This window comes from Zalophus californianus, chromosome X, assembly GCF_009762305.2.
Source record: "Zalophus californianus isolate mZalCal1 chromosome X, mZalCal1.pri.v2, whole genome shotgun sequence".
Classification (NCBI taxonomy): Eukaryota; Metazoa; Chordata; class Mammalia; order Carnivora; family Otariidae; genus Zalophus; species Zalophus californianus.
The window spans coordinates 71,391,000-71,451,993 of record NC_045612.1 but is presented as its reverse complement, the minus strand read 5'-3'; the positions used below and the strand labels follow the sequence as shown (position 1 = coordinate 71,451,993).

The window sequence follows — 60,994 nt, the reverse complement described above, 5'->3', positions numbered from 1 at the left end:
TTCTTTCTTTCTTTCTCTTTCTTTCTTTTTCTTCCTTCCTTCCTTCCTTTCTTCTTTCTTTTTTCTTTCTTTCTTTCTTTCTCTTTCTTTCTTTCTTTCTTTTCTTTCTTTCTCTCTTTCTCTCTTTCTTTCTATGGGGGCTGCAGAGAGAATTTTAAGTTGGCTCTACCCCCAGCACAGAGCCCCCCGCGTGGCTTGATCTCAGGACCCTGAGATCATGACCTGAGCCAAAATCAAGAGTCAGATGCTCAACTGACTGAGCCACCCAAGTGTCCCCTGGCCTCACTTTCTTTCCTTCTTTCTTTCTTTCTTTCTTTCTTTCTTTCTTTCTTTCTTTCTTTCTTTCTTTCTTTTCTTTCTTTCTTTCTTTCTTCCTTTCTTTCAAATATTTTATTTCTTTATTTGAGAGAGAGGGAGAGCAAGAGTGGGCGGGAGGGGGGAGAGGGGGAAGGGGCAGAGGGAGAAGAAGACTCCCCGCTGAGCAGGGAGCCCAACTCAGGGCCCGATCCCAGGACCCTGAGATCAAGACCTGAGCCGAAAGCAGATGCTTAACCTACTGAGCCACCCAGGTGCCCCTGACCTTCCTTTCCGAAGGCCTGGGCTCTCTAACCTACGTTCTTCATCTTACTGCCAGATTTGTCTTCCCCCAAACACAGAGCTGATTGGTGACACTTTGTAGAAATTGTTTATTCAGCAGACATTTATTGAGCCTTAAATATGTGCCAGGTGCTGTGCTTACGTTCTAACCCACCCTAATGTTCTGTGGGTTACAATTTCTTAGGGTTAGCTCAAATGTTACCTTCTCCAATATGTTTTCCTCTCCCCAATCAGAATTAATTTGTCTTCCTATTGTGATTCAATAGCATTTTGTTAGTGTTATTTTTGCTATTTGCTATTTTTATTAGTTTTTGTTATTTACTGTTATCTGTTACTCTTATTATAGCACTCCATCTTTTCTCTAAAGAGCAATCTGCCATCATAGAAAGGCCCAAGAGTCCAGAAAAAAATCTTAACCTCAGCTCTGTTTCTCAGTACCTGAATGACATCGGGCAAGTAAGTGAACTTTCACTCTTTGAAAATCAGCTTCCTCATCCACAAAATGGAGACAATTATAATCTCGAACTCATGGGGCTGTTTGCAGGTTAAAGGAGATGCTGTCTGGAAAGCATCTGACACAGTAGGTGCCTCTTTCTCAAGCTGGAGTTCAGGAACACTTAGGGGATACATTGTTGACCTTTAGGGGCTCTAAGAATTTCCCTGGAAAGTATGTAACATTTCGTTTGCTTCTGTAACTTTCCTGGGAAGGCCCATAGCGCAGAATCAGCATCTTAAAGGGGCTGCGAATCAAAAAAGGTTAAGAACCTCAGGGCCAGACCATAAAGACCTTGAGGGATTAGAGCTGGCCTTTCAGGGGTTTAATAGGTGCTTTCTTATGCAGACAGTTTCTAATCTTCACAACAGCCCTTTGAAGGAGGTAACAGTACACCCATTTTTCAGATGCAGAAACTCAGAAAGGAAGAAGTGGTTTAGGGTAAAAGACAGAGTTCCTAACCGAGGCAAATACCCTTGAGCACCGATTCCAGGCCGAGAACCGAGCGAGGCACTGCGGACCCGGTTTCAGCTTAGAGCTCGGCGCCGCGGCTGCCTCCCGCCTCGCGGGGTCGCACCCCCCGCCTCCCCCGGGCACCCCGGACCGCTCGAGGACGTTTCGCAGATACTTGGGGAGTGAGATCCGTCTTCAGCCGCGCGGGCCCGAAAGCTCCGCGGCCGCGGAGCTCCGCCCCACGCCGGGCTGGGCCCCGCCCCCGCTGCGGTCGGTATTGTCCGACGGTTCCCGGCGTCCCTCGGTTCCCCTCGGTAGTTTCCGGCAACGATCGAGAGTTTCTAACGTGCCCCTTGTTGTCTCTCGGCTGCCGTCCTCGCAACCGCCGCCCCCCTTTTCGGTTCCCTCTCCCCCTCCCCCCCTCAGCCGGCCCCGGCTGGCGCCTCTGGCGCTACGGGCTGGGCAAGATGGCGGCCTTCGGGATCTTGAGCTACGAACACCGGCCCCTGAAGCGGCCGCGGCTGGGCCCTCCCGATGTGTACCCTCAAGATCCCAAACAGAAGGAGGTGCGTTCAAAAATCGGGGCTCCCAAGGGGCCTGAAGCAAGCGATCGGCAGAGGAGGAAGCATTGATGGTTTGGGGAGGGGGGGCGGGGCGGTTTGGTGGGAGCCAAAGTCCCAAAAGGGTAAGAGTAAAGTGGGCTGGTGTCCGAGAGTGGGACCTGGGGGCGGGGGGCTCCCGGGTGTGAATAGGGAATGATGTAGGGGCCACGCTGGAGGCGCCCCCCCTCCACACACACACACACACACACACACACACACACACACACACACACCTCAGAAAGTTGTCGAGGCAGCTTGGTGAGCTACGGCTGCTTGCAAGCTTGCAAGGAAGAGTGATGTTGAGCGAGCGCTGGCTGATTGGAAATCTTAGTGACTGTGGGGGTGAGGGTGGGGTCCAAATGAATATAAGGGCCTAGCTTTAAATAACAATCTGTTCTACTCAGAATCCTCCTCCAACCTCCCCCCCCCCGTTTGTTCCCTTCTCTTCTCCTGCCCTCCTCCCCCACCACCACCACCCCCAGGGGAGGGGGGGGAAAGCTAAAATATCGTTTTTCTGCCTCAGGATGAACTGACGGCCTTGAATGTAAAACAAGGTTTCAATAACCAGCCTGCTGTCTCTGGGGATGAACATGGCAGTGCCAAGAACGTCAACTTCAATCCTGCCAAGGTGAGACAACCCTGCCAGGCTAAAGGAAAAGCCTGGAAGAATCTGAGAAGGAGCAAAGGCCCTGGGTTGGGAAGACCTAAAGGGACAACCTGAATGGCTGAGTTTTCCGTCATAACCTAATGCTACCACATTGGTATTAGCCCATCAGAGGCATGACCACCTCTCTGCCTCGTCTTCCCATCCTGAGGGGTAGTTTTCTTCCCTCAGATCAGTTCCAACTTCAGCAGCATCATTGCAGAGAAGTTACGTTGTAACACCCTCCCTGACACTGGTCGAAGAAAGCCCCAAGTGAACCAGAAGGACAACTTCTGGCTGGTGACTGCACGATCCCAGAGTGCCATTAACACCTGGTTCACTGACCTGGCTGGCACCAAGCCACTCACGCAACTAGCCAAAAAGGTGAGGTGCTCATTCCTGGTCTCCAGGCCAAGGTGGGGAGCATGGGTGTGAAGTACTCTCCTATCCCCAGATTAAGCTACGTGGGTGCCAGCTTGTAGGGGTGATAGAGGTCTCATTATTTGTGATGTCCGTCCAGGTCCCCATTTTCAGTAAAAAGGAAGAAGTGTTTGGGTACTTAGCCAAATACACAGTGCCTGTGATGCGGGCCGCCTGGCTCATTAAGATGACCTGTGCCTACTATGCAGCAATCAGTGAGACCAAGGTGAAGAAGAGACATGTCATTGACCCCTTCATGGGTGAGTAACTCCTCATACCAGGGGTCCCACCACTGATCGCATCAAGGAGTGATGACAGAGAGACCCTTGGACTTATTCTCCTTCCTCGTCTGTATTCCTTGCTTCTGCATGTGTCTTGCATTCACTCCGTTGGTAAACATTGAGTGTCTTCAGTATCTACTGTGTGCATGTACCGGGCTGTCAAGGGGACTGGTCCCCTTTTCCCGCCCTTGGGATGCTTGTAATCTGCTAGGGATGCTAAGGCATATGTACGAATCACGTAATTAGAGAAAGTATGTGTACGCATGCGTACGTGTGTGTGTGTGTGTGTGTCTCAAAAGAGAAAGTGAAAGGTTTTCTGAGACTTCAGTGGACAGAAAGATTACTTTCTTTGGGGGACACCCGGGAAGGCTTTGAGCAGGTGTTATTATAGGACCAGAGCCTGAGAGGATGAATAGGGTTTAGAAGTATGGTGACTGGGGGTGTGGGCGTGGGGCGGGGACAGAAGATGTTCTAAGCAGAGGGACGGTGTGAAATAGCCCTCTCTCCACCTTTCTCCTAGAATGGACTCAGATCATCACCAAATACTTATGGGAGCAGCTGCAAAAGATGGCTGAGTACTACCGGCCAGGGCCTGCAGGCAGCGGGGGCTGTGGGTCCACTATAGGGCCCTTGCCCCATGACGTAGAGGTGGCAATCCGGCAGTGGGACTACAACGAGAAGCTGGCCATGTTCATGTTTCAGGTAGGAAGAAGGGCATGTCACGTGGCACCTCGGTGGAGCGTGGCGTCACATTCTGCCAGGACAGGACAGGACAGAATCTGCCTGCCAGCTTGCTCCAGCTGTGGTTCTCTTCCTCCTTCCATTTACTTTATCTGCCTTATTAATAGTCTCCGGGGAAACTAATAACTCTTCCCGCCCATTGGACCCATAGGATGGAATGCTGGACAGACATGAGTTCCTGACCTGGGTCCTTGAGTGTTTTGAGAAAATCCGCCCTGGAGAGGATGAATTGCTTAAACTGCTGCTGCCCCTGCTGCTTCGAGTAAGACCTAGGATTTGGCGGAGGTGGGAGGTGGGGTTGTCTAGGGAGGATCTGGGGAGGAATAAGACGTGAGTGCCCTGTCCCTCGGGGAGACCTGGGGCTTTTGATGGGCATGTCTTCACAGTACTCGGGGGAATTCGTTCAGTCTGCGTACCTCTCCCGCCGCCTTGCCTACTTCTGTACCCGGAGACTGGCCTTGCAACTGGATGGCGTGAGCAGTCACTCATCTCACGTTATGTCTGCTCAGTCGACAAGCACACTGCCCGCCACCCCTGCTCCTCAGCCCCCAACCAGCAGCGCACCCTCTACGCCCTTTAGCGACCTGCTGATGTGCCCTCAGCACCGGCCCCTGGTTTTTGGCCTCAGCTGTATCCTTCAGGTAGGTACCAGGTGGGCCCAAGGAAGCATGAAGAAGCATCGCGAGACAACTTGGATGCCCGTCCTGGAGAATGGGGGTGATTCTCAGTGGGAGGTGGGAGCAGGCACTGAGTACTTGCTTGGAGATTGTTGCTTCCCATTCCTGGGACGTTAGTTCCTTTCCAGGACTGAATGGTAGGCCCAGAGCCTTTTAGGAGAGGGGATGAGGGGAGGGGCTTAGAGACGGAGAGGTGCTACGCCAGGGACTCAGAATAACGTTGGACCAGAAAGCTCAAGCTGGGGTCTTGTAATGGGGTTCTAGAGAGGTAGCCATGGGAACTGAGCCTGACTTAGCTCTTCCTGTCTGGCAGACCATCCTCCTGTGCTGCCCTAGTGCCCTGGTTTGGCACTACTCGCTGACTGATAGCCGCATAAAGACTGGCTCACCACTTGACCACCTGCCTATTGCCCCCTCCAACCTGCCCATGCCAGAGGGCAACAGTGCCTTTACTCAGCAGGTAAGTCCCACCAGAAGCCAGCCTGGTGGCCTCTGGATTGAGATGGGAAGCTGAGTTGCTCTTTCAGAAGTAGTGACTTTAGAGGGGCGCCTGGGTGGCTCAGTCGGTTATGCGTCTGTCTTTGGTTCAGGTCATGATCACAGGGTTCCTTCATCGAGCTCCACACCGGGCACCCTGCTCAGCAAGGAGTCTGCTTCTCCCTCTCCCTCTGCCTCTCCCCCTGGCTCATGCTCTCTCCCTCTCCCTCTCTCTCTCTTTCTGTCAAATAAGTAAATAAAATCTTAAAAAAAAAAAAAAAGAAATAGTGCCTTGGAGTCTGGTACTGTCCTTTGCGCCTAGGCCCTGGCCTTCTGTACACCTTGGTGCATCTTTAATCAAAGCCCTCCTTTTCCCATACTGCAGGTCCGTGCAAAGTTGCGCGAGATTGAGCAGCAGATCAAGGAGCGAGGACAGGCGGTTGAGGTTCGCTGGTCTTTCGATAAGTGCCAGGAAGCCACTGCAGGTGGGTGCCAGAGGACAGAGAGTAAGAAGGATGTTCGAGGAAGGGATGGTAAGGACCTAGCAACCTGAGAGTCGGAACACGTTGGGCCTCTTGTTAAGTCCCCTTTACCGCTTTTACCTCCCAAGGCTTCACCATTGGACGGGTGCTCCATACTTTGGAAGTGTTGGACAGCCACAGTTTTGAGCGCTCTGACTTCAGCAACTCTCTCGACTCCCTTTGTAACCGAATCTTTGGGTTGGGCCCTAGCAAGGATGGGCACGAGGTAAGCAAGAAGGGGAACAGAAGGAGCAAAACACGTGGCAAGAGCAACAGTATGCCTGAGGGGAAGGCATGGTGAGGCACAGACCCCGGGGATGTGTGAAGAGATGATCTTCCTGGGCCTGGGATGTTTTAAGATGGGGCCCGGTCTTGAAGAAATTGGAGCTCGGTACTCTACCCTGCTCACCCCGTCTTCCTTTGGTCTCCAGATCTCCTCGGATGACGACGCTGTAGTATCATTACTGTGTGAATGGGCTGTCAGCTGCAAGCGTTCTGGTCGGCATCGTGCTATGGTGGTAGCCAAGCTGCTGGAGAAGAGACAGGCCGAGATTGAGGCCGAGGTCAGGGGGCAGAGATAAGAGAACGCGGTTGGCCGATGGGGCAGTGGCATCTGGGGCTGGAGACAGATGGAGCTGAGTAGCGGAACCCAAGTTCAAGTTGTGAGAATACAGAAGGGGTACGGAACCGAAAGGGAAAGTTGAGGACCTAAGGCAACAGTAGGAAGGAGTAGATGGATCTTGGAGTTAGGGAAGTGGGCAGGGCTTCAGTTGGGAGGCGGTAAAGAAAACGGAGGTCAGTGGGGTGCCTGGGTGTCTCAGTCAGTAAGCGTCTGCCTTCGGCTCAGGTCATGATCCCATGGTCATGGGATCGAGCCCCACCTCGGGCTCCCTGCCCAGTGGGGGGCCTGCTTCTCCCTCTGCCTGCCACTCCCCCTGCTTGTGCGCACTCTTGCTCTGTGTCAGATAAATAGTTTTTTTTAAAAAAAGAAAACGGAGGTCAAAGCAGGGATGGAGGCGAAGAGCTTGGGGGTGGAGGTGAAACGGGTGGCAGTTCAAGCATTGTGCGTGGAGAGGTGAAGAAGCAGGGCAAAACCGATGTTAGGGTTTCTTCTCTCGTCTTACAGCGTTGTGGAGAATCAGAAGCCGCAGATGAGAAGGGTTCCATTGCCTCTGGCTCCCTTTCTGCTCCCAGTGCTCCCATTTTCCAGGATGTCCTCCTGCAGTTTCTGGATACCCAGGCTCCCATGCTGAGTATGGACCCCTGCCACCCTCCGCTTACCTCTGCCTAGACTCAGTTACCCACCGCTGTCGCTGGGAAGCATAGCGAAGGGCCTTCTGGTGTCTCGTTCTGTCTTGGGCTTTGTGCAGACTGGGTTTTGGGTATGATTCTAGCCTCTGATCATCTTACGGTTGAGCAGAATAAAGGAATAAAAAGAAGGATAAAAACAAGACCTCACGCCGGAAGCATTTGCACACACAGAGAGCCTCAAGGATGCTCTCTTCCTTTCCGAGATGGTGTGTGGGGCAGGAGGGGGGGGCGGCAAAACAACCACACTTCGTCCCGCAGCGGTTTGGTGGGGGGTCGCTCCTTGTCTAGCCTACCTCAGGTACTGTAGGAGCACTGCGCCTCAGGTGTGCTTCCCTCCCTTGCTGCCCGTGTCTTGTGCTCTCCCTAAGCCCTCTTTTCTCATTCCCTCCATGCAGCGGACCCCCGAAGTGAGAGTGAGCGAGTGGAGTTCTTTAACCTGGTCCTGCTCTTCTGTGAACTGATTCGACACGATGTTTTCTCACACAACATGTACACTTGCACCCTCATCTCCCGGGGGGACCTCGCCTTTGGAGCTCCTGGCCCCCGGCCTCCGTCTCCTTTTGACGACCCTGCTGATGACTCGGAGCGCAAGGAGGCTGAGGGCAGCAGCAGTAGCAAGCTGGAGGTGAGCGGGCTTTGTCTTGCCCTCGCTGTCTCCTTCAGACGGCCCCATCTTCCTGGCTCGCAGAGTCCTCTGGGTACCCCTTCCCTAATAAGGAGAGTGGTATTGGCTCGGTGCTCCGGGGCCGGCCCAGCCCTGTCACATCCGAGGTCGGCATTTGCTCCTCACAGTGGGGTGAGGTGTTCCGATTCCCCACTTTGAAGCTGAAGGGAATGAGGCGCGAGGTAGGTACGTGACCTGTCAAAGCTCGACTCCAGATCCGGTGCTTTGCCCAACACGGTCTCCTCCCTCCAGCTTCGACCTTTCCAGGTGGTGGGGAGCAACTCCCTGGGGCTAAAGCCACTTGGCTTATGTTCTGTGTCCTCAGGACCCAGGGCTCTCGGAGTCGATGGACATTGACCCTAGTTCCAGTGTGCTCTTCGAGGACATGGAGAAGCCTGATTTCTCAGTAAGTCAGATCCCGGTGTGGAAGAATCCAGCTCCCAAGGTCCTCCTGTTATGCCTCTTTGGGGAATTTCTTTGTGCCCCTGACCCCCTTTTCACCCTCTAAATGTTCTGCCCTTTCGCCTTTTCTTAGTTGTTCTCCCCTACTATGCCCTGTGAGGGGAAGGGCAGTCCATCCCCCGAGAAACCAGATGTTGAGAAGGAGGTGAAGCCCCCACCCAAGGAGAAGATAGAAGGGACCCTTGGGGTTCTTTATGACCAGCCGCGGCATGTGCAGTATGCCACGCACTTTCCCATCCCCCAGGTACTGTTCCGCGAGCTCCTCAAGACCTCGGTTTTGGGCCGAGGTTTCTGTCCAAGGACTGTGCTGAGGGGTTGGAGCTGTTCTTGCGGGTGTAGCACGCTGGGAAGGGCTTGAGCCCTGGGATGCTGAGGGGCATGGAGCATGCTTTTGAGAGGAGGGAGCGAGACCCGGGCCGGAGTCTGATGGTGCTGCTGGGATGCAGGAGGAGTCATGCAGCCATGAGTGCAACCAGCGGTTGGTCGTACTGTTTGGGGTGGGAAAGCAGCGAGATGATGCCCGCCATGCCATCAAGAAAATTACCAAGGATATCCTGAAGGTTCTGAACCGCAAGGGGACAGCGGAAACTGGTGGGTTTGAGGCTCCTGAAACAGATCTCCCCCTAGGAGTGCCCTAGTCAGTGTCCCCTTCCCCAGCACAGGGAACCCCCAGTCATGTCCCCATGTCCTGTCTCTTGGAGTCTCCTGAGAGCTCTAGTCCTTTTGAAACTTCCCCCCTCATTCCCCCCCTCTGCAGACCAGCTTGCTCCTATTGTGCCTCTGAATCCTGGAGACCTGACATTCTTAGGTACCTCACAGTAAGCCCCATACTGCCCGCCCTCCCCCCTCCCCTCCCTCGACCTAGCACCTCCCTGTATGTATTCCTCTAAGGTCCACGTAGTCTGTGGTCCTCCAAACCTTTGCTTCACTGACCCCTTCCCTTCATCCCTCCCCCACCCCCTCCTCGACCCTCCCTTCCCTTCTCCCTTTCTCCCTCCCACCCTTCCTCCCTGCCTTCCTTCCCCGGTCCCTCCCTCCCTCCCCCCCACCCATAGCCTTCTCTCCATACCCCCCTCCTGACCCCTCAGACAACTAGTTCTCTTCCCCATCCCGACTGCTCCCTTTCCACTGTCCCCTTAGGTGGGGAGGACGGGCAGAAGCGGCGACGCAACCGGCCTGAAGCCTTCCCCACTGCTGAGGATATCTTTGCTAAGTTCCAGCACCTTTCACATTATGACCAGCACCAGGTCACAGCTCAGGTGTGGGCCTAAGTCCTGTCCCTTCCCCAACGTTCTGCCGTCCTGCCCTGTTTTCCTTTCCTCCTTATCTTTTTTTTCTGCCCCCCCCCCCCCTTGGCAGGCTAAGCCTCCCGGTCTCATCCCTGTCCGCCATCCTCCTTTTCTTCCCTGGTTTGTCCTGCCTCTCTCCACTCCCGTCTCACTACCACTGCCCTTATCAGGTCTCCCGGAATGTTCTGGAGCAGATCACGAGCTTTGCGCTTGGCATGTCATACCACTTGCCTCTGGTGCAGCATGTGCAGTTCATCTTCGACCTCATGGAATATTCCCTCAGCATCAGTGGCCTCATCGACTTTGCCATTCAGGTGGGGAAGTTGGGGAAATGAGGGTGGAGGAAGGCATTTGTGCTGTATAGGGTCACGAGGTCGAGACTTGGGGCTCAAGCCCGTGTCCCGGGCTGCTTGGGCTGGGCAGGAAGGCTAGCCCAGTGGGGGCCAGAGGGTCAAGTGGAACACGAGCTAAGAAGGCCAGACTAGAGGCTCACGTGCTCCGCAGGGAGGCCCAAGAGATAGATGAGAGCGCTGGGTACGGACTGTGCTCCCGCTGTGGAGTTCATAGAATTGTATCCTAGAGACAGGTTAGATCGTCAACGTGGCTTGTGGCATTAATAGAATAAAGGACGGTGGCGTATGGCAACAGGGCCCTTCTAGACTGAGGCGGCGCCAGCGGGAAGGGGCTCGGGCCTGCCTCGCGGGAAGGGGGGTTATATAGAACACGCGGGCCTTTTCTCATGTCTCACCTCCCCCGCCCAACACACACGCTTGCTCTGCTAGCTCCTGAATGAACTGAGCGTAGTCGAGGCCGAGCTGCTCCTCAAGTCCTCGGACCTGGTGGGCAGCTATACTACCAGCCTGTGCCTGTGCATCGTGGCCGTCCTGAGGCACTACCACGCCTGCCTCATCCTCAACCAGGACCAGATGGCCCAGGTCTTTGAGGGGTAAGCGGGGGCTGCGGAATAAGCGGACGGCCCGGGACTCCGGCGAATGCCGGGGGAAATGGGCCCCTGAAGGACACCGGGGGTTCTCACCGTGGGAAAGAGCCTGCCATCTGGGTGGGAAGGGGAGACTAGTGCCAAGAGTCATAAGCCTGTGTCTGGGGACCTCTGTGCCTTGGCCCACGCATGGCACCCACTGACTGTCTCGACCTTGGCCCCTCGGGACAGGCTGTGTGGCGTAGTGAAGCATGGGATGAACCGGTCGGACGGCTCCTCTGCGGAACGCTGTATCCTTGCTTATCTCTATGATCTGTACACCTCCTGTAGCCATTTAAAGAGCAAATTTGGGGAGCTCTTCAGGTGAGAGAGGTGGGAGGTACGGGTAGAGAGTGGGACCTCGGCCCATCTCCTTCCCATTACCACTCAACTCAGGAGCAGAGCACAGCCCAGGACCCTGTTGTCTCTGCCTGGCCATCTGGGAGCTCTGGCCTTCGTGTGTTCTTGGTTCCAGAGAGTAGGCCTGCCTGCTTCTCTTCCTCATCAGCTTGGCCTCCAGCCCATCTCTACAGGGGCCCACACTCCTCCTCCTCCTCCCGGCCTCCAGAGGCCCCCGCGCCTTGTTCTCACTGGGTCCCTGTCCCGCCCACTCTGCTTGGTCCCATCTCCCTTTCGCTTGTCCCAAGGTCCCCGGGGCCTCCCTTTTTTTCTCCTCTCCCCCTTCCCAACCACTCCTCCGCCTCACCAGATCCTCTCCAACACTACCATGTCCCTTTTCCCACCCCTGCAGCGACTTCTGCTCCAAGGTGAAAAACACCATCTACTGCAACGTGGAGCCCTCAGAATCCAACATGCGCTGGGCGCCCGAGTTCATGATTGACACTCTGGAGAACCCCGCAGCTCACACCTTCACCTACACGGGGCTAGGCAAGAGTCTTAGTGAGAACCCCGCTAACCGCTACAGCTTTGTCTGCAATGCCCTTATGCACGTCTGTGTGGGGCACCATGATCCCGATAGGTATGGGGCGTACTGAGTGGGGAACGGGCACCACGCTCCTGCCTGAGTTTGGGAGGGATGAGATGCCCGGGAGGTACGGCAACCTTGGTTATTTTTGGGGTGGAGATGAGAAGTTAATGAGTCTGAGGTTTTGTGGAACGAGGTTTTTCCTGAGGGCGCTTGTACTTCTCCCCAGGGTGAATGACATCGCCATCCTGTGTGCCGAGCTGACCGGCTACTGCAAGTCACTGAGCGCCGAGTGGCTGGGGGTCCTGAAGGCCTTGTGCTGCTCCTCTAACAATGGCACTTGTGGCTTCAACGACCTTCTTTGCAATGTAGATGTGAGACTTGGGCCGGGGTCCTGCTGGGCCATGGGGCGGTTCCCAGGGCCCAGGGGTGGGGGGTGGGGGGTGGGGGTGGGGTGGGGCAGGGGCTGGTCCCCGTGGTCGAGGTAGCAGGACAGAGGCCCGTGGAGCGAGGGCCTACCGCTTTGCGTTGGCCGCCTCTTTGCACACTGAGGCGGGGATGTCTTGTCTGCTTTTTCCTCCAGGTCAGTGACCTGTCTTTTCACGACTCCCTGGCTACTTTTGTTGCCATCCTCATCGCTCGGCAGTGTCTGCTCCTCGAGGACCTGATTCGCTGTGCCGCCATCCCTTCGCTCCTTAATGCCGGTGAACCGCCAATCCGTAACCCCTCAAATTTCTGGATCCCAAGTTTGACTAGACACCCGATGGCCACACTCTCACTGTTCAGTGCGGGGCTCCCCGGTACCGCCAGAGGCCAGTCTGGTGGCATGCCTCGGGCTGGGAGCGGCCTCTTTCTAACCCGGCGTTGACCGCCCCAATTTTTCCTGTCTTTCTGTGTTTTGACCCTCTGAGGGACTCCCCTCGCCCTGCAAGACAGTTGGCTGCCCCACCTCTCCTCCAGCATTATCTTGTCATTTCTCCTTTTCCCTGACCTCGCTGTCCCTTGCAGCCCTTCACCACCCACAAACCCACATACAGCCTCCTTTGGTCCTGTCCAATTTGCTTCCTTTTCCTTTTTTTTTTTTTTTTTTTTTTTCAGCTTGCAGTGAACAGGACTCTGAGCCGGGGGCCCGGCTTACCTGTCGCATCCTCCTCCACCTTTTCAAGACACCTCAGCTCAATCCTTGCCAGTCGGATGGAAGTAAGTGACCCCGATGTGAGCCAGCCAGCAGTAGAAAGTGTGGCTGACCCCTTCCCCACCCCACCCCACCCCCCGCGCCCGCCGTTTCTACTTTTGCTTCCCCTGACTTCAGCTCCCTCCCCAGACAAGCCTACAGTAGGAATCCGTTCCTCCTGTGACCGCCACCTGCTGGCTGCCTCCCAGAACCGCATAGTGGATGGAGCTGTGTTTGCTGTTCTCAAGGCTGTGTTTGTCCTTGGTATGGGGGTAGGAAGGGAGTGGTGCCAGAAGTGTGTGTGGGGTGGAGTGCCGGCTAAACTACAAGGGACAGTCTTTCTCCCTCCCGAAGGTGGTCTCTCTGACCTCTGGGGAGGAGAGGAGGGAGGGAAGTATATTTCTGTCCCGTAGGGCAGGATTTAGGGAGTTGCTGCCTCTGTGGGTCCGGGCTGGGTCTCTACACTGTGTTCAGATCTCACTCTGCCCTCCCTATCTCCCGCCCGTGAACCACAGGGGATGCGGAACTGAAGGGTTCGGGCTTCACTGTGACAGGAGGAACAGAAGAACTTCCAGAGGAGGAGGGAGGAGGTGGCAGTGGCGGTCGGAGGCAGGGTGGCCGCAACATCTCTGTGGAGACAGCCAGTCTGGATGTCTATGCCAAGTACGTGCTACGCAGCATCTGCCAACAGGTCAGTCTCACCTTCCCCCCACACCTCCTAAATGCCTTTATATAATATAGTCCTGTTTCCAGCCACGATCACGCCACCTTCCTCCTATACATCATGTCCCTCATCAACCCCCAGCCCATCCCCCTTATTCCTTACTCCCCTCACTGGTTGCCCCAGTGCCCTGATGATCAGCTTCCTCAGGAATGGGTAGGAGAGCGTTGCCTTAAATCACTGTGTGAGGACAGCAACGACCTGCAAGACCCAGTGTTGAGTAGCGCCCAGGCCCAGCGCCTCATGCAGCTCATCTGCTACCCATATCGATTGCTGGACAATGAGGATGGGGAAAACCCCCAGCGGCAGCGCATTAAGCGCATTCTCCAGGTAGGCCACGGTGATGGAGGTCTTGGAGGAAGCGGGGAGGAGGGGTGGCGCCCAGGCCCGGGGTGAAACAATGGGGACCCTGAGAGAAAAAGAGGGGGGTGGTCAAGTAGGAAGACGGACAAGGATGTGGGCAAAAGGTGGTGAGAGAAACAGCTCCAATGTAGGTTTAGAAGTCAAGCCAACATGGTCTAGACCCTAGAGTCAACTGTTGGGTGAGGGCACGGCTATCGGGAGTGGGACTGTAGCTTATCAGTGGGAGGCACAACCTCTGGGAAGCCTAGGTTGGGGCCTTGCTTGTTTGGTGTTTGCTCCTGGCCCAGTAACGAACAGCGGGACTACCGAATAGCTCCCAGCTACTGAGCGTCTGCTTCGTGCCGAGTGTTGCGCTCAGCACTCTGTGTACGTCTCCTCATTTAATCTGTCCAACCCCGTAAAGTAGGTGGGGGTGTCTGTGTTTGACCAACAAGGACTTCAAGCCTTGAAGAGCTTAAGTAATTTGCCCAAGGTCACACAGCTAGTAAGTTTAGAGTCAGCGTGTGAACCCAGGCAGGCCCGTGCCCTCCCCCCACTCCCTGCTTCACCATGCTGCTGCAGACATTCGGGTAACTGGAGGGAGGGTGGAGAAAGAAAGCCATTAGGAAGAGGTACAGGAATGAGGTCTCTTCAGCCCGGAGGAGGTAATGTCACAGAGAGATTAACTCACAGAGTAGCCTTCAGGTCCATGAAGGACTTTGAGCAGCTGGTTTCAAACAGGAGAAGCAGGCTTCGACTTTAACATCAAGGATTTAGGGTAGGCGTTAAGGAGAACGTCCCCTTGCGAAGGAATGTGAGGCTCTGGAACAGGAGACTGGGGAAAGGTGAAGTTTGCCTGAACCACTTTTAAAATAGGGTAGATTTTTCAACCATTTGGGGTCATGTCGGTGGAGTCTTGCCTAAAGCGAGAGACACGGAGGTTCCTTTCAGACCTGTAGTCATAGGTGTTTCAAGGTTGTGAGAGATCAGGAACTGGCCTTGGGGTGGTAAGTGGCTGGGGGCGGGGGACATGATGATGACGAGCTTGGGGGCGGCATCTCTATCACAGAACTTGGACCAGTGGACCATGCGCCAGTCTTCTTTGGAGCTGCAGCTCATGATCAAGCAAACCCCTAACAATGTGAGTGGTGCCCGGCCCTCTCTTTCCCATACTCATTTCCAGCTCCATGCCTCAGGAGGGCGGGTCACCATAGAAGAACCTGCGTCCTCCCTTCGGGTTCTTGAGCTGAGAGAGATAAGAGAGGATGGGAAGATGGCAGACGTGTGGGGCTGAGGAATAGGGAGGTGGGCCAGGAGTGTTGGGGCTCTGTGGCTTGAGGGAAGATTGGCGGCGGCAGCAGAGGCTGTTTCTGTGTTCACAACGGTAAGGAGCTGTGTGAGGAGAAGACAGTGGGGAATTGGAGAAATAGGGAGGTGCTGGAGGACGCGGCTCCCAGCAGAGTTGTGTCTCTCCCCTCTCATTACCCTCCAGATGCCTTTCTCCACCCTCATCTCCTGTGACCCCTACCGTCTGTTTTCCTTCACCCCCAGTTACCTAGTTAGCACCCTGTGTGCCTTTCATACCCCGCCCCCCACCCAGGAGATGAACTCCCTCTTAGAGAACATCGCCAAGGCCACAATCGAGGTTTTCCAACAGTCAGCGGAGACGGGGTCATCTTCTGGAAGCACTGCCAGCAACATGCCCAGCAGCAGCAAGACCAAGCCAGTGCTCAGGTTGGGTAGAAACGTGTTTGGACCCCTCCCCTTATGAGTTGCTCTTCTGCTAGTGTAAATGATTTCAGCCTCGCGGAGATGCTAGGCCTGTCCATCAGGCAAGGAGCAGAGGGATTGTTCTACCTTTGCCTGGCTCCTCTGGAACCCTGTGTACTCCATCTGTTCTCCAGCTCTCTAGAGCGCTCTGGTGTGTGGCTGGTGGCCCCCCTCATTGCTAAACTGCCCACCTCAGTCCAGGGGCATGTGTTAAAGGCGGCTGGGGAGGAACTGGAGAAGGGCCAGCACCTGGGTTCCTCTTCCCGCAAAGAACGGGACCGACAAAAGCAGAAGAGGTAAAGCGGCTGTGGGGGGACCAGGATTGAGGGGTAGAAGGGAGAGGTGGCAGGGCCGGGAAAGAAGAAAAGTTGGGACAGAGGAGTGGGGATAAAAAATTCACAGGAAAAAAAATCACAGGAAAGTGGAAAATCAGAGGTTAGGCGTGGGCACAGTTGAGCAAGAGGCTAGATCTTTTTTTTTTCTTGTTAATTTTATTTATTTATTTGAGAGAGCGAGCATGCCCATGGGCAGGGGGAGGGGTAGAGGGAGAAGCAGACTCCCCGCTGAGCAGGGAGCCCGATGCGGGGCTCGATCCCAGGACCCCGGGATCACGACCTGAGCCCAAGGCAGACGCTTAACCGACTGAGCCACGCAGGCGCCCCAAGAGGCTAGATCTTGAGGGAGTAGAGTCTGGGGCTTGGAATAATGAGGTTGGAAGCTGCCTGACTCGCATCCCATGGTCCCGTTCTTGTTTTTTTCCTCTTTCTCCCTTCTCTAGCATGTCCCTGTTGAGCCAGCAGCCGTTCTTATCCCTGGTGCTGACGTGTCTGAAAGGGCAGGACGAACAGCGTGAGGGCCTTCTCACCTCCCTCTACAGCCAGGTGCACCAGGTACAGGTCTCTGGGCCACCGAGCGGGGCCGGAGGGCAGAGACGGGTGCCCCCGAGGCCACTGCTTCCCCCAGAACCTTCGGTACTTTCCGGTCAGCACCTTGGGTGTTCGGGGATGGACATGAGAAGATGCCCCGAGCTGTGTGTTACGCTTGTTTCTATCTCAGATTGTGAATAACTGGCGTGACAACCAGTACTTGGATGACTGCAAACCAAAGCAGCTCATGCACGAGGCTCTCAAGCTGCGGCTCAACCTGGTGAGAGGGGGACCCGGGGAGAAGAAAGATGTGGGTGGGACTAGAACTGTGCCACAGAGAAGCCCGTGCCCACCCCCCGCCCCCGCCCCATGGGCCGGGGCGGAGGGCCCAATTTCCACTGGTCTTCAAGTACGGACCCGGCTCTCCTCCACAAGATGCAGGACCTAAAAGTGGTTGAGGGCCTGGATCCTTGCAGAGACCCTGCCTCAGTATCCTAGATTCTGGCTGGGCCCTCAGAGCCCTAGAAACCTGCTGTGGAACATTGAGTGGAATCCTGGACATCCCTTAGTCCAGCTCCCATCAGTTCCTAATTCAGGAAACCGAGGCCCAGAGGTGCCAAGAATTAAGTCATTGGCCTGGAATCACATAGTAGATCATGGGTCCGACTGGCGCGTGGCCTGAGCTGTGCGAGGCGGCAGCCAGGCCGGGTTCTACTGTAAGCTTTCCCAAGCTGCTAGACTTGGCCCCCGAGCCATCTGACGGGCTCGTTGTGGCCGTGGCAGGTCGGGGGCATGTTTGACACGGTGCAGCGCAGCACCCAGCAGACCACCGAGTGGGCCATGCTCCTCCTGGAGATCATCATCAGCGGCACCGTCGACATGCAGTCCAACAAGTAAAGCACCCCCACTCCTTCCTTTCTGTTTTGTACCCGAGAGGAACCCCCTCCCCCACACTGGGTGCGCGACCCCCTGTGGCTGGCCTGGCCCCACCCTGAGGCCGGCGTCTGTCCTAGCCTCTTTCCTCTCTGGTTTCCCCCCCCGGGCTCCTCCTCGCAGCGAGCTCTTCACCACCGTGCTCGACATGCTGAGCGTGCTCATCAACGGGACCCTGGCCGCGGACATGTCTAGCATCTCTCAGGGCAGCATGGAGGAGAATAAGCGCGCCTACATGAACTTGGTGAAGAAGCTGCGGGTGAGCAGAGGAGGCGAGGGCGTGGCTCGGGGGGGCGGCGGTGGGGGGCACCGGCCCCTCTGCTCCCTCTCCCCTGACCTTGCTCACGCTGTCCAGCCTCAGGGACTTCGTTCCGGCCAGAGCTGCCTCCCCTCCCCGTCCACGTCCGCTTCTTCTTTGATTTTGTACAGTGAGGGTTTACCGAGTGTCGTCTTCGTGCCCGGTTCTCTGCTGTCCCCTGAGACTTCCCATCCCTCCTTTGCTGTGTCCTTGAACCCTTGCCCCATCTTCCTGTGCCCACAGAAAGAGCTGGGGGAGCGCCAGTCAGACAGTCTGGAAAAAGTTCTCCAGCTGCTGCCACTGCCCAAGCCGACCCGAGATGTCATCACATGTGAGCCGCAGGGCTCCCTCATTGACACCAAGGGCAACAAGATTGCAGGCTTCGATTCCATCTTCAAGAAGGAGGCACGTCCCCTTTCCTTCCCATCCCCCGTTCCTATCAAGGCACCGATCCCCCCCCCCCGACCCACCCAGCTTTTCCCCCCCTTGGGCAGGAACTTTCTCTGCATGAACCTTGTGGCTACGACAGGGCTCAGCAGGCCGGGGAACCCATGGGGCTCTGCTGGTGAGAGCCGTCTCTGGGGTGTGGAGCTGATCGCTGAACTTTTTTTTTTTTTTACATTTCGGCTCCCCATCTTGGGAGTCTCATCCTTTTTCCTTGGTCTGTCCTTCCACCTCTCCCCACCTCTCCCCCCCTTCCCCCACCCACACCCACCTTCGAACAGACCACCCGGTTCTCAGCATCCTGTCCTCCTCCACCCTGGCCGGTACCCCACCCATCTGTTTGGCTGACTGCTGGATCTCTGTTATCCCCGCATTCCTCTGCCCCAGCGCACCCATCTCTACGAAGCTTTCTCTGCGCTTTGTCTCTGTCAGCTGCCGTATTTGTTGAGTAACCCGAGTCACTGTGGAGAGCGGAGGGAGGGGAGGGAAAAGACCAGGCCGAGTCTAAGATCTAGAGTCCAACCCAGTCGTACATACGTTGTCTTCACTTCTTTGCCTGGCCCATTTGTCTGTCTGCTGAATCTCTCTCTCTCTGCCTGACTCTCACTTGGCCTTTCTCTGTGTCTCTCCGCTGGCCTCTTTGTCTCTGTCTTCCTGTTTTTCTCACTCTCCCTGTGTCTGTCCCGCTCTCTGTGTCTTTGCCGGTCTTCAGTCTCTCCCCACCTTCCTGTTTCTGTCTGTGTCTGTCTCTGCTCCCCCTGCCCGTCACCCTCTCCCCTCTGAACCGTGTCTGCTCTGTGTGTATGTGTGGCGGCATGCACGTGTGTTCGCGTCCGTCTGTCTCCCTCTCACCGTCTCCCTGGAACCTACCCGGGCCTGGTTTTTGTTTTTTCTTTTCTTTTTCTTTTCTTGCCAACAGCTCCTTCCCCCCACCCCCACCCCCAACAAGTCCTCGAGGTCTGTCTTCTGTTTTCCCAATCTCAGCGGCTCACTGCATCTCGTTTTCTGGAGCAGGGTCTGCAGGTTTCCACCAAACAAAAGATCTCTCCCTGGGATCTTTTTGAGGGCTTGAAGCCATCTGCACCACTCTCTTGGGGCTGGTTTGGAACAGTCCGGGTCGACCGGCGAGTGGCCCGAGGAGAGGAACAACAGAGGTTGCTGCTCTATCACACGCACCTGCGGCCCCGGCCCCGGGCCTATTACCTGGAGCCGCTCCCGCTGCCCCCGGAAGATGAGGAGCCCCCTGCTCCCACCCTGCTAGAGCCTGAGAAAAAGGCTCCAGAGCCCCCGAAAACTGACAAACCTGGGGCCGCTCCACCCAGTACTGAGGAGCGCAAGAAGAAGTCCACCAAGGGCAAGAAACGCAGCCAGCCAGCCACCAAGACAGAGGTCAGTGTTGCCCCCAGCACCCGCCCCCCGCCCCCATGATTCTGTGCGGTCTCTGGTTTCCGGGGGAGGGGGTGGGGAAAAGGTACCGTTTGGATTACAAGAATGAGCCACATAGGTCTAGCTCCTCTGCAGCCCTTGTAGCCCACCTCACTGCAGCGCACCCCACCGAGCTACGGTCCGCTCACCTTCCTCCTCCGCTCTTCACACAGGACTATGGAATGGGCCCGGGAAGGAGTGGCCCCTATGGCGTGACGGTGCCTCCAGACCTCCTGCACCATACTAACCCCAGTTCCATATCCCATCTTAGCTACAGGCAGGGCTCCATAGGCCTGTACACCCAGAACCAGCCACTACCTGCAGGTGAGAGCCCGCCCCCAGGAAGGAGAGTTACCTGAACGTCCCTCCTGCCCGAGGGCCGATGCCCCATCTCTGAGGATCTGTGGATGAGGGGGACACTGAGCAGGGATGGGGGGTGGGAGGGGGACAAGGAGAGGTCAGCCCGCTCCCCTTTCCAGGGGGCCCTCGCGTGGACTCGTACCGCCCCGTGCGGTTACCGATGCAGAAGCTGCCCACCCGACCACCTTACCCTGGAGTGCTGCCCACGACCATGACTGGAGTCATGGGACTAGAACCTTCCTACAAGACCTCTGTGTACCGACAGCAGCAGCCCGCGGTGCCCCAAGGACAGCGCCTTCGCCAACAGCTCCAGGCAAAGATAGTGAGAGGGGCAGTAGGGAGGGCCGTCAGGGAGAGGGGCTCTGGAGGGTCACGGGACTGAGGAGACACTTGGGATCCTCGCAAGGACTTGAAGAGCGGGAGATGTGAGAACCGGGATGGCAGAAAGCGTTTTCCCGAGTTTGAGTTTGTCTCCTTTTTCTCTCTAGCAGAGTCAGGGGATGTTGGGACAGTCATCTGTCCATCAGATGACTCCCAGCTCTTCCTACGGTTTGCAGACCTCCCAGGTGAGGGCACGAGAGGGTGAGAATTGGTGGGGGGCAGGGGCGGCTTGAGGCCAGCTGCCCTGCACAGCCTTGGCCCTGACCCCCTCTGTCCTCCTTTCCAGGGCTATACTCCTTATGTTTCTCATGTGGGATTGCAGCAACACACAGGCCCCGCAGGTACCATGGTGCCCCCCAGCTACTCCAGCCAGCCTTACCAGAGCACCCACCCTTCTACCAATCCTACTCTTGTAGATCCTACTCGCCACCTGCAACAGCGGCCCAGTGGCTATGTGCACCAGCAGGCCCCAACCTACGGACATGGGCTGGCCTCCACTCAAAGGTACCCAAGGCATCTGGGGGGCTGTGAAGACACGCTGGGCTGTGAGGGCGCATCTGGTGGGGGAAAACCCGTGCCAGGAGGTGATGGCACTAGTCAGAACTTTTGGAGAGGTGAAGAACGCTTAGCTGGCCGCAAAATGCCAGAGCCGGGAGGGACCCCGGTGACCGGTAGTCTTCCGTCCGCTTGTCTGACATTTCTTCGAGGCCCAGGGAGGGGAAAATCCCTCCTACAGCTACGCTAAGGAAAGCGCTGGGGTTCTTTTTTTTTTTTTTCTTTAAAGATTTTTATTTATTTCTTTGACAGAGAGATAGAGTACAGGTAGGCAGAGCGGCAGGCAGAGGCAGAGGGAGAAGCAGACTCCCCGCTGAGCAGGGAGCCCGATGCGGGGCCCGATCCCAGCACCCTGGGATCATGACCTGAGCCGAAGGCAGACACTTAACGACTGAGCCACCCAGGTGCCCCAAGAGCCGGGGTTCTTAGATGTACTGTGTGGCAAGGAGTCATCCAGCCGGTCGTAGAGCAGTTGCATGCTGGAGCGGACTAGCCACCGAGCCGTCCTACCATGCCGAATGCTAGTCAGGCCTCCGTAAGACTCGGGAACCATGTCTTGAGGCTCTGCAGTTTAGGTTTCAGAACGCTGGGGAGTGAACCAGAGGAAAAGCCTTTCCTTAGACGTATGGGTCAGCTGCTAATTGTGTGGCCAGCACTACACTAGCACGGGGTAGGGTGAGGAGAGATTTTAGAAAATACGGAGTCCCCCGCCACAGAGAATTTTTCGTCCGGTTGGGGAGATGAAGAGACTTACACAGAAAAACATTTAAAGAACAGGGTGAGGAGAGGTACAATCAGGTGTGCAGTTGTGCAGCGTGAAGTAAATGGGAATTCAGAAAAAGTATGGGATGATGTCATCGTGGGCCTGAGTCAGCAGAGGAAGTTTCCCGAAGGAGGTGAGATTTGAGGTGGCCTTCGAAGGATAGCTGTAATTTGAATTTGTGGAGTGGAGGATGAGAGAGGGGAGTCCGGGTAGACGACATAGCGTGAATGAAGACGTAGGGACCAGAGTGAGGAGGGTGACTGGTGGGGGGCGGGGGAGGGGGGAGAAGAGCGTGGACAGCAGCGTGTAAAATTCACCCCGGGGCAGTAGCCGGAGACAGGCCAGGGTTGGGCGGGCTGGCACGGGGCTTTGAGCCCTTGGTGCAGAGTTGAGACACAGCCCCACAAAGAGCTCTTTTGATCAGGAAAGCCATGTATGGCGAGTTGACATGTTGACAGATGAATATGGGGTGCAGGGATAAGGGTGCATGGGGAAGGAGAAGGAAGACTTGAGACAGAGGGTCCGGCCGGGAGCTAGCCTGTGGCTGTGCCCTACGTGGGAAGGCGGAAGAGCGGGAGAACTCCGTGAAATGTTCCCCGGGGACCACCACCCCCAACAGCAGAAAGCACCTCAGTGGGTGTTCCTAGAACGCCTCTCCTGTGCTAAGACTCGTTTTCGTTCTCGTAAGAGCAAAACGGCGAAAACAGGATTGGAAGATGCCTCGCCATGAAGGTTATGAGCCACTAAAACGGGGTGTCATCTTTGCCCCTTATTCCCCAACCGAGAAATCTGTCAGAACCCAGAAGGGCCCTTCTGGTTATAGTGCCAGGAGGAATGAGTGAAGCGACTTGTCCAGGTTTCCTTCAGGTCAGGGACCGGGGACCTCTCCTCCCCACCCCCCACGCCGCCCCCCATCCCCCCTCCTCCCTCCCTCCCCCGCGCCCCCACCTCTCCACCCTCCCACCCCCACCCCAGGGGCCGTGCCTTGACCTTCGCACGGCTGGCCTTCGCAGGTTTTCCCAGCAGACCCTGCAGCAGGCACCCATGATAGGTGCCATGACCCCGCTGGGCGCGCAGGGCGTCCAGGCAGGTGGTGTGCGGTCGGCGTCCATCCTGCCCGAGCAGCAGCAGCAGCAACAGCAGCAGCAGCAGCAGCAGCAACAGCAGCAGCAGCAGCAACAGCAGCAGCAGCAGCAGCAGCAGTACCACATCCGGCAGCAGCAGCAGCAGCAGATCCTGCGGGTGAGGCCCCAGGCCCTCTCACGGGACCCTGGTGTCTCTGGAGGGGCGGGCGCCAGCCCCGGGGAGCACCCCGTGGCGCACAGCAGGGGCCCCAGAAGTTCCTGCTCTCCGGGTGGCCGGTGGGAGTGTGGTGGGCGGGGGGCGGACGGGGCCCCTCCGTCGGGGCCACCACGGCTGAGGCCCGGCGCCCTTGTCCGCAGCAGCAGCAGCAGCAGCAGCAGCAACAACAGCAGCAACAGCAGCAGCAGGCGCACCAGCAGCAGCAGCAGCAGCAGGCGGCTCCCCCCCAAGCCCAGCCCCAGTCCCAGCCCCAGGTAGCTGCCGGGCCACAGCCCCTGGCTCAGGGACGGCTGCCCAGGTTGTGCACACAGCCAGCGAAGTGGGTTGGGCAGAGGTGGGAGGCACGGCACGGCACTCCAGAAAGGGGGTCAGGAGCCGAGGATGCGGAAGGAAGCGGAAAGTTCGGGGTCAGTGTTCCACTTCTGGTTTCCGCCTCAGTTCCAGCGCCAGGGGCTTCAGCAGACGCAGCAGCAGCAACAGACGGCAGCTTTGGTCCGGCAGCTCCAACAGCAGCTCTCCAGTAAGCCTGCCTTCCTGCCAGGGGAGAGCCCCCCGACCCAGGGGACTTCATGGTGGTGGGTGTGGCGGGGAGGTGGCGGGGGGGGGGGGGGAGCTCAGGCGATTGCTTTGGGGCGGGGGGGGGGGGGGGAAGCCTGGCATCCCATCCCTTCCCTTGGTGACCTGAATAGCCTTCCTCGTGCAAACCCACCTCCCTGCTTGGTCTGCCAGCCCTGATCATCTCTGGTTTTCCACAGATACCCAGCCACAGCCCAGCACCAACATATTTGGACGCTACTGAGCCACCTGGAAGAACCTGGAAGAACCGCTTGTGCACTGGATGTGGCCCCACCCTTTCCTCTTGATTCCCGGTCCCCTTCCCGGGCTAGCACCAGTAGTGGTTGGGGCTCTTCCCTCAGGCTCCGTTTTTAATAAGTTTTTAGTATTTTTGTTAATGTGAGGCATTGAGCTGTTGGGTTTTGTATATTATTTATATAGAGACCCCAGAGCTGTTGCACCCAATACACAGAGCTTCTTTGCAAAGGGAGTGTGTGAGTTCTGCATGGCCGGCAAGGGCGGGCTCTGGGCAGAGTGCTGGGGGCTGGACCAAGCAGGCAGAGCCTCCGTCCCCCTTCCGATCAACTCCCCTTAGTTTACCTTCCTTCCCCTCAGTTTCTAAATTACAGCTGGATTGCTACTCTTTCCTCTCCTCTCCAACCTGGCAACATTTTATACAGGTTTGGGCCGTTAGTTTCTTAAGAAGGGCAGCTTACCCTCTCCGCTAGATGTTGCGGGTTCTTTGTAGCTTCTCTCGACCAGGGATGTCTAGACCGCTGGGACGGGGGAGGGGCCGTGAGGCCGGAGGGGGAAAAGTCCGGGGAACCTGATTCTTCTCCCTGCCCATACCACACGCTGGGGCTTTGAACAGGCTTCGGGGTGGAGGGTGTGTCAGACACTGCCTCCCTTTTTTTTTTTTTTTGCCACCTCAAGTGCTCCCCGTCATGCACCAAGAGGCATCTTAAGAGAACTTTCCCTGAGAGTCACATTTCTGGGATGAAAACTAGCCCCCCATTGGCAAGTGACCCCATCGAACTGGTGGTGGTGGAAGGACGGGTATGGTTCTAGGAGGAAGAGAGACCCCGTAAAAGAAAGGACCCCTTTTTTTCTCTCTCTCCGCTCTATCGCTGGAACCGTTGGTTTTCACATGACCCACCTTGGCAGTGACCCAGGATGAACTGTTGTTCCCTCCCAATTTACAGTAGAGAAAACTCCAAACTGTTGCTCCAGAGTCACATCTGGAACTGTGGCAGGGTCATTCGCGGCCCCTTTGCCTTCGGGTTTGGGGCCCTAGATCTAAGGCTACTCAGGAGAGCCAACTGGTTTACTACAAGGGAGTCTTCTGGTATGCCCAGCTGGGGCTGGAAGAGGACCAGCCTCAGCCTTGTGGGTGGGTGGAACCAGATGATTTGACAACTTCAGGGGAGCATCCAAGCCATAGTTGCACTGGGTCACTGGCAAGTGGCAAGTGTGCTGGTAAAACCAGGAGCACCGATCATCAATACCCAAGTTCTAAAAAATAAAAAAGAATAAATAAAACAGAATCCCGCTTCGAGGTCCATGGCGCCCTCGCTCATGTGCGACTCAGCAAGTTTCAGAGCCGTGTGCACAAGGAATGAAACTCCGGACATGGCCCGGGGAAGCCGTGACCGTGACCGAAGCTCGCTTCTGACCTGCTCTGTCCTGACATAAACATTCTGAGGAACCGCAGGGTTAGGGGGCTCTGCTGGGGTAAGGGACACTCGGAGGGACTCGGGGTGGGGGGTAGGGGCTAAACAAACGGGACAGGTGCACTACAGAGGGCAACGTGAGACACAAAGACAGCGGGATCTGAAGGGGAGAGCCTGCAACCGTGGGGGCAACTGGCATGCCGACAGTCTCAGTCTGACATGCCCCAGCAGCAGCAGCGGCGGCGGAAAGGAACAACGTTGACCTTTGGGCGGGTGACAGGATGAGAGCCAAGTGCCCCCACCCTCCGCGGCTTGCTGCTTGAGTCGCGCGGGTGCTGAGGAGGGGAGAGGCGAGGGAAGCTGAGCAAGCTGGAGGCTTGTCTTTTGTAGAGTATGACCGGGGGGGGGGGGGGGGGGGCTCCTGCAGACGGTGCCTCAGTTTCTCCCTTTGTTTCAAGGTTTCAAGCTTTGCAGGTAAAGTTTGAGCTAGCTGCCGTGGAAGATCGCCTGTTTTGATTTGAGGGGTGTGTGTGTGAGAGGGAGAGAGGGTGAGCCGAGCGAGCGTGCTTGAGCATGGGAGGAATTGGGCCATGCCCCAGGACTTGAGCCATCTCTGGCACAAAAGGAGTTAATGGCAGGGACCGCGCCCCCCCGTGTCCGGGCACGCGCAGCGCGCCCCCTCGGTGCGCGGGCACAGCAGCCAGGCTGCCGGAGAGCAGATCTCGGGGATTCAGGTGCGGAGCCCTTGGCCTGGAGGCGATATGGGTGGTCCGCGGCCCGGTTCAGTCGCTCGCAACAGCCCGGGGAACAGGTGAGGCCGCCTGCCCCGGTCTCTCATCCTCTAGCTGCCCATACCTTGCCCCGATCCTATCCCCTCCCAATCCCGGGCTCCTCTGCTCCCCAGCCGATGCTCCCCATCCTTCCCAACCCCATGTTCTCCATCGGCACCCCTGACCCTCCAATCCTCCCCCGCTTCGCTTCTCTCTTCCACCCCCTCCCTGAATCCCGCATCCCTATCATCCTCCCACCCATCGTCCCTCTATTTCCACAGCCTGGCCGCATGCTCATCAAAATACCCCTACTAAGGGCCCCCGGCCCTATTCCTGTATTGCACATTGCCAGTCCCCCCTCCCCCGCAGTGCAGCCCCGTCCCTCTTCCATCATAGCATCTCACAGCCAGGCTCCCTCCCCCACTCTCTGCAGCCCCCCTCCCCCCAGGCCTTTATCCTATCCTCCCCCATTCCAATGCAGATCTGTCCCCCAATACCATTCCGGACCCGCGTAGCCCCCAATACTGCAGTTCTCGATACCAGTCCATTCCTGCACAATGCCCCTCGCCCAAATACTGCTCCAGCCCCCAAAGTATCCCAGATGCCACTCTAATCCCCGGCATTGCCGCCTCCCCTTGTCTTCTCCCAAATTGCAAGTTGGACCAGGATGGAGATCTCGGCCTTGGGGACTCACAGTGGGCCCTAGGGTACAGAGGGCGTTTGGGGGTCGGCCGATTTGTCTAGGTGTTCCGGGGGGAGGGGCTGCAGGGAACTGACTCAAAGGGGACTGGCATTTGGCACCGAAGGGTTACTGGAGAGGGAGGCATCCCGAAGGGGTTAATGGAATTCGTGGGGAGGGGCGGTGCCGAGGGGGTTAATGGTGTGGGGGGGTTGCTGGCGGGGAAGCCGTGTGAATGAGCGGTCTGTGCCCCAGAGTTGCCATGGAGACGGTGAATGGGGGGATTGTGTGAACTCAGCTGCGGACTATCCCCCCCCATACACACACACACACACACACACACACACACACACACACACACACCCACTCCCTCCTGCCCCACCTCCCTACTCCTACCCCTTCCTTTCCCTTTCCTCTCCTCCCCACCCCACCCCGGGTGCATTCTGGGCAATGTCTGGGACCTAACCCCCCCACCCTGTACTTTGCTCCCCATTTCCTCTGGGCCCCCACCCCTTTAGTCGCTTTGCCCGCCCGCCCTCTTTCTTCCCTCCCTCCCTTTCTCCTTCTCTCTCTCTAGCTCTCCCTTTCCTTCTATCTCTCTCGCCCTCCCTCTCCCTCCTTTTCCTTCCCTCTCCCTCCCTCTCTCTTCCTTGCTCTCTCTATCTCTTTCTCTCTCTCTCTCTCTCTCTCTCTCTTTCTCTCTCACACACACATTCTCATTCCCCTCTCGTGGTGGCCGATCGCCGGGCGTTCCCAATCTCCCTCCCCCACCCCTTCAGCCAGTTCTTAAAGGAGCAGGCCGGCAATCTTGGAAGGCGGGAGAAATAGGGAAAACTAAATTTGTGTGTGTGTGTGTGTGTGTGTGTGTGTGTGTGTGTGTGTGTGTGTCCATGCAGCAGCGTCTGTGTGCGCCTGTATGTATGTGTTGGCTCTATAATGGTGTGTCAGAAAGCCTGTGTGTGTTGAGTGTGCTGCTATTTCTGATTCTGTCTCCACCTAGGTGTCACCATTATGCTGCATGTGTCTCTGGATGGTTACCTATGTGGTGTGTGTGTGTGTGATTATATTTCAGTAAGTCTCTGTTTGTGTCTCTGAATGTATTTCTCTGTGAGTCTCTGGCTCGGGGAGGCTCTCCGTCTCAGAATGCGGGACTATATGAGGGATCTCTGTGGGTTTAGAATATATGTCTCCCTGAGCGAATATCGCAGGGTCTGTGATCCTGGCTTGGTCTCTCTCGCTCCCTTTTTTGAGTCTTTGTGACTTTATCTCCATGAGTCCCTGAGTGTGTGTCCCCCACACTCTGTTGTTTATTTTACACTGGCTGAGCATCAACAATGCCTGGGGTCCTCTGCAGACGGGTCTCTGCCTCAGTTCTGGCACTCGGTGCGAATTAGAGACAGCCGACAGAAAGGACCAAGGCTTAAGAATTTGGGAGCAGTGAGGGCTGAGGAGAAATGTACAGGAGGGGCACAGGAGGGTCTGGGGGCTCTGGTGAGTGGCCGTCCTGCCCTCCCCCCACCCCACCCTGGTGGACCGGTGAGGGTGAGGGGATCTCCATGGGGGACGCTCTGCCTATCTGCTGCTTTTCCTGCTTATGCCTTTGAACCCCAGAGTGAGGTTAACAATCCCACCCTCTCCTGGTGTGGGCTTAGCGGGGCCAGGGGTCTAGAGAGTTCGCTGTTCGCGTCCAGCATGCTCAGGGCCCTGAGCTCCTTCGCCAGCACTCCCCACCCCCCTGCGACTACGTGCCCCTCTGGCTCCGGGGCTGACCCCAGTGAGCTCCACTGGCTGAGGAGTCGGAGCTGGGGATGGGGCAACTTGCAGGGGCAACGACTGATCACTGGGTCGATCCCCTAGGATTTTCCAATCGTGGCCAGGTGCTCGCGGGCCGGTCCCTGGAGCCCCGGGCACTGAGACCTCTCCTACCTGTGGGAGAACAGCCCCCCCCCCCGTGCCCAGCAGGGCCCCCAAAGACCGCGACTGCTGAGCTGGCCCCGACCCCCCTAGATGACGCATACTTCCCTCTTTCCACAGGCCTGTCTGGCCCTGAGGGAGTCCCCTTTCTGAAGCTGTGGTGCCTGGACGACCTCTCTGCATTGCCGGGCACCTATAGGTGTCCCTCGAGAGCTCAGTCTTGAGGTTCAAGTCAGTGTGGCCATGAAGGGGCTGCCTGTCGGGCTGATGCTGTGACCCTGGAGTCTGCCTTTCCTGCCAGTCCCCCTGCCCGGAACATGTGGCTGCGGCTTGGCCCGCCCTCGCTGTCCCTGAGCCCCAAGTCCACGATTGGCCGGAGCCTGTGCCTCACCCTGTGGTTCCTCAGCTTGGTGCTGAGGGCCAGTACCCAGGCCCCAGCGCCCACGGTCAATACTCACTTTGGGAAGCTAAGGGGTGCCCGGGTGCCACTGCCCAGTGAGATCCTGGGGCCTGTGGACCAGTACCTGGGGGTGCCCTACGCAGCTCCCCCCATCGGCGAGAAACGTTTCCTGCCCCCTGAGCCACCCCCATCCTGGTCGGGCATCCGGAACGCCACACACTTTCCCCCAGTGTGCCCCCAGAACATCCACACAGCTGTGCCCGAAGTCATGCTGCCCGTCTGGTTCACTGCCAACTTGGATATTGTCGCTACTTACATCCAGGAGCCCAACGAAGACTGCCTCTACCTGAATGTCTATGTGCCCACGGAGGATGGTGAGTGCTGCGGCCAGGCACCGTGCCCTCCCCGCCAACCCCAGCCCCTGCCCTGTGGTGTTTGTGGCTTGCATGTGGTTGTGCGCCCTGCAGCAGCATGCCTCCGTCCGTCCGTCCGTCCGTCCGTGAAGATGCTTCTAACCATCACTCTGCTTGGCCTCCCCCCACCTCCTCCCCTCCCCGTTCTTCCCTCCCCCAGCATTGTCTGAGCTCCCATGTGTGAGTGACACTGTTACCAGGAGGGGCCTGGCCAGGCCTGAGAGCTTTGACAGGTCTAGGGCCAGAGTGCTGGATGGGGGTTCCCTGGGGGAGAATGGGTCACTGCAGGCAGCCGCCCGCGGGAGGACGCTGGCTCCACCAGGCCCCCCTGTTGCCATCCTGCCTGCTTTGAAAGGTGGTAGGTGTGTGCGGCCAAGGGAGCTGGGCGCGTGCGGGGGGCGGGGGGGGGCCAGCCTGGTGGGCATTGCTTAGGTGCCTCCTCTTTGGCTAGCCGCTGCCTCCTCCCGCGGGGCTCACACCAAGGTAAGTGACAGAAACAAGGAGATGGTGGGACAGGCTCTCTGCCATGTGCCACCTGCAGAGCAGCTCTTGGGGCCTGGGAGGGTGGGGGGTGCATGCCCCTGGGCAGAGGCCTCCTGTTATTTTTTAGTTTTTTATTCATTTTACAGTAAAGCGGATTTCCAAGGAATGCGCCCGAAAGCCCAACAAGAAAATTTGTAGGAAAGGAGGTAGGTAGCGAGCCGGCGGGGAGGGAGAGAGAGAGAGAGGGAGGGCTGCCTGCCCACCTGCCCTTGCCCCTGAGGACCCAGCCTTCCTTCAAGTAGCCCAGGCTCAGGGGGCGGTCGGTGAGCAGGCCTAAGCTCCACCTTAGCCAAGGGCCCTGGCTGCTCGTCAGGGAGGATTCGGTGGCCTAAGGCAGGTTCAGAGCAGAAGCTGCAACAACCCCATTTCTTCCGCTCTTCCCAGCCCCGGATTCCACACTAACATATGTGCCAAAGATAGCCAGCGGTTCTCTCTTGAGCCACCTGCGGGGGTAGGGGGCGGGTGTGGAGCTCTAGGCAGCCAGGATGGAGCCAGGGGCTCTGTCCTCTTTCTGGCGGGGGGGGGGGGGGGGCGCGGGGAGCCACCAGCTCATCCCTCTGTGCTCTTCCCTGGGTGCGAAGTCTAGACTCAACTCTCCGGCCCTGAAGTCACCCTGCCAACCGCCCCCACCCCTTCTGGCCGGAGCATAGCTGTGTAACCCGAACCCCTCCCCGCCCCCCCACCCCGCCCCCGGCCCCGGCTAGTCCGGTGGCAGACCTCGGGGGTCTCGGAAACACAGACTCTACAGGAGGCACGAGATCCTGAATTTTGCATTTACCCTCTTGCTGGGAGGAATGTGCTCCCCCTGTAGAAATAATTCTTCCTATTCGAATAGCGCACGTCATGTTTTTCTGCAAAGCGCTTTCATACTTAGCTCGTAAAATCCTCCCCATGTCTCTGGAAGCTTGTAAGGCAGGAATCAGTTTCCCAATTTTACCGATGAGGAAACAGGCCCAGGGGAGTGACTTGCTGCTGCTCGAGGCCCTGTCACTGGTCTGTGGCAGAGCTGGGACCCAAACCCGGGTCTCTTGACCCTCAGGGCCATGTTCTTTCCACTGTAGCACGTGTACGTTGAGGCAGCTCCCATCTGGTCATTCCCACCTCCCCGACTCTGAAAACAATGGTGAAAGGTGGATGGGCTGGGCCAAATTGGAAACAGTAACAGCTTAAGGAACAGGTGGAAAATCACAGCCTGATCCCCACAACCTTTTGGCAAGCTCGGAGTTTGTTTTCCTTTGAAATCCTAGGGCAGGGTTCCCCCACCCCCACCCCCAGCCCCGGCCCCCTACCCCAGTGGGGCTGTCAGGATTCCTGGGCCCGGATGCTCCCTGCTGAGCAGGAATCTCTGGGGGCAGATTCTGGGAATCCACATGTTGAGCGTGTGCGCGCACCCGCGCGCCAGGCGTTGAGTGCTCTTGACGCACCCTGGAGTGCCGAGTGGGGCCTGCTGCTCTAGGGACAGTGTTCCGCCACATCCCCACGCCCAGCCCAGGACCTCACACCCAGTAGGCGATCAGCAAACGCTTTTTCCGCACAAGTGAAGAAGCACTGTAGCATTGCAAAAAGAGTGCTGGGCTGGGAGCCACAAAGCCGGGCTGAGCCCCAGCTCTCCTGCTAAATCACAGTGAGACTTTAGGCAAGTCTTTTCCTGGAGGGACCTCTGCTTCCGCCTCCGAAGGTCGTAGGGGGACCATTCGGGCCTTAACATTCCACTAGCCTGTGAATGAATTCAGGAAGAGGGTCTCTTAAACCTGCTCCCATGGGTTACTTGCTTGGGTGGGGGGTGGGGTGGGGGTCCGGGGAGAGAGGATGATGTGAACATGAACCATTAACCGTTTCCTACGAGGAATGATCTCCCCAGGGTGCCAGTGAGAGTCCAGGGCCATCCAGTCCTGAGAGGTTGGCTAGAGAGCTGACTGGAAGCTCCAGTCGAGTGCAAACATTTACCCATCAGGACCATTGACTGTGGGCAAGGCCATGGGCTAGGCGCCACGGGCTAGGCGCCGTGGGCTAGGCGCTGTTGGGCTGTGGAGGGCTAGGAGGTAGGGGCAAGATTTAGACGTAACGAAAGGCTTCATCACTACTCTGACGAAGCTTCTATCCTAGGATTGAAACCCAGCCGGTTCAGCTAAGCCCCACAGGCCAAGCTGGGAAGTGAGTTCCAGAGAGCGTGGGGGAGGGCATTTGGTCATTTCGCTGCTCAAATTAGTTCCCTATCCAGGGCCCGCTGGCCATTTGGAACGGAATTTACAGACCCCGCTTCTTGGGGGAGAGACATCCGCAGAGGTCGTTAGGCTTGTGGTGTGCATAGTGTAGGCAGGATGGGCCCGGCTGGGACCCCGTGGCAGCCCAGTGTTGGGACAGGGGGATGGTTGGTGGAGCTGGCCAGGGTGACAGGCATGACAAGGAGTTGTTCTGCAAGTGCTAAGCTGAAGGAGCGAAGGCATCTGTGCAGAGCAGGCTGGGACGATGCAGCAACCCCAGGGATGCTTCTGGCGGGCGGGCGGGCGGGTGGGGGGGGCGGGGCGGGCGGGGACAATAGGCCCCACCTTCTAAGTCGGTGCCCATTGGAAGTGAGGGATTTCTGGCGGGGGTGGGGGGGAGGACCTGCCCCCTCCCCCCACTTCTGCCTCCATCAGGTTGGAGGGAATTCATGCTTCGGGATGAGTAAGTCCCTTCCGCTTGGGGGCCTGTCCGCTGTGTGGGTGATGATGCGCGGTGCCCCACAGGGTGTCTGAGCGCAGTCCTGGCAGGTGTTAAGACGGTAGGTGCCACTGGAAGTTCGGGAAGCTGCAGGCCATTTCTGCCCCTTGGGGCCCTGGCTCTTGCCCTAGTTGAAAAGCCATTTTGTAATATGAAGGCGGTTCCTGTTTTGATTAATAGCTGTAAGGGAATTCAGTCACCAGAGCCCGGACCAGCTGGGAAAGAGGGCTATCTGCTGCCTCTAGGCTGAGAGTATCTGGTGTCACAGACAAGAGGGTAAGCCCTGGGGTGCTGGCAGAACGACCTCTGTCTCTCCACTCTGCCCAGCATCCAGGCAGTAGGTCCTTTCTCCACAGCCGTGCTCAAGATGCACTTCTCATCTCCTTAGAACAGGAAGGAGAGTTGGTGCCAACTTACCCACAGGTCCTAAGTGTCTCTCTTCTCTCCTCTGGGCCCTTCTTTTCTCTCCTTCCCTTCCGTCCCCTCTCCCCGCCCCCCACGCTCCACCTCTTTTCTCGCTGATTTTTTCCTTCCCTCTCCCCCATCCCCAGAAAGGTGGCATGGTGCAGTGGAAAGACCATGGGCTTTGGAGTCGAGCAGACCTGGGTTTGAATCTTACCTCTAGGGCTTCCCTAGCTGTGTGATCTTGAGCAAGTCACTTTACCTCTCTGAACCTCAGTTTCCCCATCAGTGAAACCGGAATAGAAACAGTACCTACCTCATTGGGGTGTGAGGATCAAACAGTATGGCAGAAGTAGAGGGTCTGGCACACGGTAAATATTCGGTCTATGGTAGGAGCTGTTATCATTATTCCTCTGTCTCCCTCTCTCTCTCTCTCTCTCTCTCTCCATCTCTCTCATGTCCCTCTCTCCTTCCCCCGTTCCTCCTTTCCCTCCCTCCCTCTCTGGCTCTCTCTAGATCTCAGAGCACTGCTTGCTGCTCTTAGGCCTGGGTCCTGTTCACAGGAACCCCATTTGCTGTTAGCCAGAGCAGGGGGCCCCGACGAGGAAGACCAGAGGGAAAGCTTCATCTCCCATTTCCTCCTCTGGGAATCAGGGTCAGCTGAGGCCCAGCTTGAGCCCATCGACCGGGCCCAGGTAGCCGAGGGCTGGGGGCCCCAGGACCCGACTCTGCCCTAATAGCTCGCATCCGTATCCAACATTCTGGCCACCTGTCACCCTCAGCGCCTGTCCCTGCTCTCCAGCTCAGCCTGCCTGTGTACACACGCACAGCCCCTGCCCCCCGGGAGAAATCCTTTCCCTGAGTGGGTCTCTGGCTCTCTGCCCTGGCCCGTATGCTGCTCCCGCCTTCCTAACTGGGAAGGTAGTTGGTTGAGACGGGCTGTTGGGGACAGGGAGGCAGCAGGGAGACCAGCGCAGCAGGGGCCTGCAACACCATCATCCTGATGAAGGTCTGGGCCTCAGCCCACCCATTCCCTCGGTTCTTGCCATCCCTCCTGCCTGTCCTGGGCCCAAGCCCAGAGCTGGCTTGCAGGGCCACACTGCAGTCATGCTGTTTTTGAATTCTCTCTCTGTTTTGTTCTCTGTTCTGTGCTGTTGTGTCTCCCCGTGTCTGGTCCCCAGGATCCGGCGCTAAGAAACAGGGCGAGGACTTAGCGGATAATGACGGGGATGAAGATGAAGGTATTTGGGGGCTGCAGGGCGCGGCGGCTGGTGCATGGCACAGAGCCCCTCCCCCTCTTGATGGGGAGAAGCCCCGTCTGTCTGTCTGTCCGTCCGTTGGTGTGTTTCTGTTCCTATACGAGGCTGTTGGGCTGCTCATCCATCTTTGGCCCGGTTGGCCGCTGGGAGGTCCAAGGTGATGGACACGGCTGGCTGGCGGGAGCAGGGGACCACAAGCAGGGCCATGGGGAGGGCGGCCTCCTCGCCCCGGTCCCCTATCCCCGTCCTCAGTCCCACAGCACAGAAGCGGGCACTGCCAGAGACAGCTTCCTCCTCCCCCATCTTCCGTGGCTCACGGGCACCTGCCCCTACCGATCAGCAGGGAGAGCGGAGAGAAAGCAGGGCAGAGGAAGGGCGGGGAGAGGCGAAAAGGAGACCGGATGGCGAGGACATAACCTGGGTTTCACTGCGGAGACACCTGTGTTTTGCGGGGAGACTGGCTCCTGGGAGAGGGGCCCGGCAGGATGTTGAGCTGAGGAGCGAGGCAGTGACAACCAAAGGGGCCGGAGATTAGTACCATCTAGAATCCCCACCCACCCACCCACCCCGGCCTCCTCCCAGAAAAAGAGACATGGCCTTGGGGCCACAGGCTGCAATAGGCTCAGGACAGGGCCAGGAAGGCCGTGGGCTAAAATGCCAGGCTGAGGCCGGGACGCCACAGCCCAGTCAGTAGATGGCATAAGATCCTTGCGTGATGGTTGAACCGGTCTGCCTTCCTCCTTGGGAAAACAGGTTGTGTTTGCTTGGCAGCAGAGAGCATTCCCTTCTACCTCCCTGCCCTGGCCCTGCCCCTCCACCCCTGGAGGAGCCAAACAGCTGGGGGGGGGGGCGGTCTGCTGGTGGCTGGTAGGGCCGTGCTGTTGTGGCAGAGTGTTGGTCCAGCTCACACTGAGAGGCTGCAGGTCAAAGTGGTCAGGCCGGGAGCCTTCTCTTGACTGCCCAGCCCCAACGCCACGCCACCGCTGTGCTGCCTGGGCTTGGGAGCAGCCGCTTGAAGGTCTCTCACTGAATGGCCTCTGGGGAGGCTCCATCTTCATCCTAATGCTGATGGGGGAGGGCGGTGGGGAGAGGGGCGGCGGGGCAGGGCAGGGAGGGGGTCTCTCTCATTCTTAGTTCTGCCCCTCTCCTCTCTCCCATCCCCAGTGCTTCCAGTTAAGTCTGCCTGACGCCCCGGGGGACAATGGGGTAAATGAGCACATGGCTGAGAAACCATGTCACTAAGGTTCCCTCCACCCCATCGCTGCCATTCACTCCCTTTTACCCACACCCTTCCTTGTTCTCTCCCTGTGCCACCCCTTCTTCCCACCCCTCTTGTCTCTGTCTGCACTGGGGGGCCGGCTGCTGCCAATGGCCGTATTTCCATGTAACTGGTCTAGTCTTGGGGGTTTCAGGGCTTCCCAGCCCCTGCTCTCGGAAGCCATGGCAGGTCCCAGGACTCCCGGGTGCCCTGGGGCAGGGACTCACTTGAGCCAGCTAGGAGAGCAGCCCTGCCTCTTCTCCCCCCCACCGCTCCCCGTCCCCAGGGGCCCAGCCGTGGCCTACCTAGGCCCAGCCGTAGCAGGCGTGGCTGACTGCCCTCAGCTGGGAGGCTGGAACCAGCGTCTTTAAAACCGTCGCCGAAGTCCACCTCCAGCCAAGTCTCTGGCCGATGCTCGGGTTCCAGGCCGAGCGGCCCCATGAGTCCTGCCCTCAGAGTTGGCGGTGGTGTCCTGGCACCTGGGATAGCTTTGCCGCCCACACCCCCCCCCCCAGGGCTGGCGGGGGTGGGGGAGGAAGGGCATCCTACCCAGCCTTTGTCTCACCCCTTCTCCTTGCAGACATCCGGGACAGTGGCGCTAAGCCCGTCATGGTCTACATCCATGGAGGCTCTTACATGGAAGGGACGGGCAACATGATTGACGGCAGCGTCCTCGCCAGCTATGGCAACGTCATCGTCATCACCCTCAACTATCGGGTTGGGGTGCTAGGTATGGTTCTCTGCTAGCTGCCTTGAAGGAAGCCTGGGTTCTCAAGGAAGGAGGAGAGAATGCTGGGGATTTAATGCTGGCCTCGGGTCCCGAGCGGGTGCCAACGACCAGAGTCAAATGGTGGTATCACACAGTCCCTACCCAAGTGCTGGGAGCTTCCCCATGTCCCTCGGCCCTTTCCAGAATGTTTAGCTGCCGCTGGAAATTCAATTCAACCTCCACACTTTCTCTTGTCTCAAGCCAGGTCGCTGCTTTTTCAGACTGTTGCTTGGCTGAGCTTCACAGGGTCCGTGAACTTTCTAGTGTCCTTCCCCCAACCCTACCCACCCAGGCCCACATCCCTAAAAGCCCCACACATACACAGATACTCCTTCTAGCCAGTCGCATATCCACACGCTTACATACCCTCACATGTCCACACATCCACACCGCCCACCGCCCACCCCAATGCATACGATTAATTCTCACTCACCCCACAAAGACACACATACACCCGTGCACAGAGACCCCCACATCCACATCTACAGGCCGCCTCTCACATACACACATTCCCCCACCACTCCATAAACACTCCACACATACAGGGTTCCCCTCACACATATCCACATACCATATGCCTCTGTCCACTCCACATCCATACCCTGTATGGTCACAGATCTCTCGGACTCCCCCCTCATTCCCGTATATCTCTCCCTCCACATCTACACCCATACACTCTACACTTCCTTCTACCCCCATGTATATGCTCTACACAAAGACCCACACCCTTCACATCCACATCTACACACAAATCCCACATGCGTATACCTTGAATGTACATAAATATTCCCTCCACGTATACACGCACATACCCTCATCCCCCTGTGCACCCCACTTCTACATCCACTCGAACACCCACACGCACACATATGTCCCTCACCTCCCCCACCTAAACGCAAACCAATATTCCCCCTCCCTACGCATACATACCCACCTCCTCACGCCACACATCCACAGATACTACCCACACCCCCCCTCATATCCCTGCTTCCACGTCTCCATACACGTCCCAGGCCCTTACATATCTCTCCACCATGTGCACACACTCATAGACCTCCCACATTCCCATGTATACACACACGCACACACGCACGCACATAGACGCTCCTCCCGTACGTACCCTGCATGTATACGTGCAATACACATATGTACATATTCCCTCACCCACCCTACCCGACAAACACATACACACCCATGTACCCCCGTTTGGCCTCCAGATCCATGCACGTGCGCACACCTGTCCTCAGCCCCACCCGTGTGCACACCCCACGCTTGCAGACCCCGTATATACACACATACGCATTTCTACTACTCTCTCCACGCCTACATCCCCCTGTACTCCCACCTCATCATACAAACGCACTCCCACACACACACTTCCTTCCCAAATGCCTCCTCATTTGCACCCCTGGGCCCTGCCCCCCACATCCTCTGCCGTCGGCCCACCGGTTTTGGTGATGTAGGCTGCCCCTCTGTGCTGTCTCTTCCTTGCTGTTACTGCCCACCCGCGGCCAGGGTCCTGAGGCAGACAAGTACCTCGGACAGGGTCTTGCTCCCTATCAGACGTTCACCCAGGCCTCCGAGGGCACGTGCAGCCGCGCAGCCCTGTAATGGTGGGAGGGAGACAACTCCTTGCCTGAAGCGCTGCTGTCTTCCAAGTTCCAGTGGGGGCCTAGGCCGTGCATCAGGTCTGGAGGCCTGGATGCCGGACCAGCCGTGGCATGACCTCTTCCCTGGCCACTTGGCTGACACGACCTGATTTTAATTTGCTTCGGACTGTATCGTTGTTGCCGGTTCTAATCCCAGAGGGCCCGGGGCTGTGCGTCACTTCTGGTAGAGTTTATGAGCCCTGAAAGGCAACCTTTTCTTGACTGACCCTTGACACTCGGTGGGCTAGCAAGACACCTTTTTGGGGTTCAGACTGGAGAAATGATATTCCCTGAAAACAGTGGAGCCCGTGTGCCTTCGAGTGGCCTCTGGATCCCGGGGATGAGGCACGCAAGGCGTCTCCCTTGGTCTCTCGGCGGTCTGGTGGGCTTGGCTGTCATGGTTCGGCCGCTCTGCTCCTCTGTCTTCCCGAGTTGCCCCAGACATCCCGGCGAGGCTCTCTTGAGTGTTCTGTCCTGTTGAGGAAGGGGGATCTGAGTCTCTGACAGTAAAGGGGAAATGAAGGTGGCTATTGAGCCACACGCAAGGGCTGCACAGTTCCTGAAGAGTCCGGAATTTACAGAAGTAAGCTCACACAGATGTCCAGCCACGCCCACACAGTAGTTGAAGGCCAGAACGAGTTTTGCCACCTTATTTTCTTAGTGAGAGTGATAGAAAATGTTCAACTCGGCTGCTTTTAAAAATTAGACACACAGAGCGCCATTCTGTCGGTTTTATTGGGAAGCACAGAGAGTACAAAGAATGTGCCTCGGTTCTGTATGATTGGACCCGACCAGCTAGGGGATGCAGGAAAAGAAAGAGTGGAGGAGCGGGGCGGGGGGGGGGGGCGGGCAGGAACTGAGGAAGAGAAGAAAAGGACGGGGGGAGAGAAAAGAGGACAAGAGTGACACCGAGCAAGGCGACAGGAAGGAGAGATTCAGGATTTGAAGCGTCATTCGACAGCTGGGGGCTGCGCGGGGCCTGTCGCCGGTGAGTGCTCCCTATGGTGTCCTGGTTTGCAGATTACTTGACAACCCTCCCGCTTCTCTACTCTCGAAACTTCTACATCAGGAGTTCCTAACTTTTGGGGGCATCTTGGACCCCTTTTGAGGTTCTAACAAAAGCTATGGACCCTCCCCCCCCGGGGGGGGGGAACGTGCACACACATACACAAACCTATAGAAATGGTTCCAAGGACCCCACCAAAACTCATCCGGGGAAACTCTGGTTAAGAACACGCCCCCCCCCCCACTTTACAACCCCCTCTCATTCGGATAACCAGAACAGCACATCTGGGGGCACGTATAGCATTCTTGGGGCCTTCAGCTGTTAATGATCAACATAATATGACCCAAACCTCGGAAGGAGTCACAAACTGAGATTTGGTCCGAAGTTTCCCCACCGCTTCCTGTGTCTCCTTCACAGCCTGCTCTGCAACACAGATGTAATCAATAAGCCACTGATTGGATTCTGGGTACATACAAGATGTTTCTGTCTCTCGGTGCCAGATGTAGAACTTAGGCCTGTCCCTGACACTTGGGGATTTTGCTGTGTAGCTGAGACTTGGGTGTTTTGTGTCTTCAAGCATCCCTGATCCGGCGGGCCGGTTTGGGACCCCCAACTGCACGCACGCATTCACCCTCCCTTCAGCTTCTCTGGAAGCACTGAGCCCAGAAAGATGCTTTACTCTGAGGTGCTTCTTTGGACATCTCGGGTGATTCATCTATATGGAGACTGTCACAGGCCGGTCCATGGATCCCATCTAATTATTTGAGGAGCCCCCAGGGGGCTCGAGACCAGCACAAGAAAGGGACCCCAGCAGGATATCGGGTGTGGATATCCCTGGGGCTGAGGAAGTAAGGGCTTGCCAGGTTTTAGTCTGGGTTCCAGAATCTAATCGTACATCTCTGTTCGGGTACCCTTCGGGCAAAGCGAAAACCTGGTAAATGTCAAGCCTGAGGGACAGAGATACGTGGTTTGGGTACGATGTGCTGGGTTCCCTCATCCTCTGCTGACAGGCGGCTTACCATGGACTGCAGTGTCAACCTGGGGTCCAGGGAGACGGTCTCAGATTTATTCTGACAGTTTATGGAGTGCGTGGTGTTTCAGCGCTCCTTCTCGCGTTGCTTCTGTGGAGGGCTGAGTTACTGGGGACCTAGCAGCGAGCCACTTGCTCTCCCACACCGCCAGGCTTTGCGTGCTCACGGTTGGGCACGTTTGCTGGATCATCTGCCTCAGCCCCGTGGATGTAGCACTTCACCCAGGACTCTTGTAGTGGAGATGGTTGACGTGGCATCATCCACATGCTCCGGCGCCTCTCATCCCGGGGTTGGTGGGAGCCAAGGGAGCAGAAACGGATGGTTGGCTCCTCCACCCAGCCCTGTCAGGCCTTTGTTCCCAACCCAGGGAATCGAGACACGCTGGTGAAATCTACTTTACTCCATTCAAAGAGCGGGCTCTTCCCGCTGGTAGGACAGATGCACTGACACATTTCACGGAACGCTACCTCGAGCCGAGGCTGAAGCCAAGTCCACCGAGGCTTAAATAAGAGGACAAGGAAAGAAAATATGGAGGAAGGAGAAAGACAGGGAGAGAGGACAGGAGGGCTAAGAGAAGCACTGAGTGGTTCTTGCCGGAGGGTCTCGGGCTTGGACAGCTGGGTTGGATCTTGGTCAGCAGACTTTTTACGACTCCCAGCAGCGGCTTCAGTGTGCGAATGGGCCAGGCAGAGGAGAAGCTGGTTCCCTTGTCTGGAGGAACAAGGGCTCCTCCGTTCATCTTCATTCAGGCTTTCTCTAATTCCTTCACGTTTCCTCGCTGGGAACCTGGGGCTAAAGAGGGCTTGTGACTAGGCCCTGAGAGGAATAACTAAGTACTTTACATCCTTAATTGTACCAAATGTAAATTAATAACGCCCTTGAAGAGGGTGAAATGAGCTCTTTCCCAGAAGCTAGAAACACGAGGACCCGAGAAAGACAGGGATGAGGTCTTGCGCCTGCTTGAGTCTATTTGAATTCAGCCTCTGTCCATGGCCTGCCAGGACCACCAGGGAGCTCCCTGTGAGCTGAGGAGGGGGGGCTCCTCAAACGTGGCCTCTCGCAAAGTTGATCCCAGGTGCTGCAAAGGGAGCTTTTAAACGGGGAGTCCAAAAAGACCGATCCAGGTATAGGGTGTCCACAACTACCCACCTGGAAAGAACCCTTCCAAAAGCCTAGGGCAGGAGAAGATAGAGCCTTCCAGGGAGCCCAGGGATCAAGGAAGAGAGAGGAAATGAGGCAGCACGATCAGTCTGAAATGGAAGCGGCGGGGGGGGGGGGGGGGGGGGATATAGGACATCTCTGTGGGATAGCCAGCAGGTGGGCGGGAAGGTAGTCTCCATGGCAACAAGTCTCCACAGCAGCAAATCCCAGCAGGTGGGTGGGAAGGTAGTCTCCATGGTGACATGTCTCCTCAGCAGCAAATCCCAGTGGGTGGGCGGGCGGGAAGACCTGTTTCTGTGGTAACACGCTGCACTGACTTCCCCATTTCTCCACCAGATGAAAAAGATGGTCTCACCCAGTGGTTTTCTAACTTTAGCAGGCCCCAGAGTCACCTGGAGAGCTTGTGAAAAACACACATTGCTGGGCCTCCTCCCCAGTTTCTGATTCATTAGGTCTTGGGAGGAGGGGAAATGAGAACCCGCCCTGAGAATGATGGGAGGGGCCACCTGAGGCCCTGGAATGAGGTGCAGATGGACTAACCCGTCCGGAAGGGCCAAGCAGAGCTTAGGCATCCTTGCCTCTTGGGATCCTCACTTCCTTCGGAGAGAGGAGGAAGGGGAAAGAGAAGTAATTATAGACTTACAGAGTGCGGAGCGTATTAGGGATGCTTAGGTTCGTTTTATCCCGCCTACAACCCTTTGAAGTATTTTTACCTCCATTTTGCAGAAGAGGAAACTGTAGCCCAGATATTTTAAATAACTTGCCCAAGGCTATACGGCCAGTAAGTGGTAGAGCCAGGACACGAACCGAGGACCATCTGATTCCAGGGTCCCTGTTCGTTCCACTCTATCTCAAGGGGGGCTAGGGTAATGTCCTGGAGAGCACGTCAGGGGCCCGGCCATCTGCGGTTCTTGCAGCTTAAGTCTCCCAGCTGGAGGCGTCCCCTCGAATAGTCTGGAGATCCCTCCCTCCACACTGGAGAATGGGGGTGGGAGGCAAGGAGCCGATCGATCCTTCCTACACTGATGGTGCTGGAGCTTGCAGAAAGGAGCAATGGTACATGGTAGCTAGGTGGAAAGAACCATGCTGCATGCCCCTCCTCTGTCCTCATGCCCCCTCCCTGTCTCCTGCCTGCCGTTATAACCCCGATCCCCCCATCCCTCTGCCTTCACCATCCTCATGCCCTTTGTTGAATCCAGGTTTCCTCAGCACTGGCGATCAGGCTGCCAAGGGCAACTATGGGCTCCTTGACCAAATCCAGGCCCTCCGCTGGGTGAGCGAGAACATTGCCTTCTTTGGTGGCGATCCCCGCCGTATTACTGTCTTCGGCTCGGGCATCGGCGCGTCCTGTGTCAGCCTCCTCACGCTGTCGCATCACTCTGAGGGTGAGTAGCACTTGGGGCAAAACCTCAACTAGCAAAGTGCCGGCTGCCCACCCTGAGCCTCAGGCCTCCCGGGGTTCAGAGTGCCCAGAGGAATCAGCCGGCTCTCTTCTATCAGCTTGGCATCCTTTTGGGGAGAAGTGGAATGGAAATGTTCCTCTCGGGGAAGAAGTCCTTCTCCCAGTGTGAGAGAGGGAAAGAGAGAATCCCGTTTCTCTCTTGAGAAAGTAAGATCCTCCTTCTGTGTGGGAGTCGGGTTTGGGTGAGTGCGAGGAGGATGTCTATCTGAAGGGACAGTGGGGTTTATTTTGGGGTGTTTTTTTGGTGTTTTTTGGGGGGCAAGGGAAATCTGTCAGTTTGGGAAGGACATGTGACTTCAGGTTGGAGATCTAGAGTGGGAATTAGTTTTTAGGTGTAAGAAACACTCATTCTCTGCCTTTCTCTCTGAAGAACAAGTCTGTACAGGAGGGGAGTTGTCCTTAAGTGGAGAGATGGGTCTGAACAGTGAGGAAAGCTAACCTGTGGGGTGGGCTTTTTCTGAGGGGCGGCGATCCAGTAGCCCACACCAGACCTCCTCCTGGGCTGGGCAACCCCAAGGGAGACTCCCACTCTTAGCCCAGAGGAAAGCCTCTCTCCTTGCTCTGCTAGTGACTCTTCAAGCGAGCCAAACAGGCCCTTTTTGGCTCAGCAGGAAAAGTTCTCTTCACCTCTGGGCTGTAGAGCACATTCTACCTCTGAGAGGCAAAGACGAGCTTCTCATGAAGAAGAGATCTTCCTGAAATAAGTTCCTTTCCTCCCTCTGAAGGAAGGAAATCTGTGAGAGAGGACAAGGATTTTGTTGTTGTTGTTGTTGTTGTTGTTGTTGTTGTTGTTGTTGTTGTTGGAATCGACCCCGTGAGTGAGTGATATTCTCACAGGAAGACTCTCGGTCCCTGTTGGAATCGACCCCGTGAGTGAGTGATATTCTCACAGGAAGACTCTCGGTCCCTCTTTGAAGAAGACCTGTTTGTCTGAGAGCGAAAAATCACCTTCTCTGATCTCGACATTCTGCCCCTGTCCCTCCAGGGACAACCCCGATGAGGGAAGACCAGGGTGGGATCTGCATCACACCTTAGAATGTGTTTCTAGGTGACAGTAGTGGGAACAGGGATCCCTTTCTCCACAAAGGAGGGTGAGGTGACCGGCTGTGAGGGTGGCCCTGTCTGAAGCGAGGAATGGTGCCTCCTCTGATCCAGAACTATTTCCCTGGGAGGAGAAGGCCTTTCTTGGAGTGGTGCTACATTCTGTCTCCTGAGGGGCCTGGCTGCACTAAAGAGTTGTCCTCTCGGTCTTTCTGCAACTGATTCATGGAGAATCCCTTTTTGAAAAGGGGGGGTTCTCTCTTAAGTAGTGATCTATATTTCTCTCCCTCTCTTTCTACCCATGCCAACTGCCTTTCTCTTAGAGGAAAGGAACCGTGTGCCTGAGGGCCAGATTATCCCTCGCTTGGGAATGTTGGGGCCAGGGAGAGCATGATACCCCCCTTTTCTTCCAGGGGTGGGGGGAAAGAATCACCCACTTTTTGAGTTTGGAGGACTGGCTCCATCTTGGGTAGGGGAGAAACTGGATCTGAGGCATCAATAGCTTCAGGAAAAGGAAAGTCTCTGTGGAGACTACATGCTGGGAGGGCACGTTCCCTGGAGACTTTGAGATCCCAAGGCCTTTGCCCTCAGGAATCTTTCCCCAGACTCCCAGAATGTGAGGCTCTCCCCTGCCTGTATTTCTCATCTCTCATGAAAAAGACCCCTTTGTGGTGGAAGCGCCAGCTCCCTGGTGGTGTGCTGGCACAGAGCTGGGCCCAGCTGGGCAGGAAGCAAGAAGGGAAGACAAGGAGAGATAAAGAGAGGGAGCATAAGGAAGCTGATGTCTGGGACCCAAGGGGTTAATTCTTGCTGGCATTTCCTTAACCCCCAAGTTACCAGCCCTCATCCCAGAACAAGGAAGCAAGAAGCAGGCAGGGGGTCAGTCAGCGCAGGGGCCCAGCAACCCCTCCTCTGGTCCTAATCCATCATCCAGCTGAAAGGTCTCGTCTTCCTTCATAGCTCATTGCACCCATAGGGCAGCGTCAGTGACAGAGGAGTGAGGGGGTGTTTAATTTGTCCCTCAGGGACAAGCAAGGGAGGCCTAGGCTGTGGGGGACATGGCAGATCTGACCTGGTGCCTCCTGTCTTCCGTAGGGCTTTTCCAGAGGGCCATCATCCAAAGTGGTTCTGCCCTGTCCAGCTGGGCTGTGAACTACCAGCCGGTGAAGTACACTAGCCTGTTGGCAGACAAGGTAGGCTGTAACGTGCTAGACACAGTGGACATGGTGGACTGTCTTCGTCAAAAGAGTGCCAAGGAGCTGGTAGAGCAGGACATCCAGCCAGCCCGCTACCATGTGGCCTTTGGCCCTGTGATTGATGGTGATGTCATCCCTGATGACCCTGAGATTCTCATGGAGCAGGGCGAGTTCCTCAACTATGACATTATGCTAGGTGTCAACCAGGGCGAGGGGCTCAAGTTCGTGGAAGGGGTGGTGGACCCTGAGGATGGCGTCTCTGGCACTGACTTTGACTACTCAGTCTCCAACTTTGTGGACAATCTGTATGGCTATCCTGAGGGTAAGGACACCCTACGGGAGACCATCAAGTTCATGTACACAGACTGGGCAGACCGTGACAATCCAGAGACCCGCCGCAAAACGCTGGTGGCGCTTTTCACTGACCACCAGTGGGTGGAGCCCTCGGTGGTGACCGCTGATCTGCATGCCCGCTATGGCTCACCTACCTACTTCTACGCCTTCTACCATCACTGCCAGAGCCTCATGAAGCCTGCTTGGTCAGATGCAGCTCATGGGGACGAAGTACCTTACGTTTTTGGTGTCCCTATGGTAGGCCCCACTGACCTCTTCCCCTGCAATTTCTCCAAGAATGACGTTATGCTCAGTGCCGTCGTCATGACTTACTGGACCAACTTTGCCAAGACCGGGTAAGGAGAAAGTGGGGGTTGTTCTCCTTTGGGACCCCAGCATGCCTTCCCTTCTGCTCCTCTATCATTAAGCCTCTTCTGTCATCTCCTTTTTAAAAGATATTCCCCCAAGTTTTGCTTGCTAACCTCTTCACCCCCTCCTTCCTCCTTTTGAGTCTTTCGTGCCATTTCTTCCCTCCAAAATGTCACCGAGGCTCAGAACTCAGCTAACATTAGGACCGAGCAGCAGGGGGAGTTACTGGCAGAACGACAGGATTCAAGGTTAGATGGTCAGAGGCCGAGTGAAGTGGGAATAAAGTATATTCATAAAGAGCCTTTCAAGGGTTCTTGGAAAAACCGGGCAGCTGGAAAGATTGGTGGATGCTCGGTAGCACATGAGAAGAAAAAGCATCTATAGCATGACCTTACAGGATGGGCACAGGGAAGGATGAGACAGTTTCCGTGATACAGTGAGCAATAGGAATTCAAGGCCCTGGGGAAGAGGAGGGGCATGGACAGAGAGAGGGACCCTGCAAAAGTTGGAAACGTGGGAAGTTATAGACCAGGGAAGAAGTTCAGAAGTGGGTGTGAGAGGAGGCATTCTGGGCCCTTTGTGCACCTAGGTAGAGTGGTGACCCCGGATTTCCATGTGGTATTTCAGGGATCCCAACAAGCCGGTCCCCCAGGACACCAAGTTCATTCACACCAAGGCCAACCGCTTTGAGGAAGTGGCCTGGTCCAAATACAATCCCCGAGACCAGCTCTACCTTCACATCGGGCTGAAACCAAGGGTCCGCGATCATTACCGGGCCACCAAGGTGGCCTTCTGGAAACACTTGGTGCCCCACCTCTACAACCTGCATGACATGTTCCACTATACGTCCACAACCACCAAAGTGCCGCCCCCGGATACCACCCACAGCTCCCACATCACCCGCAGGCCCAACGGCAAGACCTGGAGCACCAAGCGGCCGGCCATCTCCCCTGCCTACAGCAATGAGAATGCCCAAGGGTCCTGGAACGGGGACCAGGATGCAGGGCCGCTCCTGGTGGAGAACCCTCGTGACTACTCCACTGAATTAAGTGTCACCATCGCTGTGGGGGCCTCCCTCCTATTCCTTAACGTTCTGGCCTTCGCCGCCCTCTACTACCGCAAGGACAAACGGCGCCAGGAGCCTCTGCGGCAGCCCAGCCCTCAGAGGGGAGCTGGGGCCCCCGAATTGGGAGCTGCTCCTGAGGAGGAGCTGGCAGCATTACAGCTGGGCCCCACCCACCACGAATGTGAGGCTGGTCCCCCCCACGACACATTGCGCCTCACTGCGCTACCCGACTACACGCTGACCCTGCGTCGCTCCCCTGATGACATCCCACTCATGACACCCAACACCATCACTATGATTCCCAACTCCCTGGTAGGGCTGCAGACATTGCACCCCTATAACACCTTTGCCGCAGGGTTCAACAGTACTGGGCTGCCCCACTCACACTCCACTACCCGGGTATAGCTCCAGCCCAGAGCACAGCCTCTCTCCTGGCTCCCTCCCTCCCAGATCCACGGACACACATGCACATAGACACACACAGACAGACAGACAGACAGACACACACACACACACACACACACACACAGACATATATGTATACACACGCACCCACACCCGACAGCAGACCCACCTGCACAAACATAGACAGATGTGGACATGCACCCGCATGTACAAGAACACAAATAAAGAAGTAAACCTGAACAAACCCTTCAAATGGGGACGCAAGTGAGTCCTTGGGAAACCGAGGACCTGTGCAACAGCAGCTGAAGCCAGCTCCCTGAGCCTGATCACAGACACTCCTGGGGGCCCGAAAGCACCAGCTGGACACCCCCTTGGTGCTCACCTTCCGCCTCTCTTGGAACTGCACCACCCACCAACTCCAGACTTGGGAGCTTTACAGAGCAGAGTAGCTCTTTCTCCCCCAGACTTGGTCTTTTTTCTGGGTCTTGTTTTTGTTGATTTTTTAAAATAATTTTGGAACACATGCCTCTCCAACCCATGAGTGCAAAGAGGCTCCGGAAGGGAGGCTCCAGGCCCATGTCTGTCTGGCTCTGGCACCCCCAGCGCTAACACAATCTGGGCGAGGAACATGACCCCCAAGAAAGAAACAGATTCAAGCAAGACCATGGGGTGGAAGGAGGAAGGGGCTACCGCTGGTTGGGGTTGGAGGGCCATAGGGGAGAACTCTCCAGCCACCTCTGTGTCCCTGTGGAGGGCTATAGAGACTGCAGGGTGACCTGCTTTCCCCTAAAGGCCAGGAACATCGGCCTGGCTAGACCAGGGGACCCTAGATTTGGTGAATGAGGTTCTGGTGGAGGCCGTTGTTATCAGGGCCCCTGGGTGTAATCTGGGTTCTGCCTCTGCCCTTGGGGTAATGGTATCAGAAATTTGCCCCATTTTCTTTACAGAGTCTCTTTTGTGTCTGTCATTTCTCTTTCAAAAAGGCGGTGTTTTTTTGTTGTTGTTGGCTTTTTTTTTTTTTTTAAAGAAAAGTTCTTAAAACACTAACGGAAACCCATGGAGTTTGTCCTTTGTAAAAATTTTAAACACAGTGTCTTGATATAAAAATAAAAAATCCAGTTAGCACTCCCAACCTGCCTCCCTTGCACAGGCCTTGCCCCAACAGATCTCCCAGCAGGGCGCCCCTGCAGGCTGGGAATCCAGCCTGCCTCTGCATCCTGTGCCTTTAAGCTGAGACAAGTCTGGGCTACACTCCGCTGGGCCCCGCATGCAGGCCCGTCCAATCTTAAGCAGGTTGCTGTTCCCCCCCTTGCCCCCCTGCACAACGCTCTGGGTTCCTGTGGCTGAAGCCTTCTCTCAGCACCACAGGACCTCTTAATGAAACGGCAAAAAATAACTCCTCCTCCTCCTCCTTCTCGCCCCGCCCCCACCGCAGCCAGCCTCTGCCTCCGCCCGCCCGCAAGCCACCTCTGCCGCCACCCCACCCACTGCTGCCACTATCACCATCACCACCATCCTGCCTCCATCCTGGACTGGGGGCTGGGAGGAGGTGTGACCTCTAACAGGCTGAAATTCTTTCTCATATCTGAATCCAGTGCGGCATCAGATACGCGGACCCCCTGGCCTCGGGGGACTGACAGAGCAGGGCCCCCTCTCCTCCCCAGGGATACTTGTTTCTGGTTCTGTGAATTACAGTCAGAGAACTCACTGGAGCCCTGGCACTGATTTCTCTCCAGGATTGCGATCAGGGGCTCGCCAGGGACTTGCCTGCCTGTCAATCCCCCCGGGGGGGGGATTCAATGGGGGCTCCACAGGGTTAGCATTATAGGGGTTCACATCTTTCTCAGTGACTTGAAGGACCAAGTCCAGGATTCTCCTCATCAAGTGTGACAGTTGGACGGCCTTGCTGACACCTCAGAAACCAAGAAGAGAATCCTTCAAAGTGACCCTGACAAAGTGAGGGAGATGAACCAACACAACAGGATGATGTTCAGATGGGATGAGCACAAGATAGTGCAAAGACCAAAACTGAGAACTAATATACTAATATGGTACGTGGGGACGAGAGAGTTGGCCAATGACTGGCTGGACACAGTTTGGTCAAAAAAGAAAAAAAGAAGTGGGGGGAGGGTGACAGGGTGGGTCACAAGTTGAATGAGTCCATAGTGTAGAAATGGTGTTCTCCCTCCTCCCTCCCTCCCTCCCTCCTCCTTCTTACTCTCCTCCTTCACTCTCTCCCTTTCTTCTTTCTTTTTTTTTTAAAGATTTTTTAAAAATTTATTTATTTGAGAGAGAGAGAGAGCACACGAGAGGGGGGAGGGTCAGAGGGAGAAGCAGACTCCCTGCTGAGCAGGGAGCCCGATGCGGGTCTCGATCCCGGGACTCCAGGATCATGACTTGAGCCGAAGGCAGTTGCTCAACCAACTGAGCCACCCAGGTGCCCCCCTTTCTTCTTTCTAAAACTAACATGAATATTAGCATATAATAACAAAAATATAGCATAGAGTTGCTGGGAAGTAATCCGAGTCTGAGTTTTAGCATTAGAAGTAACCTCAAGGGCATGTATTCCAACCCACTTATTTTTTATAACCAGGGAAACGGGCCCAGAGAAGCCCAACATTTTCTTTTCTTTTTTTTTTAAGATTTTATTTATTTATTTGACAGAGACAGAGAGAGACAGCGAGAGAGGGAACACAAGCAGGGGGAGTGGGAGAGGGAAAAGGAGGCTTCCCGCGGAGCAGGGAGCCCGATGCGGGGCTCGATCCCAGGACCCTGGGATCATGACCTGAGTCGAAGGCAGCCACTTAACTGACTGAGCCACTCAGGCACCCCAAGCCCAACATTTTCTAACGCCCAGTTAGCATTAGAAACAGACCCAGGATGCTGTCCAATCGTATATGACATTTTCCTTGGTCCCTTTCTTTCTTTCTAAAGATTTTATTTATTTATTTGAGAGAGAGAATGAGAGAGCACAATTGAGGGGAGGGGCAGAGGGAGAGGGAGAAGCAGGCTTCCCGCTGAGCAGGGAGCCCGATGCGGGGCTTGATCCAAGGACCCCGGGATCATGACCTGAGCCGAAGGCAGATGCTTAACGACTGAGACACCCAGGCACCCCGGTCCATTTCTTTTCAGGCCTTGTCAAACATTCATGTGTTGGTCAACACATTTTCAGCGTATGTGGGAAAGCTGGAGAGGGTCTGGAGTAGAGCAAAAACAATGTGCCAAAGGACTAGGTCTTTTTAAATTCTTATTATCATTATTATTTAAAAAGGAGGAAGCTGATAAGGTAACATTCAATAATTGTGGAGACCTACTGTGTGCCAAGTGTGTTATATCATCCTCAAAAATTTACCTCGTAAGCAAGGGCAGAGCTGATGATCTATTCTCCATTTCTTCTGAAAATGACAGAGGGGAAAAGACTAAATAAGACACGAGGAAAGATTTTGCTCCACACTCAGTAAGTCCTCAATAACCGTTGCCGAGTTGAGTACCTGGCTACTTAAGGAAAGCCCTGCTGTTCATCTTCCTGAAAACAGACCCGCTGGATTGCATGACATTTTCAGGTCGATTCAGAGTGTTGGTTGTTATGATCCTGTGATTGTTCCATCTCAGATATTACCAAACTGGGCCTCCTCTTCTGGGGTGTGTGTGTACACCTCCGAATTAGGAGGCTCTCTATTTGGGGAGGATTTAGACATCGCCTCTCCTCTAGGAACGCAAAGTGCTGTAGCAAACCCAGATTTGAGGAGCCATCAATGAGAGATTACAGTCGGTCTTTCACACCTTTGAAAGGCCTAGGTGGGAAGAGGTAGCTTGCAAGACAGGCAATCTAACTGACAGCGGGGGGGGGGGGGGGGGGAGGCGACTGGGTGGCTTAGATAAGCATCTGCCTTCCGCTCAGGTCATGATCCGAGAGTCCCAGGATCCAGCCCCCGCCCCGCCCCCGCCCCACGTTAGGCTCCCTGCTCAGCGGGGAGTCTACATCTCCCTCTGCCCCTCCCCCTGCTCATTCTCTCTCTCTCTCTCTCACAAATAAATAAATAAATAAATAAAATCGAAAAAAAAAATAATTTACAGTCCGTCCTGTGCTCAGCTAGCTTGAGTGCTCTCAACCCCATTACAGCCTAGCCGCTCTGAGCCCCAGCTGAAAAGCCCCAGCTCCTTGTTTGAAGAGGGGCAGAGGAGACCCTTGGATTTTCTTTCACACTGCGAAAATCATTCGTGCCTAGACTGGGTCCAGCCTGAGTCCCTAGATTTATCCGGTTTCTATCGTAGTCCTTTGGGGAGCTAGATGCAGCTATCTTGGGATCTTTGGGTGTGTGTGAAGGGCTGGAGGTTGGTCATTGTGGAAATCTCCATTGGAAATGAGTATGATGGTCAGGACTGCCGGCCTGGCCCTATGCTAGTTTATATACTATGAGGGATAGAAGACAGCCCCTTTGGGGTGCACACTGTCGGGAATACAAAACTGAACTATGTTGAAAAGGAAAGAAGTGCAGAATCTAGCATGTGACTTCAAGTGTATGGTAAAGGTTAAAGAAGGTGGAGACATCGCGAGAAAGGCTACAGTGGAATTTGAGTGGGTGGCTGGTGGAGTGGGCATTTCAAATTGGGAGACAAGCCTCAGGCTGAGCATGGTGATGAGAGGGTCTCGGCATGCTCGAGGAGCAGCAAGGGGACTGACTTGACCAAAGCAGAGGGTTCAAGTTAAAGGGCGGGAGATCAAGATCAAGATTAAAGGGCAGGTTGTGGAGGTCTTCATGACAGACTCGGAGTGTTTACCGCACATGTGATAGGACCACCCTGCCTTTTTCTTTTGCTAAATGGCTTGAGAGCGAGAAAATAAAACCCCCCTCAGCTGCTCTTTTGTTCCTTCTCCTCTGCAAGGAGAAGGATATTCAGAATAGAGAGGACAAAGTTGAGCACCACAGAGAGACTCCTAAAGGCAGTCCAAGCCAAGAGAGCCTTCAGCTGCTCTGAGTAACTCCATCTCAGGGTCTGGGTCGGTAACAGCCCTGAGGCATTGCAAGGACTTGCGGCTCAAGTTTGAAAACCCCATGGAGAGCGAAGAAGATGCACACTGCGACTTAGAGATGGGCAAACGTGACTCCACACTCTTAGAAATGGGAAGAGATGACTCCCCCAAGTTACAGATCAATACGTTTAGTATTGATTGAGGTCAAGATTCTAGAACAGATGATTAAAAGGATGGCTGGTGAGCACTTAGAAAAGGAAGTCCCTGAATGGGATTGGGACAAACAAAGAACTCCCCGCTCAGCTCATTTCCTTTGCCAAGGTGCTTGCATGGGCAGATGAGGAGAATGCTACACCTATAACGTCTCTGGAGTTCAGAAAAACATCCTCTCATGATACTCTTGGGGCAACATGGAGAAATGTGGGGCAAGTGAAGATAAACCTAGGCGGGTGATTAGCCTTTTGAACGACGACACACGACAGAGTTCTGTCATGTCACCAGATCAAACTCGAAAATTACATACAGCTGGGAGACAGAATCAGGATTCAGAGAAATGTCAAGAAGGTGGTGTGATGGACTCACCATAGGAAAATGGAAGTTCATAGGGACAAAGATAAGGTCACTTATTTCAAGTCCCACATTTAACATTGCAAATGTAGGATGTGAAGGATGTGGCTTAAAGGGTTTTAGAGTAAATGAAAACTCATCGTGAGCCATAAGTCAAAAGCATGGTTTGGTTGCTACCGTAAGTATTGTGAACCTTGGGCTGTATTAATAAGGGTATAATGTCCAGAATGAAGGAGGTAATCATCTTGTGCTACTCTGCACTGCTCAGACCACACTTGAAGAGCTCTCTGTTCAGGGCAGGCATTACACTCCAAGGGAGATGTCAATGAAAGTACATGCAGAGAAAAAGTGGTGAGAACAGTGAGGGAACTGGCAAATCCCGAGAGATGTGTCCACTGTCAGCAAATAATGACTGGGCTCATGGGGAAGAGGAAGCTGCAGATATGTTCTGTGCATGACTCCAAGGGCTCTTAGATCTAATGGGTGAAAGTGAGAGGAAAGCAGACTTGGGTTCAACAGAAGGAAGATGCTTTTTTATAATGAAAAAATGATAATAAAAGTTTCAGCTTATGACTCCAGCCTCTTGAAGTCGTTGTAGAATTTTTTTTATTATTTATTATTTATTTGACAGAGAGAGAGAGAGAGAGAGAGAAGGAGAGAGCACAAGCAGGGGGAGTGGAAGACAGAGGGAGAGGGAGAAGCAGACTCCCCGCTGAGCAGGGGGCCCGAGGTGGGGCTCGATCCCAGGACCCCGGGATCAGGACCTGAGCCGAAGGCAGACGCTTAACCGACTGAGCTACCCAGGCACCGCCTCCCCTTTGTAGAATTTATTACCAACAGTTTTAAAAACAGAGGAGAAAAAAGATCCTAAGCTCAGCATCCTAATATAAGCACATTGCTGTTTTTAGTAAGAAATTTTTAATGATTAGTAATAGTCTCTGGAATTGGAATGGGCTGCCCCGAAATGTAGGCAGCTCCAGAGATAATCAAGCAGCCACTGGACAACCACTCCATATGGATGATGCAAAGGCAATGGAAGTATCTGATAAAGGTTCAAACCAGATGACAGGGTTACTGAGATTTTATGATACTTGAGCTGGTAGGTCTCATGGTAAGGTATCCAGGAAAATATTTCTGGAGCCCAGGTGCAGGGCTGGCTGGAGGAGGAGAGACTAGAAACAGAGATAAGACCAGGTTAAGAGGTACCTACTCTGAAGGCTAAGACTATTTTCACCTCCAGCACCCACCCCCCAATCTCAAAATTACAGTGTCAAAGGCAGCCTTAATGGTTGCCTAATTCCCCTCCCTTATGATCTGATGTTTGATTCCCTTCTGCAACCTCCTTGCCAAATAGTTATCTTGCCTCTGCTTAAATACCTCCAGTGATGCGAAAATCTTGTTCTTTCAAAGCAGACCATTGCACAATATTTGAGCATCTCAAACCCCTTATAAAATTCTTCCTTGGGGTGAGTCCGAATATGTTTTTCCATGGCAGTTACCCTTTTGCTCCTAATGACAATCCTCTTCCAAAGCAAAACAAGGTGGATCCCTCTTCTATATTACAAACTGTCCAATATTTGAAAACTGGTTCCTGAACCACTGCCATCATCCTGGGGATCCCTTCTCCAGGTTAAACGCCTCCAGTAGTTCCCATGTGACGATTTTCAATCCTCCCACCCTCCTGGTGTCCGTCTCTCGTGCATGCTCCAGGCTGCTAATGCCCCTGTTCGTATGTAGTGTCTGAGGCCGAAGACCATCTTCCACTGTAGTCTAATAAGCAGCAAAGAAAGCACAACTGTGAGCTTCTGCATCCTGGCCTCCAGTGCATGAGCATTTGGGGCAGTTGTTGTCAAAAATAATGAGCTTGACAGGTGCCACCAACTCTTGAAACCTTTTCACACAGATTATTCTTAAGGCAAGTCTCTCCTACTTTGCACTGAAGCATTTGGTTGTGACAAACTAGACTGTGAAACTTTACATTTCATTTTCCTGGTTCATTATGGCCTCCTGGGATGTTCCGGAATCCAGCTTCCTGTCATTTACAAATTTGATCAGCATGCCATTGATGTCCTGACCCAAGTTGTTAATTAAATTATCGGACAGACCAGGGACCTCCCTCCAGGCTGACAAAGATCCATTAGTCACTGGCTGCAAATACACCTTACTGCCCAGTCTTCACCCCACATTTTCCACAAGGACATCTCACACCAGGACATTCTCAAACAAAATAAGATCGCATTCAGAAATCCTCTTTGGGAACAAGGGAGTGAGGAGAAAAGGGAGCAGAAAGCAAATAAGAGGAGCCTGACCTTTAGATCTCCTATTTCCCCAGTCCCCACGATGAGCCCCATGGCTTCAGTCTCCATGAAGCAATTTCCAGCTAACAGCTCAGATACAGGAAGTTGAAGGCTGAATTTAGGGTCAGAAAATGTGCATTCAGGGACTCCTGGGTGGCTCAGTCGGTTAAACAGCCGCCTTCGGCTCAGGTCATGATCCCGGGGTCCTGGGATGAGCCCCGCGTCGGGCTCCCTGCTCAGCAGGGAGCCTGCTTCTCCCTCAGCCTGCTGCTCCCCCTGCTGGTGCGCGCTCTCTCTCTGACACATAAATCAATAAAAATTTTAAAAAAAGAAAACGTGCATTCAGACCCATCTCTGCCTCTGCCTAGCTGTATGACCTTGGGAAAGTTGTTTAACTTCCCTGAGTCTGTTTGCTCATTTGTAAAATAGGGATGGTAACATCTACCTCACAGGGCCATTGTGAGGATTAAATGGGAAAATGGATATAAATGTGCTTTGTAAACGGTAAGCACCATACGAATGTAAGACACTATAATAATTATTATTATTAATTGAGTGCCTACCGTGTTCGTCAGTACAGGGTTTAAAAAAAAGACAAAAATAAAAAAATAAAAAATAAGTAAACAAAGACAAGATATAGCCCTTGCCCTTGGGGAGCTCACGATTTTGTAGGGGAGATATGTTTGGGTTTTTTTTGTTTTTTTTTTTAAGATTTTATTTATTTATTCGTGAGAGACAGAGAGAGAGAGAGAAGCAGAGGGAGAAGCAGGCTCCCCGCCGAGCAGGGAGCCCGATGCAGGACTCGATCCCAGGACCCTGGGATCACGACCTGAGCCGAAGGCAGACACTTAACCATCTGAGCCACCCAGGTGCCCTGTAGGGGAGATATGTTCACAGATATCTATAATATAAAGTAGAAGAATAAGGCAAATGGAACAACTTGTTATGGCGGCTTAGCAGAGCAGGAGGTCCCTTCAGACTGGAGGAAATCAAGGAAGGCTTCTTGGAGGTCTCTGCACATCGACAAGTGGGATGGATCAGACCAACAGGAATGGCTGAGAGAGGACAGCATTTTGGGTGGAGGAGCCTAGGAGTGGGAAGTTATGGAATGTGTTTGAGGTGCCGGAAGCAGTCCTGTTTGCCTGTAAGAAGCAGTGAAGCTGGTCTGGTCGGCAACATGGTTAACTTCGATAGACACGCTCATTCCCAGCGTACCCACAACAGAGCATGTAGCCCTTCCGAGCGGGGATCAGCATTTGAGCAGAGCCTTCTAGGTCTCACGTGTTATTCTTCAGCTATGACTTCCTTGGAGAAAAACAACTCTTCTGCAGAAGGGTGGAGGCATCTGGAAAGATTCCAGGAAAATCACCTTTTTCCTTCTCTGCGCTGAGTGAGACATAGGTTTCCAGGAAGGGCAGAGACCAAGGCCACGACTAAATCCTAGAAATCTTTACGTGGCAGTGGCTCTAGCTTAGAACCTCGAGCGTCTTCACTGAGGGAGAGCTAGCCACCGTATCGGAAAGGCTTCTTCTTCTTCCATTCCATGTGGGGAGCAGAGAGGGAGAGGAAAATAGTTCAAGGGCTCTCAAGGTCCAGTTCCTGACGGTTTCTTCAGAGTTATGGTTATAATTTGGTGCCACCTGGTGTCAGAGACAGAATATAGCACACTGGCATAGCAGCCTCCTTCCTAAGCTTAGAGCACTGTACTGCCGCCTGGCATCCAGGGATAGGGCTAGCTTCCTTCCCTTAGGGTAGAACTAGCCGTCGGGGGGCACTCGGGGGGTCCGTAAGGGCAAAGGAGAGGGAGAAAGGGCAAGTGCTACTCCAGGCCTCATGGCCGTCCCTTCCTCTGCCACCAAAGTTGCTCTTGTCCTCAGAGTACCCCTAGGAATGTGTATTTTGCCATGTCCCCACTCCTTCCACCCACCGCCCACTCACACACACTCTCATGATGGCTTGAATATCTGTAATAGATGATAGAAGCTCTCTTTCAGACCTGACCACGAGAAATTGTTGTGTGTCCCTAGGGTGACCAAGGGAGTCATGGTGAAAGGGTCGGCTTCCTCCACGTGCTCAGGTTTGCCTGTTGTTTCCCCCCAGTGGGCTCTACTGTTCTAGAATGACTAAGCGCAAGCTCCTCCAAAACAAATCCACTCCCTGAGGCTACACTTAGGCTTCCTACAGCCCTTCTGAAAGGGGAAGGGAGGGAGAACCAGGGCCTCAGACAATAGAAGAGATGGTGGCCCCTTTTCCCCTCAAACCCAGTTCTTGAATCGATTCCAAGCCATCAGTACAACTGAAACCAGATTAGTTTGATGATGCCTCACAATGGGGCAATAGCAGAGGGTAGACCAAGGAGGGCGGCTTGAATTGGGATGGCCAGAGCTGGGCAAGGACAAGACGGAGCTAATGAGAAAAAAAACAACAATCCATCTCAGGTCTCCCTGAAGTCTGATTTTGTGTGCTACCCTCAGGGCATTGCCTTTGCAGGCTCTTCTGAGTGCTGACGAATCCTGGGCCAGCTCTCAGTTTGGAGTTTGGATTGGATTGTGGGTGGGAGTGTGAAGCATCGTGGGCCTAAGCGCAATGGGAAGGAATCAGACTGGAATGATCCCATTCTTGGGTCACTACTTTTATATGCCCCAGCTCTTCCCAGGTCTCTACAATACAGGGCGACAGGAGTGGCAGCCCCCTATCCGGACAGGCCCAGAATTTAACGAATCCCTTTTATCCTGCCGTGTAGCTGCAACAGTAACAGCTGCTAGGAGGCTAAGGGAGAAGAATACGAACAAAAGAACACACAAACAGCTGAGTTTATGGGTTAACTCGCATTTCTTATCCTATCCTGGCTCAACTAAAGCCCAACTGTTGGTGAACTTCTCTGGTGCAGTGTTCAAGGCAACCTCTCAAAAAACAGGTGAGAAGTCAGAGGTTAGCCCAAGCTGCTCAGCCTTTAGCCCAACATAGATCTGGTGAGATTGGCCGTCCCCGGGGAGAGCACAGGTGCTGCTTTCTGGTTCTGCAGTCATCCCGGGCCTCCCCTGGGCTCCCCCCGCCGTTTCCCGCTCCTAGAGGGAGGCGAGCCCCAGGGAAACTCCACATCTCGTTTTGATGTTTTGTATTTTAGGACATGTCTTCCGACAAACACGAGCATGCTTCGGAGTCGACTAGGGGGAAAATCTGCATTTGCGACTGCTTCTGAAAATCTGGATGCTCCGGGGGCCGCGCCTGTTATTCTCAGCTGGTATTTCCTTTAGTCCCCTAAGGTGGCCATGTGACCTTGATGGCAAACGCCATGTTTCCAAGAAGCCCGCCTGTGCCGCACCAGACTCCCCTGCCGGCCGCCGGCGCTCGGTCTTTTCCGATTTCAAAGCCGTTAGACCGCCCACCGAGAGGCGATTTCCGGTCCGGGAGGCCCCCCCGAAGGCTCTCAGGGCATTTGCGGAGCCAACGTGATTGACAGCGCGCGCGGCTAATGAATGCTCGGCTCCTTCCCAGCTCCGATGACTAGTTCCGCTCTCTTGCCCGGATTCTTTTTGATGACTCATCCCTCAGCTTCTTCGCTCAGTCGCCTTCCTGCTCCCTGCCCCGCCCGTCCTTTCTTCCTTGGCTCCTCGTCGGCCCCCACCCCTGGGGGAATGGTTTTGGCGAATCCTGGCGGGGATCGTTTTGTGCAGTGTACCTTAAAACATACAGAAGCTCCAAACGACGGCCGTACAGGAGGAGAGAGGAGGTTCACTTCCTTATAAGGAGCTTAACCCGTCACTGTTCTTTCAGCTTTTCCTTTCACATGATGGGGGTGGGTGAGGGAGAGACGCCAGCAGGGCTTGTGCCTCTGTTTCCGTTCAATTTCTAAACGTCAGGCAGCTCCGAGTTCCTAGCAAAGGTTAAGCTGCCCGGCTCCCAAGAGCCGGCCTTGGCGAGGGAGCAGTCCAGGGAGGCGCAGTTAGGATGGGGGGTTTTCAGGCATTTCTGTGGGGTCTTGGGCGTCTGTGCTGGGCACCTGTGACAACTTCGCTGGGGACCGCAGCCCTAAAGAGGAAGCAGACCAGGAGCCGTTAATGAGCGGGGAGAGGGAAGTGGGGAGCTGAGACTGAACTAAGGAGCTCTCCCGGACCCGGTGCACTTAAATAGGTGAATGAATGGACTTTCACCTGGGCAAGGGCCCCTAGCCATGCTGTGCCCATGCCCGTCCTCACAGCATGCTTTCCTGGGTAAGGTCAAGCGAAGCCAGTACATCTCTAGCAGGAAGTTGGCAAGGAACTGGCTAAATTTGTCCCCTTTGGGCGCTCGTGGGCTCAATTGCTCTTTCATGCTCACACAGCCATCACCACTTCTCTGTCGTGTCTCTCATGCCACAGCGAGAGCCTGTGATTGAAAGCTTCCAGTTCCGCCCAGGTTTTACACCGCCTTGTACGGGGCTTTGTGCATAGTGGGTACACAGCAAATTCCCCGGGGCCCGAGTCTCATACCAAAGGCTAGACACTCAGGGACCACCCAGTCTGCGAAGTGCTCTGAGACTCGGGCATCTATTCCGGAGGGAGCTTTTGCACTTTGGTATTGTTGTGTCTCTAGGAGAAAAGAGGAGTTTGCCGCTTGGGGAAACAAAGAAGGTGCTGAGAAATACGGAGGCACCTTCCTTTTCTAGTCCCTCCTAGCCAGCCCCTCTGCTCTCCCTTTGGCGGCCCCTTGGCTAAGTCCCATCCGCGGCTCATTTGCATTGTCCAGGCTTGCCCCACTGGCCTCTGAGAGGAATGTAGCCAATGAACAGGAAAGAGGCGGCATGCTTTCTGCTCCTGCTGGGGTGAAAAGTAAGTGGGTACACAAATCCCATCCCCTCCCCAGCTTCTGCTTCCACCTTCCCTCCATCACGAAACAGTTCTGAAGCATTTCTCTGCGCAAGGTTCTGGCTGTTCTCATTCATTTATACGCGGTCCTCGCCCTCACAATCAGAGGCAACAGGCGCTGACTGACGCGGAAAATGCAGAAAGCACGGACACGTGGGGGAGGGAGGGACGTGGGCTAAGATGGGGCACAATGATGATGAACAGAGATGTTCACGCCCGTGATCCACCTTGGGGGCAGTGCAATCGGAGGCTGCTAAGGCGTCGGGATAAATGCGTGTAATTGCGGGGAAAAGTGGGAGTGGGCAATTGTGAGAGTTTTAGAGCGAGGCAGGTGGGGACGCACAGAGCTGTTGGCTCTCAACTGCAAAGGGTTCCTGGAGAAGGGGGGGACTTCAGAAAGAGCCGAGTAACAGAACCAAATGGCCATAATGTATTTACATCGTGAGGTGGGAGATGAATTAGCCGACTTTGATTAGGAAACCTGGAAGAGCCTGTGATTGTTCTTTCTCCTCCTTCCCTCTCCACACACGTTGGATGAGTGCCAACTCTGTCCCAGATACTGGAAACATACAAATAATAATGAGACCAAATGGTCATTTAGTATTTACTATGTGCCAGGTGCCACATTAATCACATCATCCTATTTAAATCTCACATTGACCTGGGGCGCCTGGGGGGTGCAATTGATTAAAGGGTCTGACTCTTGGTTTTGGCTCGGGCTGTGGATTTCATGGTCCGTCAGTGGTGGGATCAAGCCTCGCGTGGCGCTCTCTCAGCACGGAGTCTGCTTCAGATTCTCTCTTTCTCCCTCCTTCCCTCTCTCTCTCTCAAATAAATAAAACCTTTAAAAAAATCTCACGTTGACCTTATGATGTAGCTATTGTTATCATGCCCATTTTGCAGGTGAGCCAGCTGTGGTTCAAGAAGAAGTGACTTGCCCCGAGATTACACAACTGGCTGTAAGTGGAAGAGGTGAGATTTGAATCTAGGTAGTTAGAGTTTGGAGCCCATGAATTTAATCAGCCTGCACTCCCTAATCTTCTGGTTGGACAGTGATAAAAAAAAAAAATGGGACTCCATTTTTATGCAGGGGAAGCAAGAAAAGAGCTGGCCAAAGCTTTGAGGGCAGATCGGGGGAAAGCAGAAGACCCCAGGACAGCAGCTGCACAGCTCCCAGCCAGCTGTTTAGACAGGCAGGTAGAGCAAGCATCTGGAATGCAGCAGACGCTAGAAGGAAGTCCAGGCAGGCAGGTAGTTGGCAACCAGTGAAAGAGGCTTTGCCATAGGGCCTGGGCTTCCAGAGCACTCGGATGCCAGACGTCAAAAGGTTTGGCAAGAGCTGGATAAAGCAGGAGTCGTGAAGACTAAGGTGTCACACAGGGCAC

General features: G+C 55.2%; 2 protein-coding genes across 6 annotated transcripts; both read left to right on the top strand.

The window, feature by feature from the left end:
- Positions 1-1,830: 1,830 nt before the first annotated feature.
- On the top strand, positions 1,831-23,910 carry MED12 (mediator complex subunit 12). Its single transcript, XM_035725633.1, has 45 exons — positions 1,831-2,109; positions 2,669-2,773; positions 2,981-3,172; positions 3,309-3,468; positions 4,010-4,191; positions 4,382-4,492; positions 4,617-4,871; positions 5,221-5,367; positions 5,770-5,869; positions 5,995-6,131; positions 6,337-6,468; positions 7,032-7,158; positions 7,612-7,841; positions 8,206-8,286; positions 8,416-8,586; positions 8,789-8,933; positions 9,100-9,150; positions 9,483-9,601; positions 9,802-9,945; positions 10,414-10,577; positions 10,803-10,934; positions 11,362-11,589; positions 11,765-11,909; positions 12,119-12,239; positions 12,634-12,735; positions 12,860-12,973; positions 13,225-13,400; positions 13,581-13,760; positions 14,842-14,913; positions 15,373-15,506; positions 15,677-15,838; positions 16,321-16,432; positions 16,599-16,688; positions 17,192-17,301; positions 17,465-17,600; positions 17,883-18,044; positions 19,098-19,472; positions 19,682-19,832; positions 19,988-20,181; positions 20,357-20,434; positions 20,536-20,753; positions 22,581-22,821; positions 22,989-23,123; positions 23,308-23,389; positions 23,625-23,910. Exons 1-45 carry the CDS (start codon positions 2,011-2,013, stop codon positions 23,666-23,668), a joined length of 6,546 nt encoding a protein of 2,181 aa, XP_035581526.1. The 5' UTR covers positions 1,831-2,010; the 3' UTR covers positions 23,669-23,910.
- A 1,501-nt stretch (positions 23,911-25,411) lies between these two features.
- NLGN3 (neuroligin 3) lies at positions 25,412-48,055 on the top strand. 5 transcript variants are annotated; one of them, XM_027609289.2, is made up of 8 exons: positions 25,412-25,568; positions 28,578-29,231; positions 29,900-29,959; positions 34,100-34,159; positions 36,016-36,165; positions 42,251-42,436; positions 44,650-45,439; positions 46,080-46,923. In XM_027609289.2, the coding sequence occupies exons 2-8, from the start codon at positions 28,775-28,777 to the stop codon at positions 46,921-46,923; spliced, it is 2,547 nt and encodes an 848-aa protein (XP_027465090.1). In that variant the 5' UTR covers positions 25,412-25,568; positions 28,578-28,774. The 5 variants fall into 5 exon arrangements, with proteins under 5 accessions (XP_027465090.1, XP_027465089.1, XP_027465091.1 ...); XM_027609288.1 differs by lacking the exon at positions 25,412-25,568 and adding an exon at positions 25,785-25,905 and having other exon boundaries at positions 46,080-48,055; XM_027609290.1 differs by lacking the exons at positions 25,412-25,568; positions 29,900-29,959 and adding an exon at positions 25,785-25,905.
- Positions 48,056-60,994: the final 12,939 nt, after the last annotated feature.

Coding starts and splice junctions, on each gene's coding strand:
- MED12 (XM_035725633.1), top strand. CDS start 2,011: ATGGCGGCCTTCGGGATCTTGAGCTACGAACACCGGCCCCTGAAGCGG. Junction 3,173..3,308: donor TCACGCAACTAGCCAAAAAG/GTGAGGTGCTCA, acceptor ATGTCCGTCCAG/GTCCCCATTTTCAGTAAAAA. Junction 16,689..17,191: donor TCAAGCTGCGGCTCAACCTG/GTGAGAGGGGGA, acceptor TGGCCGTGGCAG/GTCGGGGGCATGTTTGACAC.
- NLGN3 (XM_027609288.1), top strand. CDS start 28,775: ATGTGGCTGCGGCTTGGCCCGCCCTCGCTGTCCCTGAGCCCCAAGTCC. Junction 29,960..34,099: donor GAAAATTTGTAGGAAAGGAG/GTAGGTAGCGAG, acceptor TCTGGTCCCCAG/GATCCGGCGCTAAGAAACAG. Junction 36,166..42,250: donor CTATCGGGTTGGGGTGCTAG/GTATGGTTCTCT, acceptor TGTTGAATCCAG/GTTTCCTCAGCACTGGCGAT.